General features: G+C 39.0%; 1 protein-coding gene across 1 annotated transcript; it reads right to left on the bottom strand.

The window, feature by feature from the left end:
* Positions 1 to 6,057: 6,057 nt before the first annotated feature.
* Emb (embigin) lies at positions 6,058 to 53,885 on the bottom strand. Its single transcript, XM_013018675.1, has 9 exons — positions 53,539 to 53,885; positions 38,522 to 38,611; positions 22,787 to 22,973; positions 22,497 to 22,585; positions 14,124 to 14,251; positions 11,427 to 11,706; positions 10,535 to 10,568; positions 8,194 to 8,248; positions 6,058 to 6,987 (listed from the first exon to the last, which is right to left on the bottom strand). The coding sequence occupies exons 1-9, from the start codon at positions 53,657 to 53,659 to the stop codon at positions 6,970 to 6,972; spliced, it is 1,002 nt and encodes a 333-aa protein (XP_012874129.1). The 5' UTR covers positions 53,660 to 53,885; the 3' UTR covers positions 6,058 to 6,969.
* Between the last annotated feature and the right edge of the window lie 9,523 nt (positions 53,886 to 63,408).

Raw genomic sequence — 63,408 nt, 5'->3', positions numbered from 1 at the left:
GGAAGGGGGAGCGGTGGGGAGGATTGGTTGCGGGGGAGGATGGGAAGGGATGGGAAGGGGAAACAAAGGAGGAGGCTACAGTGCTTGATAAGAAATGTACTTATTATCTTGCCCATGTAATTGTAACCCCTCTGTACAGTATTTTCACAATAAAAAAAGAATTCCATTGTGTATATATACTATATTTTCTTGATTCATTCATCTACTGAAGGGCATCTCATCTAAGATGTGGTTCCATATCTTAGCTATGGTAAGTAATGCTACAATATAGTAGTGCTGGAAGCTTTGGTATAGCCTTGTTTGTGATCAGTTTGGGGAGGGGAAGGGAAATAACAAAATGCTGATATAAGGATACAGGTTGACCTATTGTAACAATGAGATGTACAGATTTATGTTGAAAACAAACTTTACAACTTGGGGGGGAGGACTTGAGGAGGTGTGGAGGGAAAAGATAGTAGGGAATAAACGAAGGAGGAGGTAACAACAGCTGATAGGAAATATTGTAACTGTAACCCCTCTGTACACTATTTTTACGATTTAAAAAAGTTTGAAAAAAAAAAGGAAAAGGGGATGGGGCTGAGTGTAGGACTTAGCTGGTAGAAAACCTGATTAGCCAGCACAACATTGCTACTCAACAGTGCAGTATTGCACATGTACAAATTGCTAACAAGTTAGATGGATCTCAAGCAGAACATTAAACCAATAGCGGAATTCAGAGTTCAATTTGAGATCATCTCAAAAATCTTAGATGCCATTTTGGAAGCACAGAATTCTAATGACTTTTGCATTCCCTGCAAAATAGAATAGCCAAGAAGCTGGCTAGGGTTTCGCCAGGCAGCGGCCTGTTGCTCTTCCACCCAGTGCTGCCTGTATGTCCATCTAAAACGTTCTGACTGTGAGGCGCTGCTTCACTCCTGCTCCACATTGTAGCAATGATAAATGCTGCAGAACACTGAGTCAAGACGCAAGCTTGAGTACATGTGCAGATGACAGGAACGCATGAGGACGTGAGGCGAGTGTGCTGGTTTCTCTGTGCTGCTGTATTTTTGTAAATGTGCAAGGTTTTGACTCAGCCTTAATAATATCTTTATTTCAAAACAAGCCTTTTTCTCAGCAAAAGTGTCTGCTGAAGTCATGACTAAGTCTGAAGAGTAATCCAAACACATGTGACAACACTTTCCACATAGCTACAATAACAAGGAATAAAGATAAATTTGAAAAGGTCTTTTTTTTTTCAGAATCAAAATCAAAGGACACCAAAGAGTTGGAAAATAAAAAAAAAACATTATCTAGGACAACAAATTAATTTAATTTAAATTAATTCTAGGTATCTGTATCTTCATTTTGATCAAGGTCATAGTAGCCATTTAAACTCTTGAGATACGTTTGGTACATTGTGAAAAGTGCTTTCTGACTCCATTCTCAATTTCATGTGTCAAAATAGAAGGCGTCAGCTTTGCTAAACTTTTACATTGGCCTTGAGAAAGAAGAATTGTTCAAGAAAGCTTATGTTTTTATGGCTACACAAAAAGAAAGAAAAAAATCAATATTTTCCTTTTTTTCTTTTCTTTTGTGGTCCGGTCGTGGGGCCTGAACTCTGGGCCTGGGCACTGTCCCCCAGCTCTTCAGCTCAAGGCTAGGACTCTACCACTTGAGCCACAGCACCACTTCAGCTTTTTTTTTTCTGCTTATGTGGTGCTGAGGAATCAAACCCAGGGCCTCATGCATGCAAGGTAAGCGCTCTACCACTGAGCTACCTTCCCAGCCCCAGTATTTTTCTATTATGTATTGCCCTTACATTCACTTAAAACCATATTAAAAATATTAAAAGTGTATTTGAGAATTTAACTCAATGTATTTCTATTTAATTGAAAATTAAATATATCATGTTGTATTATATACCACAGAATTTGCCAATTCTTGTGCAATTTCTGTACTATTTACACAATATTAAAAAGCACTGATGAGAATTCAGATACATATACTAACAAAACCCGTCCACATAGCTATCAGAAAATATGTCAAAATTAACCAATTGATTTAATTAAAACTAAAGCTATCGTTGAAACAGGTTCAGAAGCAGGCTAAGGTATGGCTCAAGTGTGTAAGGTGAACGTGGTAACCACTGCACTATAGAAACTCACCTGGCTCAAGTGATAGAGTATGTCTATCACTTACACATATGTCCAATATGCACCGTCCTCAAAAAAAGATGCAAAAGCCGTTGCTATTATATTTATATTTTATATTATATTTATATTTTTGTAGTATTAAATAGCAATGATTACTTATATATTTTCATGTTTACCAGCTTTAGAACTCTGACATGTTATTTCTAAAATAAATTTAAAACTACTTAGTAAAATCAATTTCATGAGCAAGATTTTAAACAAAAAACATAAAACTCTAAAATAATATATAAAGTTCTTCACTGCTACTCTGTTTTTCTCAGTTTTCTCATTGGCATAATGAGGGAATGAGAAATGTAGAAGTTCCAGATTAGGGCTGGGATGTAGCTCAGTGGCAAAGCGCTTGCCTAGCAAGCGCAACGTCCTGGGTTCGATCCCCAGTACCAAAAAAAGAAAAAGAAAAGAAGTTCCAGATTAATCATGGGAGAAAAAGTAAATTTAAAGCTGCTACTGATTGAGTGACTTTCACTGTTTTCATAGGCAAATTTTATAATAAAGCCATAGTCAGGCATGGTGAGTGAGAATCACATGCATAGTATTGCAACACACTAATCAGAAGATAAACAGATCCTAAGGTTTCTCCAGTTCATCTCACAGGCCAGTGATTACTTTACATGGCCAATTTCTCTTGGGAATCAGACTTTTGAAAGCCAATGCCCTTTCATTATCTTACTGTGAAGCATAATAAAACTATAAGCTGCTGGGTGCTAGTGGTTCACGCCTGTAACCCTAGCAACTCAGGAGGCTGAGATCTGAGGGTCATGGTTCACAGGTAGCCCCAGCAGGAAAGTCCATGAGACTCTTATCTCCAATAAAACACTCAGAAAACCAGAAGTGGTGCTGTGGCTCAAGTGGTAGAGCACCAGCCTTGAGCTGAAGAGCTGAGAAACAGCTCCCAGGTACAGAGTTCAAGCCCCACAACCAACAAAAAAAAATTTTTTTAAATAACAAACTTATAAGCTTTCTAAACTGTCTTAGCATTAATACTTCTCCATAATGACACTTACCTGCCATTGAGTAAAAAACGTCTATTTCCTATTTACCTGAAAGTGACTGCAAGTCAATTCTATCCATGATGCAAACTTGCTGTGTCTGTAGACGGTATCTCTCAGTATTGAGATCCCCACCACCTCCAACCCCAGCAAAAGAGTGTGACCTCAGGGTCTATTTCTTGCTTGTCCTGGTGAAATTACAAATACTGCCTTCTTTCCTTTCTGTGCTTGAATGATTTTATGGTTCCTCTCACTAGTGACAAATAAACTGAGTCAAACAAGCAAGGCTGCTGACTCCCCAGAAACCCTGAAGGAACACAGAACCTATTGTGGTTCCATAAGCCTGGAAAGATTATAGAGCTTGTGATCATCACTAACCAGCTAAAAGAGCACTCTACTGAAAAAGGAACATGACTGGGTAATAGGTTCATTTTCTAAAAACTGTGTGACTAACAAATGAGGACAGACCCACATGACAGACAGGCCAAGAAGGGCCCTTGAGGAAAAGTCTTTGCCTTTCATCCTAGGATGATGATAGGCAATTTACCTAATTCCTGTACACACGTGTTTCCATGTCTACAGGGTAGATAAGAACTTGTTTTTATTAGAGGATGATTTGGGGATTGAGTGAAACACTTGAAAGCATTTTGTACATTATCATGTGCTATAGAGTTAATGTTAGTTATTAGTAAATGTGACAAATCACTACTGAACATCGGGCTTGTAACTAACTCTATAGACACGGTAAAAAAATTCTTTTCTAAATATATGAAAGATGTGCATTTATTTCTGTATTTAAATACCTCTAAATCCAGGGAATGAGCAAGACAAAACATTAACTGATGAATTTGAGGAACAATGTTTTCAGTGATCAACACTAAATAAGCCAACTTTTATAAATTATTCTTTTCAAATTAAATTCTGGAGTTTTGATGTGTTCTAAGGATGTCACAAGCTGTGGCAGAAGCAGGAGTGTAAAGCAGAGTAGTGAAACAGGCCCCAAACCATCAACTCTATAGTACCATGTGAAAGAATGGAGCTGTATTAAAGTCAATGTGTAATTAAGTTAAAAGATTAAAAAATAAGGTTTTTGTGTGTTCTGTCCACAAAACCTGGGAAAAAATGAATTTAAATGAAAAGCTACATAATTTTGGAAGTTACAGAACTCATTTGTCACAATTAAAATTAGATCAAATTTATGAAACTTATTAAAACATTCATCTACTCAAAACATTCTTTTTCTCATCTACTCAACATACACATCTTCATGGTTATAAGCTAATTTTGAGATCCAGGAAGCATTTTGGACCCAATCTCTTTGTCAAGATTAGTTCAACACCCTGGAGGGGAGACTGGCAATGTGGTGACCTGTAATGCAAAAACTTTGCTATCTCTCAAGGTGAGATGTTTCTGTTTTATAAATAAGACTGGAGCAGCAGTACCAATGGAGTGAAAAGTGAGGCTGACAGAAAAATCAAGACCTTAGGTGTTTTAGGTCTGGTTGGGGAGAAAATGGGGGTAGGGGTGGGGCGAGGGCAGAGATCCATGGCCATTAGGGTCAAAGGAGTAAGGGATTCATAACTGGAGTAAACAAAATACCCTAACAAATATTAAGTTTAGGCCTTCATGACAATATGCTGGGGGAAAAAACTGCAAAAAGGAGATTTGCATTTTATGAGTATCTGGGAATTTTATGACATTATTAAAGCTGTTTATTGTGCTGGAAAACCTCATCAGCCGGAAAGATTCATAGCATTCCCAAGGTGTAAATGTACATTTGGAGTTTTCCTACCCTAGCTTTTTCTGCGTCTCTGCAGCCTGATCTGTAGTCAATTCACAACCAGCCCTTAGCCAATCCACTGATCATCTGAACTTTGTTCATGGAAGCACTCCATTTTCAATTAAACAGTGGCAAAGTAATTTTCTAGAAGTCCTCTAGAGACTCTGAAAAAGCAAAAATCAACTTAAAAGGTTTGAGTACTCTTTCTATATAATGTTACTTAAGATAACTTGTCTTTTCTAGAAAAATAAATAGCAAGGATTGCTACTTAAAATTTCAAATTACTCTATAAATTTTTCAGATTATTTTACCTTAGGGGCAGCAGTTTCTTGTGCTTGAGAACTATTTTAACCTAAACAGTGGATGATAGTAAAACACAGGGATATATATGCAGATGAAATGCATGTTGCTTGAGGTTCTGTTTATACCCTGGCATAGATATATGCAAATGAGCTGCATGTTATTTGGGATTGTATATAAATACACAGTCAAAGATATATGTAAATGAATTCTATGTTTGGGATTTTGATATACTCAGTCAGATATATGCAAATGAGCTGCATGTTATTTAGAGTTGTGTATATACCCAGTCACAAATATACTGATTTGAATGAGACGTGTTCAAAAACAGGTTTCAGAAAATTCTTACTGAATTCAAATCATTCAGATAAATTTCTCTAAATGCCATCATATCTCCCAAGGTAATTTTGTGAAGTCAATAATGAATTAAATTGAAATAATTGCATTGCTCTGAGACCGAAGAGAATGATCTAGATCAACAACATGGGTAATTAGCATGGTTTACAACCAAACACTAGTTTTTACATGATGATTTGTGGTACACTGTGTCTCAGCAACAAAACAATGAACAGCTTCCATAAAATCATTTCCTGTGTATCATTCCTCCTAGTAATATTGGAAAACATTATAAGATTGTGCTATTGATAGCCATAACACAGGTGTAAATTTCTATGATGTATTTGTTCTCAGATCATTGAGATTGTCTTCTGTGCATACCTGAGATCCCAGAACCACAAAAGCCCAATCTAGTCTCCTGACACACAATTTTAATATTTCATTTAAAACAACTGACAACTTTGCTTGTCCATTCAGAGTTTATTTGATTTGGTAATAGCCAGTTAATACAACATTTCCAATATATATGCAATAGAAACTAATCATCCCATTTGTGAAGATAGATGTAAGGCATTTTTAACAAAATAAAAGACATACTTTGGTATTTCTAGAATTCAGAAAACAGAAATTATTATTAAAAAGCACTAACAACGCATTTTTATATAGTCCATTTAACTGGCCACAGATTCCCCAAAACTAGGTATACAATCAAATATACCAGGAAACCATGACCATTAAAGCACTCCAGATAGCAGTGCTGCATTCTAACTACGAAGATTGCCCTCAATCATCAACATCCAATGGATGTTGGGACTTTGCAAACTCACACACCTACACACACGCACACACACACACACACACACACACACACACACACACACACGACACATCATTGCTCTACTTCAACTCTAAGAAGCACTTTGGCTTGGTGAGAAAAGCAGTGGAAAAGTGTAGAATAAACAGGTAGTGATTTGCTTTTGTAGTGATAATGCTCTGGGAAAGCACAGGTTTTATTCCCTTGTCATCCCCCTTATTTACAGAATGAAAACCTGTCTTCCAGTGGGGTAACCACCATTAACAAAAGCACAAAACATCCATTTCCCTGTGAAGACATGTGTTCAGGACCAAAGAGCATCAACACACTGGAGACAAATACCTTGCTTTAATGTAAAACCAATTACAAAAAGAAACTGTATCTCCCGATTTGAGCCAGCACATGTTGTTTATGAAGCTTCTGTGATGCATTTGGGATGAGCTTTTCACCGTCAAAAAGCAGAAATAAAAACTGCTGCTCTTCAAAACAAAGATAAAGATACAAAGCTGAGATACAAACTTGGTACATCTTCCCGATAGCTGATCAGATCTTTTCCATTCATTGGTCCACAGATTCCTGAGTTATAGCATATAATTAAACATGATCAATTTCCACATTATTTTATAAAATACAACTTACTTTTTTAAAGAAAAAAACAACTATCACATTAGCCAAGCAAACAGTGCTAGAAAATGCTGGTTACAATCTACTGCCTACTGTAATAGCTTTAACACTGATGAACTAAGAAAAGGTAGATCATTAAAGAAAATCAGTCATTAAAAAGTATTTCATAGCACCAAGTAATAATAATTGTAATAGATATATAACAGTATATAATAATATGTATGTATAATATAATATGGGAACAAAATATATAATATATAACATATAATAATATGGGAATATTTATATATATACACATTGTGGGAATAAAATAACAGAACAACATAGGGATAAAAAGCTACATGAAAAATTACAAAAGAAAAACTAGCCAAGGTGATTAAAGAAAAAAAAAACACACATATAGTACAATAGTGATACAAGCCTAAAATCCCAGCACTCAGAAGAGCAGGGCAGAAAGATCTGAATTCAAGGATAGCCTTGTCTACATAGCAAGACCCCTCCCCTGCAAAATATGGACAAGCAAAATGGGTGGACAAGCAAAAAGGAAAGGAAGAGGAGGGGAGGGGATGAAGGGAAGGAAAGCCAAGGAAGAAAGATGAAGGTGAGCAGAAAGAACAGAGGGGAGAAGGAAAGGGGCAAAGGAGTGGGGAGAAAGAAGAAAGGAAAGTAAAAGCAAAGGACAATGGAGAGGAGGAGGAAAGGGAAAGAAGTCACTGGTTGATTTATATGGGTTGCTACCTATTCACTGGTGGAAAGGAATGCAATTGATTTTTGTATCACTATGTATTTTCTTCCATAATAGTATGAACAAGTATATTTAAAGCATGGAGCCAATGACTTTTTTGTGAAACTTTTCTTTTTAAGTAGTGACTCATAGGTAGCCAAGCCAGGTGTGGAAATGAACACTTATAATCTCAGCACTTGGAAAGCTGAGGCAAGAGGATTATAAAATCAAGGCTGGTGTGGGCTCCATACCAAGACTAGCTTGCTTGCTTGCCTTTTCTCTTTTTTTCCTTCTTTCTTTCCTTTAGGTGGTTATGCAAAGGAGTTGTCATTTAACAAAGCAGTTTATGAATACGATGTATCTTAAGCCATTGTATACTGGATCTTTGATATAGTTCAGATCCTTCATTTGGACTACATTTGAAAGTAACTTACAGTTTTTCTGAGCCTGGGGGCTTTATTTTCTATACCATTGCTATCATCTGATTTCCTGTGAGGAAAACACAAAAGAAAATCACCATATGGCCACAATGCATAAATTAAGTCAGTATACCATCTGTACCACTGCTATTAGGATAAATGTCAAATTGCAACACAACCAGAACTACTTCCTCCTAAGTCAAAATGTTTATTTCATTTTACATTTTTGGATTGTTTGGAGGACTGTTGCCACAGCTAACAATGACAAAGACTTATTGGTCTTGTACCAAGGAAGAGAGCTGTTTCTCCCTGAGCAGGAGTAGGGGACTGGGCATAAGATAGTAACTCTGCCTTGTTTCAAAACATACAAGAGAACAGCCAATCAGGAACTCAGCCAGATTCCGAAAGACAAGTGTCATACAGTGGTGGTGATCATTTGAAGTTAATGGTAAAATATGTTTCTTTCCCCAGTGTGCATGAGAACACGCTTCCAAATGATAGAACTGACAAGACTAGGTAATGATTCTACATAATCAATGTCTTTGAATATCTTAGCAGCAGGCTGCACTCATAAAGCTACCAGTAGCAGATAATAAATCTAACCAAGCAACCAATAATGTCAGAATTGGAGGGTGTGGATTAAACATCCACTGAATTACTTGAAGGTGTTGGTTTGCTTTGTTATGCTGCATTTTATTGTTTTTACTGTTTTTTGAAACTAAGAAATCCCTCTGGACCATGAGTATCTACTGACAAACATTATATGCAAAATAGAGTGTATGTGCGACATGTAAAAATGTTTGCCAAAAAATAATGATAATTTCTCAAAGGATTACTGCAGAGGGCTGCTACAATGAACTTATTACTCTCTACTAAGTGAAAGACACTGAAAGAACATGACAGGAGGCACTTCCAAGTGGTTGCTGTGGTGTGATAGAACATGATGAAGAACATGAAGAACATGATGAAGAACATGATGTAGATTATGTTCTGTATATATTAGGAATCAATGTAGAACGAAAAAAGTAAAGTTCATTCGTTGTAACAGAGATTGAGTCATTTTGACACTAGGCCTAGAAAAGAAAAAAAAACAACAGTGAACAGGGCAGGTGCATAAATGAACATTAAATTATATGAATCTCAGGGCCCATTTTACAGTCCTGGCAGCTTCCTTTCAGCGTGTGCCATGACTCGAAGAGGTCAGAGACGTGGGAGGTGCTGGGGAGCAGAACCAGGGCAAGTACATGAATGGCTACCACACTTCCCATGGCAAAGAATAAGAATGAAACCCAGCCTGTGCCAATCAGAAAACAAAAAGATTCCAAGTGCAGGTCAAATATCCAATTTTTCCAGAAAGAGTTCAGATCGTCCACATGCTCTTCCACCCACAAGAGTCTCCAACAACATGTTTTCACTGATCTGGTTTTATGAAAACCCTGAACTAATTATTTTGTTATAAACTGAGTCAAAGCACCCATTTGAACCATGCCTCTGACTATCTGAAGGACAGCTACTTGGCTCAATCTGGTTACTAAACACAGCTATGGATTCATAACCGTAAGGTGCTGGGGTGAGTGTCCTGGGACGTCCAGGACTATGTTATGCTAGAGATATTTGGCCAGTCCACACTTCCCAGGTTCCCCTCTGCTGCCTTAGCTCACAGCCACAGGCTGCTACACAGACATTTATTGCCTTCTGAGTTGCCTCTGTTTTCCAGCTTGGGGAAAGAGACATTCCCAACATATCCCAAAACAAACTGCTTCCTGGGGATTCTCCTCCCAGCCTTCTTATTATTCCCACATCTGCAGTGTGTGTGAGAACTCCAGCCAGTTGTTCAGAACCATTGGTCGATGTTTACAAGAAACAGATGCCCAGGTCCCACCTCAGAGCATATAACCTGGGGGACCCAGCCAGGTCTGAGTCACTGTCATTTCAAGAGCCTCTTTAGTGATTACAGCCAAGTTGAGAATCGATAAATAATACCTCCTTATACAGGCTGAATGTTTTCTTTGTATCGAAGTCTGTACTAAGCATGCATATATATATATATATATATATATATATGGATATCTATGACATATATATTAGTATATAATAACACAGCAGATGGATATCATAAGTATTACCATGAAACCATTTGCAGAAGAGAAAACTGAGGCAAAAGAAGCAAGAACAGTGGTAATAAGAGGGCCAGCACAGGCGGGTGTGTTCCCAAAGGTCGAGGCCACACAGCAAGGCAGGTATACAGTATACTATACATGACTGTGCTTTTACTGTAAGTATAAACATCACATTTCCCTACTCATTTGTGGTTTTCTCAAAAGAAAATTAGTCTGTAAAAGGAAATAATACTTACAACTGTTCAATCTGTTCAAATTCTTTCCCATCGTCTGTATAACAAAAGAAGTAGACAATTAAGAATGGCTGATTCTTGTTTATAGGACATACACGTTCAATTTTTGAATCTGACTCCTAAGTGACAAAATACACTTCCTATTGGAAGGGAAAAGAAGACAGGTAACCAGAGATACTTCAACTCCTTCATAGCAGTGAGACTTTACCTGCGTTCCCGTTGACTTAGCACCTAGGACTTTTAAAAATATAATTGAATGAATAATCTGCCCTTTAAGGCGCTACAAATTTACAAATCCACACTGGTTGAGGTGGCTTAGGCTGTAGTCTTAGTTAGCTACTTGGGAAATGGAAATCGCTTGAGGCCAGCCTGGGCAAAAAAAGTTCATGAGATTCTAATCTCAGCAATCAAGGCAAGCATGATGGGGCAAGTCTGTAATTCAAGGCTAGCCCACACATAACCTAAAGCTACACTCCTAGAGGCATGGCGCAAGTAGTAGAGCACTTACTAGAGGTCCTAAATTTAAACTCTAATACCAATACCCCTGGAGGGAGGTGGGGGAGGGAGGGACACAGAATTATCTAAATGAAATTGTCTTTGTATCTTATAAATAGTAATCAATCACAGATTTTAACTAATACCCCAGGTATTAACACACATATCCCCTAGTTGGTGCCAATGGCATCAAAAGAAAACCAAATAAATTTTAGTGCTATTTTTTTCAGAAGTGGAAATAATAAAACCATCAGTAAAGGCTCATAGCTTATTACCATGACTGTGATTGATTCAAATACTAAGAAAATAAAAAGGATTTTCCCAAAAACTCTACTGGCACTACATCAGATTAAGTCATAACATTATCTAGGCAACATTATCTAGGAAAAGGCAATCCTACCTGGGCCCTGCTTCTTTTTCTTTGTGTATACTTCACAAAGAAGGATGATGGTCACTAAAATGAACACTTCAGCAACGATGGCAATAAATGGTTTGAGTGGAACCAGGAAGCTCAGCACGACCAGCTCTACGTGGTCTTCGCTCTCACCCAGCTGGAATACTGCATGGCAGGAATAGAGGCCCTTGTCATCCTCTAGAAGCTGCTTTATCCTCAGCTTCGTTTCGTTGGCGTACGTTCCATTGATGACGTATTTATCATCCAGGTGTGTATCAATAGGAACCTAGCACAAGGAGACAGTACAATGTTTATATTCTATTTCAAAAAAAACCAACTAGTTTCTCATGTGATCTAATTTTAAGCAAAGTTCTAAGGAAATTCCACAAAAGAAAAAACAACCCTACTTACTGGAAAAGCACATTGAGTTGTATGAGAAGTTATACATAAGAAACCTTAATCTTGCTCTCTCTGCTCTTTTCTAGCTCTTTCTCAGCTCTTTCTTTCTCTTTCCCAGCTCTCTTCTCTTTCCTAGCTCACTCTTTCCCAGCTCTCTCTCTTTTTCAGCTCTCTTTCCCAGGCCTTTCCCCACCACGTGGAGGGCCAAGATGGCCTGATGCCAGCCAGAACGATGAACAAACCTACTCCTCACCTAGAAAAAAGAAAAAAGAAACCTTAATCTTATCAAGAGAGCAACAAAGGAAAAAGCACACTGGGCTGTCAGTCTTTAAGCATGAATGTTTGAAACTATAAGTGTACATGCAGGTCATCACAGAGAGAGAGAGTAGATGAGAATTCAAGACTGAAAAACATCCCAGCCATGGGGGACCAACATTTCCACACCTGAGCAGCTCTACACAAGCTGCTCACCCAGGGGAAAGGCACTGCTCTTTCCTCTTCATTCCTTCCAAGAAACGTGGCTAGAATTTCTCATGCTAGACATGAAGCTGTAACCTTTTCATGTACCGATTCTTCCCCTTCCAATTTTGTCTGTCTGTGTGTCTGTCTGTGTCTCGTCTGTCTGTCTGTCTGTCTGTCTGTGTCTCTCTCTCTCTCTCTTGCACACAGGTTGGTTCATTGGCTATCAAGCTGGCTTCTTAAAATTTACTGGGTTTCTTCACCAGGCTAACAAGATCTACACTAAGCTATCTGGATGCCATTCTACTTACTCTATTTAAATTAAATTTTATTCTCAGGCCATCTGATGCCTTTTTTGCTCTCTCAACTCAACTGTGTAGTTCAATACTCATTGGTATACATATATTCTTAGAGGTGATCTAAGAATTCTGTGAGTTTATTATTGCCGGATGCAGCACTGCCTGGGAAGCTTGTGACAAGGGAGTGCCCCCTCTCTCACAGCAGATAAATCATACTACTGCGTCTTGAGTAAGGACTCAGCTGTGTGGGGTGCAACTGCGTGGTTACTACTGCGTCTTAAGGACTCAGCTGTGTGGGGTGCAACTGCGTGGTTACATTTTGCAAAACACGACTTAAAGTTCAAACCTGTACCCTCTTCTTCCCTGTATATCTTCCCAACTTAATATAACCAGAGTAGATGGCTAAATTAAAAAGACCGTAATGATTTGTGTAGCAAACACAAAAAGCACAGGCATAGGTAAAGTGACATATTCTAAAACTTGACTATAACTGATTTAAGCTGCTGTTTGTCTGGTATCACATATGATTGAATAACCTAGGGATGTATATTTAAAAAATTACATACTCCTTTTGTAATTATTAGTAAGGCACAAGTAGAATGAATAATAATTTATGTCTACACCTATATGATAGGCAGCTATTTCCTTGTGAAAGTAAATCTGCATTACCACAAAATCATCCTCTATCTCTTTCCTCTGCTGACCTTGAACCATCTAGGATGGCATGAATTTCATGCTGAAATGATTTAAAATGTCATCGTTTAGGATCTGTTCTGTTTCATACATTCCTTCTAGAATTACAGCTCGCCCTTAGTGGGACATCAATCTCAATGTTTCTTAGCATCAGAGCAAGAGAAAGTTGTCCCATAAAAAACAATGCTCTAAATTGTCCAGCCTGGAGGCTATTGTGGAGAAGAGAGAAAGTCAAACATGATTTACTGAATTTTCTTTATTTTCTTCACATGGGCTCTTTGGGATGCCATTTCTCTTAGATAAATAAGAAACAAAGTATAATATTTGGGTTCCTTCTAACATTTGGAAAGCCATAAAAAGTCAATGACATGGAAGACATTGTCTAGAGGAAATGTACTCACTAGGCACTTACTGAACAAACATTAGACCTAGTACAAGTGACTAAATTTTTATTATGTTTTTCAAATGATGCATTATATTATTATATCCTGTCACAGATCTCAGGAGGAAGAAGCAGGAAGAAAGCCAGGCTTTCTTTAGTTTGATTGTTTCCCTCATTACTTTCATGAATGGACTAGAAAGAAAACATTTTAATGGTGATATTCTTTCCAAACTAGTCAACTAAAAATCAACTCTAGCTTTCTTGGAAAGAATTTAAATAAAGTATTTACCCCTTACCCCCCCAAATGAAACATTAGAAGTTTCTTGAGATGTAAAACATCATTTGTCACTATGTTTTTCTTTATGACACATTAACTATCAAAATAACAGAAGTATAAGTCATCCTAAAATTTCTGAATGTGTCATAATCTTGTTATTTTGTTTTCTCTAAACCCTAGAAATACCACCTTACCTGTGCACTCTCGTTCATTCTGTACCAGGTCCAATTTAAAGGATGACAACCCTCACATTTACACATCAAGATAGTGGAATCTCCAACGTAAGTGATCAGTGGCTTGTTTTTTCCATGAAGTTGAGGGACTAGAAAAATTTATAGAAATATATTAGCAAAACAGAAAAATGAAACTACTAATCTTGAAGATATCTTCTCTTTCATTTCTTTGTTACATATGGATTTCTTTAGGTCATTTTAGTTATATAAAAAAGAAAGCCACTAGAGGAGAGAGTAATCAGAGCCATAGTGAAGAGTATAGCAAGCTCCAATATAACTGTCTCTGGTGGCAGAACTGACTGGAAGGAAAGTCTTCTATGCTTCAGCTGGAAGCATCTTCAAGTATTACAATAAGCATATTTTGGATAACAACTTCTGTGTTTAACAATCCATTTTTCTTACCTACTAATATTACTGCAAAGCAATTTTTAAAATTTTACCCTTAAGATAAATTTTAAATTAAATTAAATTAGAATATACTTTTAAGATAAGAGTTCCAGGTGAGAAAGACTTTAGTTGATGTAAGTATTACAGGGGTAGAGAACAAAAGAAAATTAAGAGGAAAAACAAAAGAAGTGTAAGCAAGAAAATAAAATTTAAAAACATCTCTTTGTAGTCTTGTAAAAATGCAGAATAAATTTTGAAAAACTTCTTCATAAAGGAATGTCAAAACAATTGAACTCTGAATTGAATTTAGAATTTGAACTGAATTTAGAAACATTAAGTTTTACAGGTGAACAATATGGTAAAGAAATTAAAGCATAGTAACATATACAATAGAATAAAAAAAATGAGAGAATTGTTTGGGGAAGGAAGTAGAAAGAGACTGTGATAGAGGGGTCACTATTGATTGGAATGCATTGTAAGCATGTGTGGAAATTAACAGTGAACTCTCCTGCTGTGTACTAATGTAAAATAATAATAATAAACACAGCAACAACAATATAAAAGTGCCATAAATGGTCTACTTTCAGTTAATCTCAAGAGATATATTATCAAAATGGATACTTAAAGTGAAGACATGGGCTGATCAAGAATACTGGGGCTGGGAAGTTGGCTTAGTGGTAGAGTGCTTGCCTTGCATGCATGAGGCCCTGGGTTTGATTCCTCAACACCACATCAACAGAAAAAGCTGGAAGCTGTGATGTGGCTCAAGTGGTAGAGTGCTACCCTTGAGCTGAAGAGCCGAGGGACAGCGCCCAGGCCCAGAGTTCAGTCGCCATGACCAACAACAAAAATACTTTGTTGCTCTTTTTTTTTGCTTTTATTAATTTTAACATGTTTTCACCTTTATGGGTACTTTTTCACTTTCTGTTTGTTTAGTTTACCAACTACAGGAAGAATGGATAAAATTACAAATATAAAAATTTTACTACTGTAAAATTTACAGTAAAATACTGAAAAGTTTATGATTTTCAAATGCTTTTATACATGTTACTCTGCTTTTGATCTTCTTATACTTGAGAGGGACAGGGTAGGGAATGGAAAGACCAGTTTTAGTTAATGAAATTAGGTGTTTAGATTAGCTGTATTTCCCAAGTGCTCCTGAATTTCTACTAGTCAAGATAATCTGGCATTTTCTAAATATATGAATTATGAAGACTTAAAAAAAGGAAAATCATTGATATTAACCATGAAAAATATTATAACTTATATAGTCACCAGACAAAAGTTCAGAACAGGGTTTTATGGGGTTTTGTCCCCAGGAGACTAACATTACAATGCTGAAGCAGGGAAGTCTTCTATCATTCTTCAGTGTTTAACAGAGATGAGTCCACTGGCTACCAGTACACACACCTCCCTCTGCATCATGATCACTCACCAGCAGGGCTGAATGAGGCACTGGCCATAGTGATGTTCATGAGAGGATGTTTCAATCATTAAGAGACTCATAATAGAACAATCTGTAAGTCAGTAAGTAGTTCCTATATTCTAGAACTAAGAGAATGCATTTGGATTAACTTCAACAGTCTACAATTTTACAATTACCCAAGATGTGGACTACTGATCCGAATTTGTAGTGACCCTAAATAAGGCTCTGCAAACAGCTCCAGAGGAGCTCTTGGGATACCTCTGCAGACATGACTGAGGGCTGTCATCCCAGGCAGAAGAAACTAGTGGACTGAGCTGGCTGGCCAGGTCTGCTCAGCACTCCTGGGGAGATGCTAACTCACATTTTCTACTGGCCACCTTGAAGCTGATGAACCCTGAATCTGGGGTTAATTTCAAAGGTCAGTGATTTGTATAGGAAGCAGACAGATTGATATAATTGTGTCAAAAGATAAGCCTTAATGTCACTAGCTTTGAAAACACGGGCTAAGCCCTAACTAACCTACTGCAGTTCAGTTGTAAAAGATAAAATAATAACTTATGTGGTGCATGGTAATTAAATTTTGATAGGATTATACACCAATGCAACTCTCTCTCTGTATTTGTTTCTCTCCCCACTATTTACCAATAAACAAATAACATTAAATAAATAAAAATAAAAGAGGAGGTGTGTCACATGTATGTTCTGTCCTGTTATATCAAGCTACTCTTTGCTACCCTTCTTTGGTTCCATTTCCTCAGTTTGCAGCTACCCCTTCTCAGCTCATTTATAAACCCTGAAATGGAGAAAAAGAACCAGTGTAAGAAAATGGAAAACAACTCTTGGATCCAAGAAACTAAGTCATCCATCTGTCGTGATATGAACGTAACAAGTATATTTTAAGTTCTTGAGAAGAAAATGACTAAGTATCAAAATGTTAAATGCTCAATCAAGCTGAGTCACAGAACATTTTATTATTCTGGTTTTTTTTTCCTAATGGCAGGACAATTTCTTCACTAGGTACTGAAGGTCGTGGCTTTTGAAGACCAAGCAACTGTCTGTGAACTATACTTCCTGCTTTATAAATTCCCTAATTCAACACTCCTGCTTTCTAACCCAGCCCGTCAGAGGAAGGCTGTCCTGAACTGGTCATCTAGGGCCCTATTGTTTTAGAACTAGGAATTTGGAGGCATAAATAATTCAGCCCATGCTCATTTGTTTCTCTTTCTGGTTCAGGTGAATAAATATTCTTTCGCTAGAATAGTAGGCACCAAATTGGGTTTGGGTAGTGGAGAAATATGCTAGTCTATTTGGGTTTATGGTTAAGATCTGGTGAGGGGTAACTCTTTCATACAATTTAAAGTAAAATTTAAAAAGAATAAAATAAAGTAAGTGATATATATAGCTGCAGGAAAGCTGCTAGGTGCTCATGCAGTGAAATGTTCCTGGACTTCTTTGGCAAAACTTGTGTTCCTAACAAGCCTATTATCGTGGTTTTTTTCCCCCCTTTGCTGTGTATTTCTTTTTCTAAGATTTTTGTTTGTGAAACAGTGGTAAGCTAAATTATTATCATAGCAAAGCAGTACCACTCTATCAGATCAGTACCACGTCTTAACTATAATTCTTTTGAAAATATCCAAAACCTAGAGAGTTTTTCTGTTACTTAAGAGAAATATGAGAACATAGAAGCATTTGAGAGTTAAAGTTCCATTTTAGAGAAAGAATGAGATCAGCCCTACTTTCAAAGAAAGTTTAACCAGAGAGGCGCAGGTGAGCAGGGATTAAAATTAAACTAACCTAGGGATTTTCAGAAGTCACTAGTTTCCTCCCCACCAGCAAAAGAGCAAAGGCCACACCTGTGAGCCTCCTATGGTTAGGGACAAAACATATCCACAACACTGTGGAACAATGGCTTGGGCTCATCCTTAACACAAACACTGCTCTCAAAGGAAGAGTCTGAGACTGGCTGTGTTGGGCACGAGTGAAGGCCACTAATTCAGCTTGCTTTCTCAGTTGTTTAGCCTCTAGATATTCTACTGCTCAACGCAAGTGAGCTTCTTTCCGGAGATTATGTCATGCTTTTTCACGCAAACAAGAACATTTGTGTTGAAATATGACCAAAATATTGATATTTGTCCACAGGATAAGAACCAAAAATGAAAAATACTGTGTTTTAGTAAGCTTCTGAGACAAATGCCTGAGACACAGAGCCAACATCTACACAGGGCTTTCACAAAAATGCTGGGTATTCAATGATACCGGTGAGGGACACAAGATTTCACAATGAAACCATCCCAAAGAGTCTTAAGATCAGGCTGTACACTGCAGATAAATGACAATGCCTTAGTGATGACATGGAAATTCTGTTTTCTGTTCATCTTTTCTCTTTCCTGGATTACCTCCTATCCTTTACCCACTCATCTGTTCTGTTGTGTATAGTATGCACTATCTTCATGAAACACTAATTTGTTTAAACTGTTCTGGAAGCCACAGTTAGTTTGGGAGCACTACCTATATTTGTGTATATTTACTCATCTAAGGACATTATGACAGTAGTCACACTACACCATTGATCTCTAGAAAGTTTTGATAAAGAAGGTCACAGGAGAATTTTGGGGCAAGAATAAGTTTCAAGATTCTGGTTATGATTCAGGCTGATTCCCTCCGCTGATGCAGGCTGGCAAGATGGGTTTAAACTTGAAGCAACAGAATTGTAAGACTAGAGATAGGTATTTGCATATTCATGAAATAAGCCAGTTGGCCTAAACGTTATGTTTGGCTAAAGACGTTTAGATATCAGCACATCAGGAAAAGATGTTTCCATATGGCCAATGACATCTTATCTGGACTTTAACCCCAGGATTTAAGGCTACTGTTCCATACTTGTCCTTCTTGGATAATTTCTGAGGAGGGCAGATGGCTGAGATATAACAAATCTCATAGCATTTAGTCTAATCAAGATCTTACCATGAATTCTAACTGGTTTTGTTTTTTATACCAATTAAAATTTTGCAGTTTCTACAAAAATGTTTAACACTGATGAACAGCATGAAAGTTTTCAGCAATTCAGAATATTCAACACATGAAACATTCATCTCTCGTCTTTCTTGGATGAAATCACATCAAGATTTTGTTTCAATCAACACATTAGCAGCTACAAGTTTCCAGCAAGCACTTTTTTGGGGGAGGGAGGTGGGAGTAGGCAACACTAGAGCTTGAAATCAGGGCCACAAACTGGCTGAGCTCATACTCTACCACTTGAGCCATGCCATCAGACTTGTTTCTTTATTGGTAATTCTAGAGATAGGGGTCTAGCAAACTTTCAGCCAAGTCTAGGTTTGCACAGCAATCCTCCAGATCCTAGCCCCTTATATTTCAGGATTACATGGACAGAGTGTATTACTGCCATCTCTCCTCTCCTGGCATCAACAGGCATCAAGCAAAGTCAACAGGATTGTTTGCTTTTGTTTTACATAGTACTAATCAATAGTGCTAACACCCTTTTGCATTCTTCTAGTAACAAATCAACAACTCTCATGAAGAAAGAAGAAGGGACTCTGAGAACCAAGTGTCCCAAGGCTCAAATTCATGCGCTATCTATAATTGACTCTAACAATCTATGGCTAAATAAAATTGGGGAGGGTCTTAATTAAAAGCAGAGAATGAAAAATGCCTTCCACCCATATTCAACTGTACCATCACTTAGAAATTATCCTTGCTAGGAAAAACCACAAAGCAAATCATGTGCAGAATGAATACAATAGGAGATTTATATTTTTAAATGACTATTTTATTAGGTCCTTCCAAACCTAATAAAATAGTAACTTATAATATAAATTGTTATTAAGGTGCCTTTAACTCAATGAAATTATTTTTCTAAGCAATACCCAATTTAGATGATTTATACAAAAATACTTTTTTTAATTTTTAAGGAAGATCTCGAAGGACTCAATTTACTAATTTTATAAATATCTTCAGAATGCAATATATAGTTAAAAATTAGATCAGGGTAAAGTGGTAAATGATTTGAACTAAACTGCTTCCAACAAATTAAAGAAAGTAAATATTTAGTGGGGTTTTTTCTGCATTCCTCAAAGATCTGATTTAAAACCTCCACTTTGGGCTTATGTTCCTGATAACACCTAAGACCAGCTTACGTTATCTCACCGCAGTTCAGGAATTCTATGACCTTCCTGAATAATACCTGGCATGAAGCTGACAGACACAGTAGCAAGGAAAATGTTTCTCATATTCTTCACATTGAAAGGAAGATTTTAAGTAATTTAAGCAGTGTATGTAATTGTAAGTAATGTATGGTAGCTACTAAAAATATACATCAGCACTTAAACTTTGACCAGAATAACTAGTACATATTTCTAGAAAACAATGGACTCTAGAAAAAAGAATTGACTATTAAAATCTATGGCTAAATAAAATTTGGGGAGTCAATTAAAAACAGAGGATGAAATATGCTTTCCCCCCATGTTCAACTGTAGCACCACTTAGAAATATGTTTATATTTATTGGATTTTTGTGTGAATGTGTTCCATGTTCTTTCTGTTTATTAGAAAGAGACAGAGGAAAAAAGGGAAGGGAGGTAGGGAATGAGGGGAAGGAGATAGAAAGGTACAAGAGGAAAGAGAAGGACAGCAGGGTAAGAAAAGAAGAGAAATAAAGGAATGCGGTTATATAACTGTAACACTTCTATACAGCATCTTCACAACAAAAATGAATTTTAAAAAATCAGTGTTTACATACTGAAACTGGATAAAAGAAAAAAAAAGGAAAGGAATAAGGAAAGAGATGGGAAATAAATGCGGTATCTCTTCCTGCACTACAGAATTAAGATTAGGAAAAGCAGAAGAGATGATTTTATCTTTGAAGTCCATGCAGTAGGTGAAGGCTCAGAAATAGAGACAATCATATCAATGAGCTTGACTCTGTGTAGACCTAGGCTAATCTCTCTCTCTTTGTTTTTAATGAAAATAAAAATGTATAACAAAATTTAAAGAAAGCGAAATACAAAATCTTAAAGAATAAGCACACATATAAAACATTTTTTGAATAGTGGGTAAAATGTGGTTTGAAGGAATAATTTTCTTAAAAACTAATTTATTAATTAAGCTACAAAAACCTGATAATTAAAAAACAATAGTATTGGCACCCCAAGATAGGGACACAAGACATATTTTTCTTTGTCACTGTTGTTTTTAATGCACTATGTGATCTTTTTGTTTCTGTTCTTCCCCCCATGGTATAACCCCTGTTGTCACTCTATTTGATTCAGGTACCTTGTATCATATATATACATTTCTATTTTGGAGAAGGGAAGGGAAATAACAAAACACTGAAACAAGGATACAGGTTGACCCATTGTAACAATGAGACATATAAGACACTATGTTGAAAATGAACTTTACAACTTGGGTGGGTAGGGAGGGAGGAGTTGGGGAGGTGGGGAGGGAAAGGATAGTAGGAGAAAAACAAAGGAGAGGGTAACAATGCTCTTATAGGAAATATACTCATTACCTTACTCATGTAGTTAAAACCCCTCTGCACAGTATCTTTACAATAAAAAGTATTTTTTAAAAAATAGTATTTGGCAGGAGAGAGAATACTGGAAAGGGTGCCATTAATCAAAATGCATTATACTCATAATTTGGCAAAGTCAGATTGAAACCCCTTTCTACAACTGTTAAAAGATGGCAATAATAACAATAACTGATTTCAAAAAATAAACTAAAAAGTAAAGAAAAATGCTATTTGTAGATTTAGTAGAGCCAAAGCATGCAGACTTTATAAAGTCTGCAGTGTTGTGCTGCACCTGGCCTCTGCTTACCCACCTTTCCCTTGCTGACTCAGCCAATCAGTGGACTGCAGGCTTGCAAGTCCCACTCACGGGAAGTGACCTTCTGAAGGGCACCGTCATATTTTCTATGTTTAGATAAACAAATACCATTGTGTCACAAATGCCTGCAGTAAGGCAGTATCCAGAACATTGATGTACACTTGATGATACTCTCATGACAATGAAATCACCCAGCGACAAACTCCTCAGATCAGATCTCTGATACCAACAGCCAGGCTGTACTTTTAGGAATGGCTAAATTATTTTTTTAATGATGACATCTGACAATACAAAATATAGACAACCTTAGCACATCTCTATATTACTTTAAAATTGTATGGGTCTCTAAAATCTCAAGTCCTAGAGCTACAAAAACAGAATGCCAAGCCTTAAGTTAGTAGTGGAAGAACACACTAACAGAAATCTAGAACATGTTTTAAAAGCTCTAAACTTAGAGGGCTAAACTTGTAAATAAAATAAAGACGTTGATGGGAGGCTGGAAGTGGGAAGGGTGGCTGCAAAACCACTTTCCAGTTCACCTCTTGGAATTCTTGGGAAAGCACACGTCACTTCAGCTGCATTATGCACACTGAGGTAATCATAATTCAAAACCTGAAGGGTTTAGAGATCTAAGAACATAATGATGAAGTTATTATTCCTTGTTATTAATACTGACCTTTGATTTTAAATGTCCCTCTTCGTTCCTTTTCCTCTCCAAAGAAGCAAGAATAATCTCCCATTTGCTTGCTGTTAATGATGGTGAACCTAAAGACAGTTCAACTTATTAATACATTTTGTTTTCACAACACTTCTGAATGAAAATGAAGATGAAGCCACTAATCAAAGCTTAGAAACAATTCTGTCAACAGGCAAATTAAAATCAGTATAACATTCAAGTGCTTTTAAGAAAAAGAATGTTCAAGCTGTAAAAATTGAGGCTAGCAAGTGAAGCTCTTGTTCACTTACGTGTATTGGGTGTACACGGTGTTTCCTGTCGTGTTGATGACAAAATTGTTCGGAAGTAGCTCATCACCTTGCTTCCAAGTCACGTTCACTGCATTCACATCCCCAGATGTGGTGAGCTGGCATGCGAGTTCCACTTTAGAAGCCTTTTCCAAAGTGATATTTTTTTCTACTGGAGTACTCACATGTTCTGTTATTCCCAAAAGGAAAAAATAGATGTGAAAGTTACAGTTATGGGTATTTTCAATCCATAAAACCTATTAAAGTTTTCCACAACATTCTAACAGGTAGTGTATAGTGTATAACCCATTTATGTGTTTGAGGAATGTTTCCTGTCAACATAGACCTGGTTACTAGTCATTCTCTTTTCTAGGCACAACTGAAGAAAAGCTCTGATATAACGTTAATATCACAAATAATAATATAATATAGCATAATAATAATATAGCATTTATATCGAATAGTAGTATAGCATTAATATCACAAATAATCACAATCTGAAACTGTGATGTTTATCTCCTTACAATCCTATTAAGGGAACAGGAGAATGAGGTAGGAGTAATATAATTGTCTTCATATGCTCTGACAGGGTAGGAAGAGAAACAACTGTAAAAGCAACACACACTGGTTAGTGGATCGTGGAGTGACTGTTTTAATTCCGCTCAGTAAGCATAATCTTGGTTTTTGAACAAATGTTTTGTGCATACTATGGATTGAATTGATACTGTCATTTACACTTTTCTTAAGAATCTGTATGAGCTGGATAAAGACACAGATATAAGACAGAATTATGTAAGTATCCTGCAGGTTTGAATTTTAACTGAATCTGAAATTTCATTATGAATTTATAGTTATGGTTTGATATGAAGTGTCCCTCCCCCCCCCCCCCGCCAAAAAAAAAGAAAGCAAAAACACTGCAGTATTGACGGCATGATCCAAAGCTGGTAGATCCAGTCATTCAGAAGTAATATGATGATGAAGGCTCTGATCTGACCAATGAGTTAATCCATGAGATTCATGAAATGGCATCCCTGAGAGGTGACAGAAATGTTAGGAGGTAAAATTGAGTTGGAGGAAGTAGGCCATTTGGTGTTCTGCCCTATAAAGAAATGGCTTGTACCTGGATTTTCCCTGCTCTCTGCCCTCCTGCAATGATGTTCTGTCTGACCATGGCCCAGAAACAAGGGGGCCATTAACCACAGGCTGAAACCTTTGTACACATGAATCAAAAACAAATCCTTCCTTCTGTAAATTGTTTCCCTAACGTGTTTGTCACAGCTATGAAGATCTAATGACAGTCTAATACCAATGTTGCATTTTGAAAGAAAGGGAACTTTCAGTTCCTGAAATCTCCTAGCTGAACAAACAAGAGCATCTTCCAAAATTGTTAGAATTCAGTTGTCCTAACCCCCCCAGAAGCACTCAGGGAAGATCAGCTCTTATCACTAGAGAATTCTTCATACCACACCTGAGCAAACATTGTCACACAGCTGGCAGGTCTCCTATTTAATCTCCTATTTTACTCAAAGATAGATAAATCAGCTTCCCTTTCCTCTACTAAGCTCCTATACAGATGAGCCCAGATGTTAACTAAATGTCAGGCTCAGAAACTTAAACGTGAATTTACAGAGCTTATATGTGTAAACAAAAACCATTAATCTCAGGAAAGTGGAATGCTGAATCATGGTTATGAGGCCTCAGAGGGTGGGGGAAAGGATGAAACAAGGTTCACTAACAGGCACGGGAGCACAGCTGGAAAGAAGGAATAGGTTTACTGTGGTATAGCACAGTAGGATAAACGCGGTTAACAATTAATTTCAGAAGACCTAGCACACAGGATTTTGGATGTTACCAACACAAAGGCTGGAAAAATGCATGAGGTGCTGTATTGTCCATTGCCCTTCGGTGATCACATTTTCTTTTGAACTGATGTTCTCTGTGGCAGCCACATCTGTTCTGAAGCACCTACACACTATTTGACCTTGGATGACATGACGAATATCAAGATCGCAAAAAAATCGAGGGCCAAAGTTTTCTTGGTTGTCAATTAACTTTTTAATGTTTAAAACGATGAGATACAAGACTACAATCCTAACTACTCTTTTGAGTTAATTTTTGTCCCCCTGAGAACTACTATGACAGGTGCAATTAAATCTGTTCCTTTCTTGCTAATCCTTTTTGTCAGTTTAATTCCTGGTAACAAAGAAAAGTGCTCCCTCTCCCACAGTTTGTTACAAGGATAACATTCCAGAGCCTGCAGGTGAGATGTCTAGACTCCAGAACCAGCCACCAACCTTTATTTACCAGTCGATTTCCAGATTTCAGCTGGTGTCCAGCTGAGCGAGGATGGTTAACAGCCTCCTTTACCTCTTTTTCTTTAATCTTTAGGCTCCCAAACATTAATACCTTACACACACACACACACACACACACACACACCAATTTAAATTCTGAGCAATAGAAGGAGACACAACATTAAACTACATCCCTTTAGATTGTAGGGAAACTCTACAAAATAAATGATCTGGGTTTTTTAATAAAAAAATAAAAATAAATTAAATGAGGGTAATAAGATACTTTACCGAGTATCATATATGTATCTATGAAAAGTAAAACTAAACTGTAATGTTTCAGGCTTCCATATTTGTCCTTATTATACCTAGAAAATTTATAGGCAATTCAGAAAAGTGGGGAGGCTTCTGTGTAAATGTCCAAATAGTAGTACTTACAAGAATCAGAAAAGGAACCACGTTGGAGAGAGGCAGTGCACTATATACACCAGTTTCTTCTGGTGCAGAGCCCAGACGTACAAAGAAAGTGCAATAGAATTCAGGTTTAAATACCTCATTACTTTACATTATATTTAAGACTTCACAAAATGCAAAGTTTGCAGACAGGGAAGTACAGGCTAGCAGGAAGTGCTCTGTGAGTACATGCTCGAAATAACTGCTGTCTAACTGCAAAACTGCTGGACTTAATTCTAGGCTCAAATCAACAACAAAAACCAAGGCCAGGTACACACATCCTTAGCAAGAGTCAAAATATGCAGTGGGAGAAAAAAATGGAGTAAAACCGAAAGAATTTACTCATCTCAGCAGAATTACTAAGCTGAGCGCCACCTATATGTCAGCAATTACACTAGGTATGAATAATGAGAGAAAATACTTCAAGATTAACTATATTCAATCCTGAGATTATGTTTACTGCAATGTTCTCCATGTGTGCATTTAGCTCTGGGGTAAAGCTTAGTTTTACCCTTAAAACTTGGTGCTATCTCTTGGCAAAACTCAGCTAATTCTTTTGTAATTTCATTAGTTACTTGCTTCAATGAATCTGCTACATACAGCCTGTCCTCACCCCATGCCCAACTTAATATGGTATATTCTGCTGTCCCAACTCACCAAAGAAAAAGCTTTCACTTACAATAGAACCAACCTAATTACTAAGCCCTGATGGTATTTATTCAGAGTTCAAGTTTCACATACATGATTTCTACAGAAAGTCAGATACTGCCAGAGATTTCCTATTTGTTGAAATTCCTTGTATTTTGCTTCACTTTTTTTTCCTACTTTTACTTCACCACTGTAGTGAATTTTAAACACTTTGCTGGCTACCTCAAATGCTACCAACTGCTCCTTTAAATGTTGTTGCTTTGTGGGTTTGTTTTGTTTTGTCTTGTTTTGTTTGGTGGGGGGAGAGTGGTGTTGCTATGTTTTCTCCTTTTCCTTTTGGTGGTACTTAGGACTGAACTCAGAGCTTCACAATTTGCTAAGCAAGCACTATACCATCTGTGCCATGCCCCTGGGATTTTTCTCATAGTTCTGGCTTTTTTTTGGTACTTTTTTTTAATTGTAAAAATGCTGTTACATGTGTTTTATCGTAAAAATGGGTTACAGTTACATGAGCAACAATATTCAATTTCCTGTTGAGCATTGTTGTACACACAAGTTGTAAAGTTTGTTTTCAACATAGTGTGTTGTATATCTCATTGTTACAATGGGTCAACCTGTATCCTTGCTTTTAGATGTGGTCTCTCACAATGTTGTCCAAACTGGCCTCAAAATATCTACCCTTCTATCTTTACCTCCTGAAAAGCTAGAATTACAGGTATGAGCCTCACTTGGGACTTTGAAGATAGAATCTCTAACCATTTTTTTCTGGGGCTGGCCTCACATAGTGAGTCTCCTATTTCTGTCTCCTAAGTAGCTGGGATTGCAGGCTTATACCACTACAGCCAGCACTCGCTGGCTTCTTTCTTTTCTTAACAATATTGTGTTCAATTCACTGATCACTGCTAGTATCTTTTACTTGAAAGACCCGAAGCTCAATTCTTGATCTAGTTCCATGCTCCACATGTCTACTAAACCTGGAAAGCCATTAAGTACTGAAAACTTTGTACATCTGAGTTAGGTCCCCCAGCCTTCCCTTTCCTTGGCCCCAATACTGACTTCTGGTACAGCAGCATTCGGTTGATTTTACCCCACTGCAATACCAACCAAGTTTGCCCTCCTCCCCACGCAAAAAAAAACTTCCTTCACTGTTAGGTCTTCATTACCTTTCACCAGGACTAGACAAATGACCTAATGTCTCTTGGCTACTTTCTCTTCCTCCATCTGTTTTTGTATAACAAAATACCAAAATTATACCTCAAATTATTTAGTTGCTATCATTAAACAACTTTCAGTTGTAAAATGAAGTGTCTATAATGAATACCACCATTTCCACATTTGGCCCATTTTCTTGAGCTCTACACTAAAACAATACATATCCCATAAGACTGGAAAGAACCACAGTAGAGCAAGCAGTAATCTCTGGTAAGCGCTCATTTCCTCTCGCCAAGAAAAGCTACGGTGTATGCTATCCGTCCTTGTGGGTTGATGACATCACTTCATCTTCACAACAGTTCCCATAAGGTAAGAACAATTTTACAGGGAAGTCCTGGGTAAGTCATCAAGACACTAGCAGAGCAGATTGTTAAACTTAGATGTGGCTAAGACCAGACTATCCTAATCCACACTAGCCATCAGTTCTCAAAGGCATGGAATTCTTATTACAAAGGAATCAACTTCATCACCTTCAAATGCTTTAGTCCAGATTTTAAGTTAAAAAGTATTAATAGCCTTATTGCATTATTATTAATAGCATAATATAAGCAATGTACCAGTATGAACATAAAAGAGTTGAAAGGTGTCATCAAACACATTTAAATCACATTCTCAACACAACACTTTTGTGGTATAATATAGACGCATTACAACCTTCCTTAGTGGCATGTCATTCACCAAGTCTAATTATTATCTCATTGTTTCCTGCAATATTTCTGCAGGTTGGGAAGCTCAGCCTCAAAAATACATAGAACATTCTGTTTCACTTTTTTTTATTAATTTACTTGATTGTTATTATAGAGATGGTGTACAAAGGGACCACAATTACATTTCCTTCATTTGGCGTTTTCTGTTCCCACACTCTCTCCCAGTCCCTCCCTCCCATTCCCATCCACAAGTTGCATAGCTCATTTTCATCAATCTCCAGTGAGCTCCACGGCTGCACTTTTTCACCCTTTTTCCCTCGAGTTCTGTACCCTCCCTCCAACCCTATGGAAGATGTACATGTGAATATACCATACATAAGGTAAAGAAGACAGGATCATCAAAAACTAAAAAAAATAAAGGAAGGAAGGAAAAAAATGTGGTCTCTTGTTTCCCTATCTTGGAGTTCATTTCAGTATATTATTTTATATAAATATGAAGAGGCATTTAGGCATTGCACCTTTGTGTTTCTCTTCCAAGAATATCCTTTTGGTCTCATTGTGTGTATCTAGAATCCTGTATAATTTATCATATCCCAATATATTTTAGATCTAATTTCCACATATCAGAGAGAATATGCACTCTTTGTCTTTCTGAACTTGGCTTACCTTACTTTATTTGATTTGTTCTACTTCCATTCATTTCCCTACAAATGACATTATTTTATTCTTTCTAATGGCTGTGTAAAATTCCAGTGTGTAGAGGTACCACAATTTTTTGGTCCACTCATCTATTGTGGAGCTTCTGGGCTGTTTCCATATTTTGGCTACTGTGAATACATTTCAAATTTAAGTCTTTTGTGGTTAGCTGACAAATGAACATGAGTTCAACAAACAACATTTCAACTTCCCAAACATTGCCCAACAGCAACGCATTTCTGCCATTCTAAGGTTTTGCATAAACATCCATGACATCTACATTTTTAGGATTGCAGAAAGTCTCCTAGTTTCTGAAACATATTACGTAAAGATTGTTCTTAGCTGGGCATTGTGGTGCATGCCTGAAATCCCAGCATGTGGAAGATGAAGGCAGGTAAATTATGAATTAGAGGCCAGGCCTGGAGCTATATAATAACAATCAACCTCAAACATAAATAAGACCAACAGTAAAATTATATATCTATAATCTATAATATATATATACAGAGAAAAGACCATAAATACATACATGCACTCAAGTTCAATTCTAAAATACAAAATAAAGTCTAATAACATGAAGTGCTAGTGAGGATATGGGAAAATTCTGTTCAAATATGTGAACAAGGAGAAAAGGCAAACTGTCCAGTTATTTTTGTGAGTAATTTCAAGGTGTCTACCTGAACAAAAGGTGTGTACTTCTACTTTGCCCTGAAAGAACATTCAAATATCCCAGGAAAGAAGGGTATTTGTTGCTATATGAATATATACATATATACACATAAGTATATATATATATATATATATATGTATGAATATATACATATATGCACATAAGTCTACATATACACATATATATATGCAACCTCATTTAGCAAGTGTTAGCAAACTGATACATACTGTATATATAAGCCAAGGAAATGTAATTCCATATATTATATGACTAGATCACCAGCAAGTAATATTGAAGGACAAAAAGCAAATTTTAGAACAATACTTACGGATATTTACTGCTAATATTAAAGATTTCTAAGTCCTACTATATAGTTTCTGTGGGTAGGTATAGGTCTGGTATAGCCAGAGGCACACAGAGAGTAGTCACCCTTATCTATGAGTGGTCTGGAAATATTAAATGAAAATTCTAGAAATGAACAATTTGTAAGTTTCAAACTGGGAACCATTCTGAATAGCATCCTCCCTCTGGCTTACCAGAGATACAAATGGAAGCACTGTTTCCTAGAGAGTGTCAACGCTATATTTACCATCTGTCTGCTAATAATCTGGCATCCATCTTGGTTATCAGATCAACTGTCATGGTACAAGGCAAGACTTGTATTCAAATAATCCTACTTTATTTATTAATCTTAGCTCCATAGGGCAAGAGGTAGTTGTACTAGCAATTTAGACTCTAGATCAGCTATGAGGCACTTCTTGTCACGCTCAACTTCATATAATAATTCGACAAAAGGTGAAGGAAACAGAGATATCTTGAGAGGCTACATTCAAAGAATGTTTATTACACTGTAACATTATATGTGGTTTTATTAGTTATTGTTACTATCTTTCTTTCTCTTATTTGAATTTGAGACTTCACACTTGCTGGGCAGGCCCTTCCCTGCTTAAGCTACACCTCTAACCCTTTCTACTCTGATTATTTTGAAGTCAGGATCTTGACAATCCAGACCATGATCCTTCTATTTATTTTAACTTTTCCCAGCACTGCTGGGATGGCAGATATGTACCATCAGCCCCAGGGATTTTTTTGTGGTTTTATTTGTGGGTGGGTGGGTATAGGGTTTTTTTTTTCCCTGTAGAGATGTGGTCTACCAACCTATTTTTAACCTAAGCTTGCCTCGAACTGCCATCCTCCTGATCTCTGCCTCTTGAATAGCTAAGATTACAGGAGTTGGCCACCAGTGCCTGCACACTTTAAGTCATATTTTAAATTATGCATTATAACAAGTTAAGGCGAGAAATGTAATCATTACCTTACTTATGTAACTGTAACCCCTCTCTACATCACCTTGACAATAAAATTAAAATTTTTTAAAAAGAAAAAAAGGAAAATACTCATGACCAACTAAATAGCAATTGATCTGTTATAGTGTAAGATTTGTTAAAACTCTGTTGTGTAGTTTTTTACATATGATTGTGAGAAAGAAAATTTATTATTAGTATTACTATTATTATTATGTTGAAAATGCAGAATTTATGAATGCTTATGTTCTGCTCAATAACATTAGAAAAAGGAGTCTATAATTCTAAAAAGGTAACTTTATAACAGAGTTACTAACTATGCCATTTTACCTGGTTGAAGGAAATTTTGTAATAGTTACATTAAATAAAACACATATTTGGATATCAAAAAATGTAAATGGTAGGTAAATAGATGAGCTGCATTGTCTAGAAAATCATGACAAGCAAAAAACAGCTGCTTATGTTCTGTATGTATGTACAGTTTATTCCCCAAAATTCTTAATCCACAGTTGTTTGAATACATAAAGAACCCATGGATCCAGAGAACTGCCTGTACATAGGGTTCAGTACTTCTGGTGCTGTGAATCAACTAAAACTCTTGGAATATATCCCCTACTAATAAAAGGGAGAGGGAACTACTGAATAAAGTCCCCTGAATAATACCATAGGAATGGAACTATAACTCAGTGATACTCAGACAATGCCTGTCTGGTATGTGAAAGGGTCTGGGTTCTATTCTTTCTTAGTACCACCACTTTTTTAAATCAAATCATGTTTTTAAAATGTTCCTATTGAGTATATTATATAGAGTAAATAACTATTATGGATACACACACACATACACACATAGACACACACATACACACACACACACACACACACACACACACACACATACACAGGCTGGGAAAGAAGCATTACAAATGGAGGCTGCCACTGGAGAAATGTCAGACATTCAGAGGAGCAATAAAACTTTGACTTAATCTGTCATACTGTCTTTTTTTTTTTTATGTCAGTGATGGGGCTTGAACTCTGGGTGCTGTCCCTCAGCTCAAGGCTAGAGCTCTACCAAGTCTCATGGACTTTCCTGTCCGGACTAGCTTTGAACCACGATCCTCAGATCTCAGCCTCCTGAGTGGCTAGGATTACAGGTGTGAGCCACCAGTGCCCCGCTGCTGTCTGATTTTGTTGTTGTTGTTGTTTTGCCAGTCATAATACCTGAACTCTGGGCCTGGGCACTGTCCCTCAGCTCAAGGCTACTGCTCTACCACTTGAGCCACAGCACCACTCCTGGCCTTTTCTGCTTATGTGGTGCAGAGGAATTGAACCCAGGGCCTCTTGCATGCTAGACAAGCACTCTATCACTGAGCCACCTTCCCAGCCCCATGCTATCTTTTTTTTTCTCACAGTATATTGTTTCTTTTGTTTTTAACATTTCTACTTTTTTTTGTCCGTACGGAGACTTCTAGAGTGTCTAGTCCTTTTGCTCCTCGGCTACCTGTGTTGCTGCTTCAGCCTTTTGTACTTCTCCTTTTGTCCAATTCTCAAAATGGGACACACAGTCAGGAAGACATCACACCTTTCCAGAGAGGTCCATTGCATTCCTGCAGATAACTCCTCACCTGGGCTCTCTTCAGGGTTCTTTCTTAGCTTAGAGGCTCCATATAACGCATGTAATGTAACTTTGCAATCTAAACCTTTCTAGACAGCAGGCTCATACCTTTCAATAATCAGATGAATCTTTCAGGGTCCTTCTTTTACATTTCATTAGTATTATTGTTATTTTCAATAACAGATAACAATCAGAGTCCTGTGTTTTTCCATAGGACATGGCTAACACAAAGAAGCCAATTTGTCATCTCTTTGTGCTATCAGCTGACTTTTTCCAGCTTGTGTCAAACCTTCCACTGTGCTTGTAACCAAGGAAGGATCAGCTTTCTGAAGGTTTCCAGTTCCTACTTCTCTCCCTGCATAGATGTAATACTGTGCGCTTCTGCAGCCTGAGACTGAAGTGCGATGATCACCCACAAGGAAACCAGCATCATTGCTCCACAACACTGGTACAGTGGAGTCTGCCTTTACGTTCTTGTGGACTTACACATTTAAGAGAATATTTACTGTATGTGACACATCCCCCAGGGTGACAAAAGAGTTTTCACATTTATTAACCTATTGGATTTCTGGAAATAATGTTTTCATGTTTTTTTTAATGAATTCACCTTTACTTACATGATTACAAGCTAATAAAGCCAATGAATATCAGAGATACAAATCAGCACCTCATTCTATGAGTTGTGTTGAAGCTGTAGCTTTTGCCTTAATTTTCAGACAGCGAGGATCAGAACACCAGCAGCAGGGAGAAAAAGTGAGATTGAAACAGGCCAAGTGAGGCCTGGGGAGAGGGACTTAGGTCATCCGGTGTCCTGTCAAGGGATTAAATGGCTTTCCTGGAAGCTTCCACCTCTTGAAATGTGACTATAATAGGAGCAGTCTTGGGGCTCCATCTGTAATCCCAACCATGGGGGAGAAGGAAATCAGAAAGATCAATAGTTGAGGCATCAGTAAGAAGAAGGTGAATCCTAGTTTAATTGGGCAAAAGCTTGAGACACTATCTGAAAAACAACTGAAAGCAAAAAGGCTTGAAAGTATGGCTCAAGTGGTAGAGGGCCTACCTAGATATGAGACCCCTAAGTTCAAGGACCAGTATCACAAAAAGGAGTGGTGGACAATCCTGGCCTCCCCTCCATACCTCTCCCTCTTGGTTCAAGCTTTTTCTTACAAGTCCTCTGCTATCCTCAATGGGGGCCTTGCTGGAGCTTGTGCCCTGCTGTTTGGACTCTCAAGCTCCAAAACTGGTGAGCTAAATATAATCCTCTATACATCCGAAGTAGCCTGTGTTGGGTATTTCATGGCAGTAACAAGAAATAAACTGATAAGTTTATTCTCTTCTATGTGTACAGTACTGAGGGGACACTAGGGATAAATTTGTTGTTCAGGGGACATTTCAGCTATGTCTACCGGGTACAGGCCAGCGAACCTGCTAAACAGCCTACAATGCCCAAGACAGCCCTTCACAATAAAGAACTGCCCCCTGGAACACATCAATATTTCTGCTTCTTAGGACAAACGTTGCCTGCAGCTGCTGTCAGACTTACTGCTATGGTGGAGCCTCTTCCAGCTTCTCTTTTGCTCCCTGTGAAAATCAGCATTCACATTGTTCTTCTCTGCTTCCGCTTACTGAATGCCTCTGAGAAGTATAAACATCTGCAGCTCCCAGGAGCCATTCTAAAACCTTCTTCTTTAGGGGGCCAAATCCAAGGCAGTCCCACAGCTTTTTATCATCTCAATTACCTATGACCTGAGAGGTCCTTCTGCCTCCATAGAGGCCACAGAGCTGGCTTTCCTAGTCTTCACTCTCTTCCCAGGACTTACATTGTGGTCAATTTGCATTTGCATATCCACACTTCCAGTGTGTGTTCAGGCTACTTCCTCCTCTCACCAGGACCCTGCCCGGTCATCTGCTCATATATTAGCTGGGAAATACAGTGTGCCACTGAGTCAACAAAGTTGCTGATGTCCTACCAACAGGCTGAGAAAGAAAATGGCCAGCTGATGTTTTGATTTCAGTGTCACTGTTTGAACTGTAACACATTATTGAGACAGTAAACAGTACAAAATGCAGATGACAAGAAAAATCATTGAAAGTAACAACACAGAAACACTAATTGCAGTAACACACCTAACAACTGTCAAATATTGATATTAGAAAAGTTAGAACAATGATGTTCATTATCCAAACATCTGTTCCATAAAACCTGGTGAGAGGAAGGGAGGGGCAGGAGAAAAGAGAAAGAAAGGAGGACGGGAAACTTCATAATTCTAGTCAGATCAATTATACTTTTACAAATTCAATATTCAGAAATGTAATTGCTCATTTGACCTACATAGGGTTCAGATTATTAGAATAGCTTTATTTTCATAGTTTTTGAATAAATCATGTCACACCTGCCTCCATCTCCTTAAAATATGCGTAAGGGTTTGAACTAAGAAATAAAGAAATCAGCCATAAGACAGCCCAAAGTATGATTAAAGGCGTTGATTCTGGTGCCAGACTCCCAGGGTTCAAAATCAAGCTCCACCTGGGGTCCTGGAATTGCGATCACTTCGCTTAATCTTTTTGCTTTTCATTTCTCATCTCTAGATTATAAGTAATAATACTCATCTTACAGGGCTGTTAGAAATACCATGTACATGGTATGTGATTAATACCATGAACTTGTTTAGCAAATAATTCATATTCTTTTAAAATATTAATTACACAACTAGGCTCTTAAGAATCAAAATATTCCCCCAGGCACAGGTTAAGTGAGCTTCCCACTCTCATCAAATAAATGTGCTGAGAACAGCTAAGGTCAAAATTGGTAACTGTACTTAACTCACTCTAGGGAGAAAAATGATCTAATAGATTGAACTTCTGAAATGGCCAGAGCGAAAGAGAAAATAATAAGGAAAAAGATGAAAATGCATGAACTACTTTTCTTTGTTTTTCTTCTTGTAAAGATACTGTACAGAGGGGTTATAGTTACATGAGTAAGGTAATGAGTACATTTCCTATCTAGCATTGTTACTCCCTCCCTTGTTTTTCCCATACTATCCCTTCCTTCCTCACCTCCACAACTCCTCCCTCCCTGCCCCCAAGTTGTAAGGTTCATTTTCAACAAGGTATCTTATATGTCTCATTGTAACAGTGGGTCAATCTGTATCCTTATTTCAGCATTTTGCTATTTCTCTTCCCTGCCCCAAATTAGAAAAAAATGCATATACAAGATGCAGGGCACTGGAATCAAATGCAGTACGGCCTCCATCAGAAAGAATGATACCACCCCATTTGTTAGGAAATGGAAAGACTTGGAATAAATTATATTAAGAGAAGTAAGCCAGACCCAAAGAATCATAGTCCCAAGGTTTCCCTTATTTGCAATAACTAGTGTATGTCTAGGATAATCTTACCAGACAAGCAGAAACCGTCAAAAGCTATGTACATATGACTATATAAGACGAGGCTAAGTGAAATGAATCCCAAGATACAGACACAAGAAGTTTTATCTTTGTTGCTGTTGTTTTTAATGTACTATGTGATTTCTTTGTTTCTTTTGTATGTTCTTCCCCCTAACTACTTTTTTTGTGGCTGTCAGCCATAAGGCTTGCCCAAGGCTAGTGCAACACTACTTTGAGCCACAGCTCCACTTCCAGTTTTCTGGTGGTTCATTGGAGATAAACAAATTGTTTAAATTGGGATACAGGTGGACCCATTGCAACAATGAGATGTACAAGATGTTAGGTGGAAAAACAAACTTTACAACTTTGGCAGGGAAGGGAGAGCAGGAATGGTAAGGGGAAACAAAGAAAGAGGCAACAATGCTTGATAAGAAATGTTCTCATTACCTTGCTCTTGTAATTGTAACCCCTCTGTATGGTATTTTCACAATAAAAAAAAAACTTTAAAAAAAGTCTCAAGGGGACTTTTTTGCCTGAGCTGGCTTTGAACCACAATCTCAGCCTCCTGAGTAGCTAGGATTACAGGCATAAGCCACCAGAGCTGGCTACTAACTACTATTTACTGATTAACAATAGTAAAATTAACAATATATAGAAAATAAATAATACTGGCACATCAAACTGGCAAGGATAACATGAAAATATTCACAAAACCCATTAAAAGCCCCTACTGGTGCAGTAAGGACCCTCAATGGCTCTTAATAATCAAGTCTTAAGCTCCTAAGACCACACTGTGGACAAGACAACCATACATGAAACCATTTGGTTTACAGATCAGGGAAGTGACGTTTTAATGTTAAGATCAGTTTTTGGGGTTTTTTTTTATTGTGAAAATACGGTACAGAGGGTTTACAATTACATAGGCAAGATAATGAGTACATTTCTTATCAAGCATTGTTAATTACTCAATTTTTTGCCAAATAAAAACAAATTCTAACCTACCTTTAAAAGAAATAAAAAAGGCCTTGTTTTCTAAAAAGCTAAATCAATAAATAAAGAAGGACAATACACTGTAGTAAAGGTTCCAAACTTAAGATCTTCAAGATTCACAAAATCAAAGAGGAAAAGCCTTTGTTGTGGAAGGAAGGACAACCAAGCTGGCAGGACTTGAAGGGAAAATGAGAAAACAAGAGAATGTAGGTAAGTAGCATACTACTCAGGCTGTATGGTTGAGATATAGAGCAAGCTGCAGTGCAGAAGTCCCTGAGGACAAGAGCTGACACAAGTTTCATCAAGTCAGAGGAGTAAGTAAGTAATGAACAACTGAAAACACCTGTTTTCTTTTTCTTTTTTTTTTTTTTTTTGTGCAAGTCATGGGCCTGAACTCTGGGCCTGGGCACTGTCCCTCAGCTCTTCAGCTCAAGGTGAGTGCTTTACCACTTGAGCTACTGCATTACTTCTGGCCTTTTCTACTTATATGGTGCTGAGGAACCCAGGGCCTCATGCATGCAAGGCAAGCACTCTACCACTGAGCCACCTTCCCAGCCCCACCTGTTCTCTTTATAAGAGTAGGAATAGTAGTTTTATTTACATCATTAGAATAAAAGAAGAGCTAGGAGTTAAACCCCCTAAGCACCTTAAGCAAATAACCCCCCTAACACTAGTTAACAAGTTAAGGTCTATGCTGATACAATGTTTCCAGGCCCCAATTGTCCTGGGTGAGTGAGAGTGATCTCCTGTGTACAATGTTGGCAGATTCATCAAAACATTGGCAACCTTAAGACCTCTCAATTTAAAGAGACAACCAACAATTAGAATATGCAGAAAGAAAAAAGAAGTTAACAACATAATAATATTGTCATTATTTTTTATGAGGATACATTTCTAATACTGGAATAAGGATATTTGGAAAACAAAAACAAAATACCTACCTACACCAACTTATAAAAGTGTTCTTCCACAATGGAAGGGGTGACACTGACAAAAATACATTGTAAAGCCCCCCTTTGTGCAACCAAGTAAAAATAATAATTTTCTTAATTAAAATAAAATTGTTCCACCATGCTCAAGCAAATGTGTGCACGCGCGCACATGTGCGCACACACACACACACACACACACACACACACACACACAGTCAAGTAATACAAAGTGCAGAAACAATTCATAAGATTACAAGAGATAGTTTAAAACTGGACATAACTGTGTAAAATAGTAGTTATTAATTTCACATACAGTCTTAATTTTTTAAGTTGTAATTATGCTATTTTATGCTAATAGGCCTCAGACCTCTCACACTAATTTTAAAAACTCTGTGCTTACGTTTGATTGAAAAGCAATTCTGAGAAATGGTAAGTCCGAGCTGAGTCTATTTCTGGCATTCCTTTTCCCCACAGCCCTGCCCTTCAGTCCTGGGACATCATCACTAGTTTCTCCAGCTGAATGCTTTCCAGAAGACACACTTCCGCCCCCATGCAGAGTAATGGTCTTAATGGAAGTAACTCTCAGGAACTGACAAAAGCATAAGACTATCTACTACAACTAATCTTCCACTGCTCTTCCACAAACACCCCTCCTTCTAGGGCTTTCTAGGGTCTAACAGGTCTAGAATAGCTTCTTTCTCCCAATCACACAGCACAATGTCCATATGACATTAAAAACCCATTATACTCAAGACATCTGTGTAAATTACTGTATGGTGTTCCCAATAACCAGGATCAGATATTAGTAGATGTGGAGACAAAAAGCAGTAGTTTAAGTTAAAACATTTTCTTGAGCCCTATTTTGACACCACAGTATTTGGAACATGAGATACCTACCTGTCAGTGATATGTTATGAGTCTCCAAGGGAAGGTTAGAGTACTTGGCTATCATTTCATCCCGAACAGGCAGACTTGTAAACTCTGAATCTGAAAGAGAAAGAACATGTACCAACACTCAGTACTTTGTTCAGTGTCACCCCTTCAATGTTGATCAGCACATACTGTATCCATAACTGCTTTGTTGAATGGGAACAACTTACTTTTATTGAAGGTAATAAAAATATTTTTAAACAGAAAGTACTTTAAAACAGCAAAGTAAGCAGGGTACTGGTGGCTCACACCTGCAATCCTAGCTACTCAGGAGGCTGAAATCTGAGGATCACAGTTCAAAGCCAGCCCAGGCAGGAAAAGCTGTGAGACTTACCTATAATAAACCTCTCAGAAAACCAGAAGTGGCGCTGTGGCTCAAATGGTAGAGTGCTAGCTTTGAGCTGAAGAGCTGAGGGACAGGGCCCAGGCCCAGAGTTCAAGCCCCATGACAAACAAAAAAGAAAAAGAAAAAGGCAAGTTATAGGGAATATCTGGGGGTGAGTGGATGGAGTGAGAATGATGGACGAGGTGATATTGATCAAGGGGGTTTGTACTCACAAATTAACGTACTGTATTGAAACCCCTTTGATGACTATTTCAAGACAGTATGTTTAGTTTAAAAATAAAATAAATACAAATCTAAAGTAAATAAACTGATATATTATATAATACAAAAATATTTAATAATGTATTCAGCTATTAAATGTGACCCAATTGTTGCAGTTTTATTTTCTCCTTCTTATTTAAATTTACAAAGCTGATTTATTTTTATTTCTATTTATTTTTTTTGTTGGTCATGGGGCCTGAACTCTGGGACTGGGCACTGTCCCTCAGCTCTTCAGCTCAAGGCTAGTGCTCTACCACTTCAGCATCAGCCCCACTTCTGGCTTTTTTTGTTTTTGTGGTACTGAGGAATTGAACCCAGGGCCTCATGCATGCAAGGCAAGCGCTCTACCACTGAGCCACCTTCCCAGCCCCAAAGTTGCTTTTTTTTTTTCAGTTAAGGGGTAGGTTTATTCATCGTTCCAGCTGGCACCAGGCCATGTTGGCCCTCCATGCGGCTGGGAAAAGACCTAGGAAAGAGAGCCTCTGGGCCTGGGCTAGGCCTCATCTAGGGTAGGGGCGGGGAAAGGTGTGGCCACATGGAATCCAGATGTGAACTCAGCGGCTGATTTTTTTAAGATGGATTTTTTCCCCTTGAATAAAAGCTTCATACAATTGCAAGTTCTTTACAAAACATAAAATAGAAGTGAACACTGAGAAATGAGGTAAGAATGACAGAAAACAGAAAGAAGAGGCAAGAAAGAAGTACAGAGAGGGAGGAGAGGGAGAAATTAAACTGTAGGTGCTGGGCACAGCAGGACAGAGAAAACAAAATGGCTGCACAAGTTGTGTTGTTGTTTGTTTTCTGACTACCCTCTTCCCCTTTCCTGGCACTTCCCTCCTCTTTAAAAAAAAAAAAAAACAAACAGGTTTGCATTTCTCCCTCTCTTCTTCCCCTCAAAGCTTTATTTTTGTTTTTATATTGCTTACTGTTCTCCTCTGACCTTAGGGTATCAAACTTTATCTCCTGCAAAAACTAACCCAATTCCACGGGATGAGTCATGGGGGAGGGAAAGCTTATTATTATCAACTTGGCTGCATTCTTCAAGCCTTCCACTCAATTTAAATTAAACTCATACATTCCTTACTGCACTCTAAAGAAAAATACTGTGCTCAGAAATTTGGGTGCAAGATTGGAATTCTAGACCTTTGCTTTGCAGTATTAAAAAAAATGTTATCAGGTGGACCCATTGCAACAATGAGATGTACAAGTTGTTATGTTGAAAAACGAACTTTGCAAAGGAGGAGGCAGCAATGCTTGATAAGAAATGTACTCATTATCTTGTCCATGTAATTGTAACCCCTCTGTATGGTATTTTCACAATAAAAAAAAATGTTTCCAAAGCTGATCCTCTTGGTTGTTTTGGTTTTACAGGTGGCTTTTCCAAAAACCAAAAGATGCGCGTAGCAAAATCTAATTCTCTACAAGGCTGTGCTTCAAATGTTCAGTCATTTCTAATATTGCTTTGGACACTGGCATGTGCTTTTTTTTGGGTCCAGTCATGGGCCTGAACTCTGGGCCTGGGCGCTGTCCCTCAGCTCTTCAGCTCAAGGCTAGCTCTAGGGACTTGAGCCACAGTGCCACTCTGGCTTTTTTTTCCTGCTTAGGTGGTGCTGAGGAATCGAACCCAGGGTAAGCACTCTACCACTGAGCCACCTTCCTAGCCCCTGGCATGTGCTTTTTTTTTTAATAGTGTCATCTTTAATAACACACTTAAAGCACTCCAGCCTCTGAAAGTGATTATATGTCTGAGTTTCTCATTGGACTATCCAGAACCGAAAACCTATTTTCTACCCACATACAATATTCATGTATACTCACTGTCACATCCTCTCTTCTCCCTCCAACACACTGCTAAAAAAGGTTCCCATCAACATTCTTATTCCTAATGAAAATGATTTTTCCCAGACCTGAGCATAGATCACTCAGAAACTGTATTAAAGAAAAATTATCTCAGGAAAGTCAAAGATGATGTCACTTGCTTATGACCAGATGAATGGGAAAGAAAGAGCTGTCTGTGAATTTTGTAAAACATTTAAATTTTGGTATCTTAAGGAAGAACTTCATTAGGATCCATTTTAGAAGTAAGAGACAAAAGGAATGTAAGCATACCTTGAACAAAAATGTAAACTAAGAAGTTAAAGGAATAGGGGGAAAAAATAGGGGATTCTACAGAATTCAAGAATACAGTAGGCATTGCATTTATTTTATTTTATTTATTTATTTAGCCGTAGTGAGGTTCAACCTCACATTAAATAGGTAAGCACTCTTCCACTTGAGCTATTTCCAGCCTCTTGTTCTTTTTTTTTTTCCAGGTAGGGTCTTACGCTTTTGCCTAGAACTTGCTGCCACTGCTAGCTCTTCTATTTCTGAGATTGGGTCTTGCTAACTTTTTTTCCCACCTTTAGAGGGCCTTGAACTGTAAAGATACTCCCTTCTCTGCCTTCCAAGTAGCGGAGATTACAGGCATGTACTACCGTGCCAGGTGTACATGGGTGTTTTTGCCACTATCTGTAAAAAAATGCTAGGTAGAAATTTTCCAGAAATAGTTAAGAAAGGGGTGATTATGATCATTTCAGGAATGCATATTAGTATGGTCAATGTTCAGGCAACATTCCTGAGCTGCATCTTTTTTCAAAAGAATGAGGCTTTTGGTGGAAGCTAGCCATTTCCAATTGTTAGTGCATATATTAAAAGCACAAGCAGACATGCTTGAGCCTGACGCCATCTTTACTTGCCCTAACCTCATATGCCCTTGAAAGCGTCAGCCTCCACCAGGCTCCACTTACCACTTAACAAGCAGGCCCCATGGGCAAAGAATCCTGTGTAATGATTGCTATTTTTGCTTTGGGATGAGATCCTTTCTGAGAGGCAATGTATACAAATAAATGCCGTCGTGGAAAAGTAGGGCAAAGTGGAGCTAGAATAGTCAAAGTGAAAAGCTCTTTGGTTGGACAAGGTGTTTTTTAATAAAAAAATAAAATAAAAACTGAGACTGAAAACCTCATTACTTTCAGTGGGAGGACAGCTGGCAGAAAGCTGACTTAGCTAACACTGACGTGTAAAAGAAATTGGCAGAAGATTCCAGCAGAGGTGGTTTGAATACTTCCCTGAAAGGATTAAGCTGAGTCACCAAAAAGAAAGATAAAATAGGAACACAGGGATTTTTTGTGTCCCAATCCAACTTCTGCCAGTGACTTGCTTACTTGGGGGTTTCACAATGGGATCCAGTGAGCTCAGCGCTTTCATGAGAACAAGTCTCCACCACAAACACTTCTATAATGCTGGGAGACTTGGAGCGCCCGAAAAGACCACCAGGGACCAAAGATCAATGCAAGCGGCAATGAGTCATTTATTGATGAGCTTGAGCACGGACCCCTCTGTGCATTGATGTCAGTGCAGACGAGAGGCCCCCAGCACAGGGTTACAGCACTTTTTATATGTTCTTTGGTAGGGGTAAGGCCTCAGTATGTATTGGCAACAAATCAATACACCACGCGGGAAATTTAAATCATAATTTTAGCGGATGATTGGCGCAATACAAAGCGGGAAAAGCTAATACAAAGCTAATAATCGGTCAGGCTAGAGGACTGTTGTGCTCTAAACTAATTGGACGGTACTTCTAGGGTGACTTAGGGGAAGTGGTTGCCAGATGCCACTATCTCTGATCCTGGGCCTGGGTGGGAGTGGTTGCCAAATGGCCACTATCTCTGATCCCAGGCCCGGGGGAAGTGGTTGCCAGATGGCCACTATCTCCGATCCCAGACCCGGGTGGGGAGGGGGGGTCTGGAATGAGTACTTTGTTATGTACTCCCTGCCGGAGGGTCATTAACTTCAGTTCCAGATCCAGGAGTGTCTGGGGCTCGAGAGGGGTAGAATAGCAACTGCATTCTAATACAAAATGGCAAATACAGGTCTATCTGGATATATAGATATAGATATAGATAGATATATAGATATATCTCGCTTCTCACTTCCAGGAAGGATGGACTAAGAAAGCTGTACATGTACTGAATCCTGATGCTAAGATTATACCCCACCCACCCTTTTCTTGACCATTTCTAAAAGTTTTGCATCTGGCATTCTCTTACAGATGCAAAAACAAAGGCAAAAACCACAAGAAAGTGTAACAATCAATGACTGTTCTAGAGGTAAGTAATGTTCTCCTCCTTCGTCCAGGGACATGGGGCATGACAGCTCTACACCCACCTTCTACCTGTGAGGGCTTCCTGAGAAATAGCATAACTGTCTCTACTTTTCTACATTTTTAGATATTTTTCACATGCATTTTGTAACAGACAACACTAGATGGGCTCACAATTTATGTCATTAACACTTTGAAAACAAATGGCATATATGTGCTGTAACAGCTACTAAAAATACTAAGAGAACATTTGAACTCACTTTACCTTAGGGCTTCCTTTAATTGAAGCAAATTTGGAGACAAGGAAAAAAGTTTGGTTGGACTTCATATATAAAATTTCATAAGCTAGGGCTGAGGCATAACTCACTGGTAAAGTGATGGCCTAGTATGTACAAGGTACTGGGTTTGACCCCTGAACACTGGAAAGAAAGAAGAAAGAAAGACAGAAAGACAGAACGACAGAAAGAAAGAAAGAAAGAAAGAGAGAGGGAAAGAAGGAACAAAAGAAAGAAAGGAAGGAAGGAAGGAAGGAAGGAAGGAAGGAAGGGAAGGGAGGGAGGGAGGGAGGGAGAAAGGGAGGGAGGGAGGAAGGGAGGGAGGGAGAAAGGGAAGGAGGGAAGGAGGAGGGAAAAAAAGAAAGAAAGAGGGAGAGAGAGGGAAGAAGGGAGGGAGGGAAAGAAATGGAGGGCTAGAAAAGGAAGAGAGGGAAAGAAGGGAGGAAAGAAGGAAAGCAGGAAGGAAGGATGGAAGGAAGGAGGGAAGGAGGAAGGCAGGGAGGGAGGCAGGGAGGGAGAGGAAGGGAGAGGAAGGGAGGGGAAGGGAGGAGAGGGAAGGAAAGAGGAAGAAAGAAGAAAAGAAAGAGATGAGCTGGAAACGTAGCTCAGTGGTAGAGTGCTTGCCTTGCATTCATGAGGCCCTAAGTTCAATTCCTCAGCACCACATAAGCAGAAAAAGACAGAAGTGGCACTGTGGCTCAAGTGGTAGATCACTAGCCTTGAGCTGAAGAGCTGAGGGACAGCGCCCAGGCCCAGAGTTCAAGCCTCATGACTGACCAAAAAAAAAAAAAAAAAAGGAGCAAAGAAAATATATAAGCTATTATTAAAATTAAAGTTATCATTCTTGGTATTCCATCAACATATTGGTTGCTTTCAATATTGCATACTGAAAATTAGTTAAATCTTCATCCTAACATTTTGATACCTAGCATTTTGAATTATACAAGACTCCATCAGAAAAACACAATTAAGGAATAGTGTAGATATACAGACTATTTAGAAAACAAAGGTTTGGAAATAAGAATAGATTTCTTCAAAAAGTCACCAGTGGCTCACACCTATAATCCTAGCTAGTCAGAAGGCTGAGATCTAAGGATTTGAATTCCAAGCAATCCCTGGTAAAGAAGTCCCCATAAGACTTGTATCTCCAATTAATCATTTAAAAACCAGAAATAGAGCTGTGGCTCAAAGTGGTAGAGCACTAGCCTTGAACAAAAAAGCTTAGGGACAGTACCTAGGTCCTGAGTTCAAGCCCCACAACTGACTAAAAAGAAATTTTTAAGCCATTTAAGCAATGATATGGCTTAGCTATAACTACCAAGCTTTAAAATATCTACTTACCAAATAAAGTTAATGCTTCTTATAAAACATATTTAGAGTTGTATTTCTGGGTCCTAAGATATATAGAACTTCTATCTCTTAGTTTGTAAACTGGATTAGAAAATTTCAAAGGAGAGAAAAGAAAAGGGAGGAAAGGTTGTTTTGAGTTCTGGACATTACAACCAGAAAGAATTTATCAAGAAAAGAGCAAAGAAAGTTTGTCAAGAAAATAAAAGTCTTGGGCTGGGAAGGTGGCTCAGTGGTAGAGCGCTTGCCTTGCATGCTTGAGGATTCCTCAGCCCCACATAAGCAAAAAGAAAAAAGCCAGAAGTGGCACTGTGGCTCAAGTGGTAGAGCGCTAGCCTTGAGCTGAAGAGCTGAGGGACAGCGTCCAAGCCCAGAGTTCAGGCCCCATGACCGGACCCCCCCCCCAAAAAAAAAGAAGAAGAAAATAAAAGTCTTTAATCCTGACATAACAATTTCTAAGTCAGCCTTTATAAGACAGAGACAGGTAACAGTCCAGATAAGAAACTGGTATTTGTTTACACAGAACAGAACCTATTGGACAAGATTAATTTAAAACAAACAACAAAAACAACAAAAGAAAAACAACTGGGTTCTGGTGACTCATGCCTGCAAGCCTAGCTACTCAGGAGACTAAAAGCCAAGGATCATGGTTTGAAGCTAGCCCAGGCAGAAAAGTCTGTGAGACCCTTATCTCTAATTAGCCACCAAAAAGCTGGAAATGAAGCTTTGGCTCAAGTGGTAGTTGAGTAAAAAAGCTTCCAGACCTCATCCAATCCCTAACTGCAAGCAAAATGTGTACTTTCATGTAATTATATAAAACATTTTTCATTAACAGTCCCCATAACAAAGAAATACCCATGCCAAGATGTCAATGAAGCCATAGTTGAAAAATCTTCATTTTGTTTTGTTTTTTGTCTTGTTTTGTTTTAGAGAAACCTTCATTTTGAATAGCTACATCATACACCCACTTCCCATCCTTTATTCTTCAATTTGGTGATTTCTGATCATCTTCAAATGGCCTTTTCATCCTATGCTCCTGCTCTCCATAGCCTAAGTACAAATATTTTAAAGCATGAAGACTTCACACCAATCATGACCAAAAACCAGCACCCTCTAGCCAGGTGACTGTTGGGGACTTGTTTTTAGGAAGAAAAACCTCACGTTGCATAGAGCATTGAAATCAGGAAATAAAGTTGTGGCTATTAGCTAGCTCACTGCTGTTGGCCAACTTACAAAAGCACTTCAGACTTTAAGATCAATCAAAATTCTCTTTCAGGTTCTCAGAACTGTGCAACTGGCTATAAAAAAGATTCTGATGTATCCCTGAGATTAGGGATACATTAGTTCTGATGACCTCAATAACTTTAAAAAATACAAGAAAAATACTAAGATTGCCTAAAATATTTTGTTAGGCTTGAATAACGATGATGTTTTATCATAATGTTGAAAGGATTTTTTCCCCTTCCACATCAATATACATGTGCTAACTTGTTTATTCTCAGAGTTCACCTTACCTTGTGAAATATTTAAGTGATTCTGCAAACAAATTATCCAACATCATACAATCTGCAGATTTAATCTAGAACACACATCCCCCGCATAGACAGTCTAGTTCTGGTTTAAGGACATACACTGCTTTGGAAAACAGTACAAAGAAGGTAAACCGAATGACCATCTCTTAACAACTGTTGCAGTTTGATGCCTTATGTTACATTAGGCTTTCTCAAAACCAACTGAACTTTTTGTTTCTCTTCAAATAGCCAGGAAAATGCAGAAGTTTCAAGAACAGAACATGTTTCTCTCTGAGCCAAGTGAGCGCTATATTACTGACCCGATGATACATTTTCTTCTAAGATATTACTGTATGCTTGCTACGAAGAAAATATGCTCTCACCATACCAAAACCACATTAAAATCAACAAGCTAGCATTTTTGCTACACCAGTACATCTCCACACCCAGCTCAGTCTCCCCACACCACCAGCTCTTCCCCTGCTACAGCAGTACATCTCCACACCCAGCTCAGTCTCCCCACACCACCAGCTCTTCCCCTGGGCCGACCTCCATCCTCCCACCTAGTACTATTTAGCAAAAGATCCAATTCAGAATCACACATTGACACAAACTCCCATGTCACTCTGGTGACTTTCACTCTGAACAGCTCCTGTCTCTCCTGATTCTCCTAACGTTGGCACATAGGAAAATCCAGGCGAGTTCTGTTGTAATATATTGTCAGATTTTAAGTAAACACCTTTGGCAGAAACATTGCAGAGGGCCTGCTGTCTCCTTATTGTGTCCTATCACACAGCACAGAAATAGAAGCTTCTGCATCATTCCTGGCTTTTCATTTTGCTTATTTGATTATAAAGCAGAGGGCCTCTGTCCATAATTGACTCACTATATTTATAAGAACTTTGTGGATGGTTTCTTTGAAACTACCTAATGCTTTGTGTCTCATTAAACATTTCACTGACTCATTTCACTCCTCCCTATCAGCTCATTAGCACTATTATTATTATTATATTATATTATTATATTATATTATTATGTTATTATTATATTATTTTATTATATTATATTATTATTATATTGCTATTATTATATTCCTAAGATAGGAAGATTCTAAGGTCAAGGCTACCCACCCTGGTCTATATGGCAAAACCCATCTCAAATAATAATAATAATAATAATAGTCATGCAGTAGTTTTCTGTAAGCTGATGTTCAATGTGTCCTAGATTTTTCAATTGGAACCCCTTCCCACTGGCTCCTTTAAACATGATTCATCATTCTTTAGGTTTGCTGACACAAATGTTCCAGACTTTTCCACTCCACCTCTAAAATCAGCCATTTCTCCAAGATGTCCCATTACAATTAATATGGTCCTTGAATACAAGATCTGGGTGCTGAATATACAAATTGTTTGGAGATCACTAATCCACATCAGTGGAACACATAGATAAAGCACATACAATAGTGAATAATATACACACATGTGTGTACATAATATGCATGACATGTTGCATATATTACCCATGCATTTCACAAACATAGGTTGGCATAGGTGAGAGAAATTTCATTTTATTTGTGTGTGTGTGTGTGTGTGAAAATACTGTACAGAGGAGTTACAATAACATGGGCAAGGTAATGAGTACATTTCTTATCAAGCATTGTTGTCTCCTCCTTTGTTTCCCCTTCCCATCTCCAACCACTCCCCCTCCTCCCCACCTCCCCCCTCCACCCCCATCCTACCCCCCACCCCCCACCTCCGTCAAAGTTGTAAAGTTCGTTTTTCGACATAACGACTTGTACATCTCATTGTTGTAATGGGTCCACTTGTATCTCTATTTAAACGGTTTGTTTTTGCCCTTCCCCTCCACAAATTATACCAACATCAAATACAGTGAAAGCAGGGGTTATACTGTGGGGGAGGGACATACAAAGCAACAAAGAAATCATCTTATAAATAGGTTAGAAACAATAGCAAGCAAGAAAAACCACTTGAGTCCTTATCTTGGAGTTCATTTCACCTAACATCAACGTATCTGACCTTTTCTGCTTGACTCAGACATATACTAGTTATTTCAAATAAGGGAAACCATGGGACCTATGTTACTTTGGGCCTGGCTTACTTCACTTAATATAATTTTTTCCAAGTCTTTCCATTTCCTAACAAATGGGGCAATGTCATTCTTTCTGATGGAGGCACAGAATTCCATTGTGTATATATACCACATTTTCTTGATCCATTCATCTACTGAGGGGCATTGGGTTGGTTCCATATCTTAGCTATGGTAAATAATGCTGCAATAAACATGGTTGTGCTGGTAGCTTTAGGATGATCTTGTTTGTGATCATTTGGGTAAATGCCCAAAGTAGGATTGCTGGGTCATAGGAGAGCTCTATGTGGAGTCTAGATTTTATAATCATGAATTCACAGCAATGGTTCTGGCACAAGTCAGTATCACAGAACTCTTTCTACTTTTCCCCATTATTATTTCCTTCTCTGTAGCATAATTCTATTAATTTGATCAGTTTCCTTATACAGAATTAATCTCCCACAAAAGTCTCACAGTCGTCTTCCTCACCACTGAAGCTCCATCTCCTGTGCTGGTTGGCCCCTCTTGCTTGCTTTTCAAAGCACTCATGCCTGTGTGGGGACCACATAGTGGATGTCTAGCTGCTCCTACACAGGAATGAATGCTGGTCCTCTTGCTTAGCTCTGAGTTCCTGTGCAAATCATCCTTTGGCAGAAGCATCTTCATCACTGGGCTCAGGGTCTATCATGCCACCCTGAGCTGCCCTCCTCCTGGATGCCTTCCTCACCAGCATCTGGATGCCTCTGGCTTCACCCTTCAGGTAAGAAACCTCCCAGCTCCTGCTTCCCTAGTGTCTTATAGAAACTATTCAGGCAGGGAAAGATGGGAAGGAAAAGGAGGGTCAGGAAGACAAAGAGCCAGTTGAACTAACAAATGCTTCACACTGCAAATGCCTTAAAGATACAAACAGCTAGTGCCACTGGATACCTATGGCTCATGACTGTAATCCTCACTACTCAGGAGACTGAGATCTGAGGATCATAGTTTGAAACCGCCCCAGGCAGAACAGTCCTTGAGACTCTTATTTCCGATTAGTCACCAAAAAGCCAGAAGTGCAGCAGTGATTCAAATGATTGAGCACTAGCCTTGAGCTAAAAAGCTCAGAGACAGCACCTAAGACTTGAGTTCAAGTCCCAGAACAGGCATGCGTGCACGCATGCACGCACGCACACGCGCACGTGCGCGCGCGCACACACACACACACACAATCCTTAGTGTCTTCTACTGAGACGGAGACTAACAGTGTCACTAATGTAGGCACTCAATAACATTCTTTCCAACAACTATTTATTACTAGGCAGTTTCTGTTGGAAACTGGTGTAGAGAGAACAACAATAATCACAGAAGCAAACAAGCCATGTTCACTGGACAGTAAGGTGTTGATTTAGAATCTCAGACATTTTCAACTATTCCAATTTGTTCCAATAGTGCAAAAAATAATGCTGAAAGAATCCCATTTGTGTACTAACAAGCCATGTTCACCGGACAGTAAGGTGTTGATTTAGAATCTCAGACATTTTCAACTATTCCAATTTGTTTCAATAGTGCAAAAAATGATGCTGAAATTTGTGTACTATTTCTCCTATTTAATTCTCCTATTTCTCTTATTTAATTGAAAAAGCCTTAGATGAGTCAAGGAGAATTCTTGCGCCTAAATTTAGGCTAGGATTCTGTCAGCATGTCCTTCAGATCAAAGGGAACATTTAGCTTCAAAAGTTGCAAATATTCCTAGCCATGCCAAGTTATTTCAAAGATAAGCAACCACTATGTTTAAAAAAAAAAAAAAAAACAGACTTAGGAGTCAGACTGACCAATGCTTAGTTTCCTGCTCTACTGTGAAATAACATACAGCTACTTGGGCAGCTCTTTTTTTTTTGGCGGTTGTGGGGCTTGAACTCTGGGCCTGGGTGCTGTCCCTCAGCTCTTCAGCTCAAGGCGAGCGCTCTACCACTTGAGCTACAGCGCCACTTCCGGTTTTCTGGTGGTTTATTGGAGATAGGAGTCTCACGGTCTCTCCTGCCCGGGCTGGCTTTGAACTGCGATCCTCAGATCTCAGCCTCCTGAGTAGCTAGGATTACAGGCGTGAGCCACCGGCGCCCGGCTTACTTGGGCAGTTCTTTAACCTGGCCCCTAATTTTCTCATTTGAAAGCCAAGGATAACAAAATTGCTTTCATCAGGCTATAAGTTACACAATGCAGGTCCTGACACACTGTTGTTCTACAGCAAACACAATAACATATACCCATTTTTATTATTGATTTTTGGCCCCAAAGTTTTAGTTTAACATAATACTTATCTCCAAAGAGTTCAAAGCATCTACATAAAACCCATACAGGAGTAGGGTAACGATGGGGGAGGATTCTGGTTCAGGGCCCTCTAGCCAAACTAGTGAGACTCTATCTCAAAAAACCAATGCAGATAATATTACACACTTGTAATCCCAGCTTTATAGGAGATAGTCATAGGAGGTTCACAATCCTAGGTCCTCTACTTCAAAAACAAACTAAAGTAAAAGGGGTGAAGGGTATAGTTCAAGGGGCAGAGCCCTTGCCCACTAAGCTTGCAACCTTAGTACCACCAATAAATGCAGCAAAATTTCCATTACCTTGTAGCAAACAACAAACTGAACCTCATACAACTCAAAACAGACTCTAGAAAACAAGTTGTAATTTCCTGTCCATTTATAATTCTAGCCTGAAATTAGACGCTAACTTCATACCTTTCACATGTCATATTTTATAACTTGAACCCAAGTAATGCTAAGAGGACATGACTTAAACCATGCATAAACTTTACACTCTCCCATGCATGACATGTATTTACACCTACATTTATTCCATGGGTTTTTTTGTGGGTTGTTGTGGGGTTTTTTGCCTTTCGAAGAAGCCACCTGTGGATTATTACACCTAATGCCAAAAGAATAAGTACCTAACAGTGCATTATCTAAGCCAAGTCATTTTAAGGAAGTGATTTTCAACCTACTTTGACTCACATGGTAAGTTTTGAAAATTAGTAATGTACAGCCAGGCACTGGAAACTCATGTAGGAGGCTGACTGGAAGGATTGTGGTTTGAGGCCAGTCCACACAGAAAAATTTATGAAACTAGTTCTCAACAGGGATGATATAGTATGCACCCATTATACCAGCTACAACTTGCAGAGTAACATAGAAAGATCTCGCCCAGGTGCATTCTGGAACACAAAGCAAGGCCCTCACAATCAGAGCTGGAGGCGTGGCTGAGAGGTAGGAGGGTAAGCATGCTTTTTATAACTTATGTATGCTAATAAACTTCTTCAAAAGAAATCCAACAAAAAGAAAAGAAAACGTACTTAATGTCCTGGCATCCATGGATCCCAGGCGAACAAATCAATCTTTTTGACGACAGGATTCAAGTATCCCTATCTTTAAAGCTCTCTCACAATTCTGGTAAGAATTCTCTCCATGTAGAAAACCAAACTTCTATGACTAAGCCAGAATGTACTGACTCTGAAAACAACAGTTCAGGGCTGGAGCTGGAGTCATGGAGCACTTGCCTCTCATGCCAAAGGGATGGAGGGAGGGAGCAAGTAAATAAGTAATATTGAGAAGTGAATCATGTATGAGAGAGCCAGTGATAGAAATACAGGAATACCCAGAAAGTAGAAAATGATTTATGAAGAGTATGATGGACAGGAGATGTGGAATAGAAAGATGGGGAGATCCAAGCGATCCAGAAGGTTTTGTCCAAGTTACTTCACAATGACTCCTTTTAAATGGTATGTATAAAACATGAAGTACTGTTTCTTATCTTTTTTTCCATACGGTATGTTCACTCTACAAGTTAAACGCTCATGAAAAGAGCGTCCCATAAAAGGTTGAAAACCAAGCCAAATGGTAGTTGCTGACACTTGTAATCCTGGCTATTCAGGAGGCTGCAATATGAGGATCATGGTTCCAAGCCAGCCAGGACTGGAAAGTCTGTGAGACTCTATGCTCAATTAACCACCAGAAAACCAGAAGTGGCACTGTGGCTCAAAGTGGCAGAGCACTAGCCTTGAACAAAAAAGCTCAGGCCCGAAGTTCAAGCCCCGGGACCAATCTCCCCCCCCCCAAAAAAAAGACTAATAACTTTAGTTCCTGGTGGCTAGTCTCTACCAGTTTGAGAGAGAGGTATCCCATTATCCTTCCTAGATGCTAACACTTAAGAGATTTGTGTATACAGGAAAGCAGGTCAAACGGATTAGCTCTGACACAAAAAGCTGCCAAATATGTCAGGCAAAAATGCCAAAAATGGCAAAAAGGAAGGGAGGAAGGAAGGAAGGAAGGAAGGAAGGAAGGAAGGAAGGAAGGAAGGAAGGGACTGAAACAGGGCTTGATACTCTTCGTACTTAAATCCCTCTGTCAAAGTTTTATAAGCAAGCAACAAAACAAACAAAAAACAACTTTATTTTCAAAGATCAAGGTGTGTCCAAATAAGACATAGATACACAAGTCATCAGTTGGTCAAGCTTTGCTTAGTTGATTGGTTGGGTCTGGTGCTTTTTCCACTCACCTCTTTAAAAGAAAAAAAAAAAATCCTCAAAGCCAGGCACTGGCCAGGAGGAAGCAAGGTGATATTTGAGCCTTATGGTCCACTCCAGCCAAGGGAGTTGGCCCTGGGGAATGTGACTTCGACGCCTGCCACATTAGCAAAGTCCCGGAGGCCACCTCAAAGCTCTAACAACCCTCAAAAAACCTGACCCTGTCCTACAACCAGCGCCCCCACCTTGCCCGGCCCTGGTCACCCGCCCCCCCTCCTCGGAGCAGCGCAGTCCACGGATCCCCAGATCCCCTCCACGGGTAACCTACGCCCAGCCAATAAGAGGCCTCGGCCGCGGCTCCCTGTCCGCCAGCATCCCGGCGCCAGGCGCCACCACCCGGGTCCGGGCGCCTGCGATCCCCCGCCCCCCCCCCGCACGCGCGGGGATCGACCGGGCAGCGCGCGCCCCTTCGAGGCAGCCAGAACGCTCCCCAGCCCGGATCCGGCACACCACACACCTGCGGGGTCCCCCCAGCTGGGGCGCGTCGCAGCCTGGAGGAAGAGGAGGAGGAGGAGGAGGCGCCCGGCGGGCGGCGCACGGGTCGTTCCGGGACCCCAGAGGCCGGTGAACGCGTGCATGGCGCCTGCAAGGTCGCCTGTCGTCCCGGTGGAGGTGGCGGCTCCCCGGCTCGTCCCCCGTCGGCGTCAGGAGTCCCCGGGCGCAGTGACTGGTAACCCGGAGCCCAGGGCTGATCCCGGGGACCAAGCTTTAAAGGGAAGGAGAAATGGGAGGGGCCGGGCCGCGCTGACCTCCTCCCCGACGACGCGCTCCACGCACCCCTGGCCGGCCCTGCATTGCGCCCGTCCCCCCCCCCGCCCCCCATCAATTATGCAGCCCGCAGCCGGCTGCAGGCGCGCCGGATGTGCGGTGCCACCTCCGCGCCGCATCCTCTCCAGCCTCCGCCCTCCCAGCGTGCCCTGGCTGGGGAGGGAGCGACGCCGGCCAGGTGATGTCTAGCCCGTCTCCTGGGAGATGGGGAGACTGCTCCGCGCAGACTGCTGGCTGCATCCTTTAGGCCAGGCTTCCCTTAACTCGCGTTGGCGGGACAGGTGAGAGGAAGAGGACTCTTCTCCCCGGGCGGTTTTTTTTTTTGTTTTGTTTTGTTTGGACTTCTGTATGAAATTGCATTCTTTTTGTGCGACTGGAAGACGCGATCCGGCTGCCCTGCATCTTTACACCCAACCTCTCTTAGCTCTGCCAACTAATCAGCATGGCCTCTTCTCTAGTCTCTGAAGGTTTAATTGGTTCTCTCCAGATGAAGGCTTCTGGGTCCCAAGGCCCCAAAGTGTATCTGTTTTTATTTCCCTTTTGTAAGAGTGTTCCAGCAGCCAACAAGAACTCAAGAAAGCAAAAACAAAACCTGCCTAAAGGAAACACTGTATAAACTTCACAACGATCCCACTAAAATATAATGCAACCATTACAAACCATTGCTTTATTGGAGAAGGACTCTAAGATTATTATGTAACTGAGGGGTAAGATTTCATGATGCTTAGGATGTTTCAACACATTGAAAGTGTTTTGTTTTGAGACAGCCTTTGGGTATCTAGTTCAGGCTGCCCTCAGACCCCCAAGCTCGGGCAGTCGACTTGCCTTAGCACCCAAATCACCCTGACTAGACACCATATTTTAGTGTGATTTTTATTTTGAAGTACTTCTCCTCCCTTTACTCTTTAAAGGTCAGCCTTGATATTTATAATTTAAAAACAGATCAGTGGAAGAGGAGAGAGGAGGGGAAGAAAGAGGAGAGGAGATTTTGCAGAATAAACTTTTCTTTTTTTAAATTAGTATGTACACTTAAAATATTCTTGTTTCCTCATAGCTCCCATGGTTTCCCTTATTTGCAATATCTAGTATATGTCTGAGTCAAGCAGAAAAGGTCAGATAAGGCGATGTTAGGGACATGAACCCTAAGATATGTATTCAAATGTTTTTTTTTCTTTCTTGCGATTGTTTCTAACACATTTATAAGATTATAACTTTGTTGCTTTGTATGTCCCTCCCTGCTTTCACTGTATTTGATGTTGGTATAATTTGTGGAGGGGAAGGGCAAAAACAAACCGTTTAAATAGGGATACAGGTGGACCCATTACAACAATGATGTACAAGTCTTATCAAAAAACGAACTTTACAACTTTGGGGGGGGGAGATTGGGTAGGAGGGCGGAGGGAGGATGAGAAGGGATGGGAAGGGGAAACAAAGGAGGAGGCAACAATGCTTGATAAGAAATGTACTCGTTATCTTGCTCATGTAATTGTAACCCCTCTGTACAGTATTTTCACAAGAAAAAAGAAAAAATATTCTTTTTTCCAGATAAATAATATATGGGCAAAAGTTTGGGTGAAAATATAGATTATATAAATTTGTATTTAAAATATATGTGAGACAGAATTTATCCAGCAACAGTAAGTATAGACCACATGCCAGGCACTGTATTCAAAATAGGCTGCAGAAACAGTAAGGATGATAATGAACCTAGAGATCTGCTTGTGAATAGCTCAAAAAACACTCACTTACAGTGATTTAAGCATTCTGAACGGAACCTTTGGCGGCTCCCATTAAAAGCAGCAGCCCAGAGAACACACAGTCACATTCAGTGCAAGTTTTATTATCAGCAGAGGGCTTACAGGCTAGCTCTCTCAGGATAGAGAGTAGCAGCCTCTCCTTGGGCAAGGGAGTGATTTATATTATCTGAGATGAAGGCAGGCTGGGAGCAGGAAACAGAATATCCTATATCTGTTACATAGCCAGGGCAGGACATCTTGCATGGTCATGGAGAAATAGCGTGGAGCAGGACATGCTGACTGCTGATGCACCTGGAGCTAGGAGTAAGTCCAGTTTGGGTGGGAGTGGGCAACTGTGGCTGGGCTTGGCCTGTGGATGACCTGGGATGGAGGTTATCAAACCAAAATAGGGGTGAGCATGCTAGCACCCATGACCTGTCCCTATCTTGCTGTCCTGCATCCTCTGTGTGCCAACTGCAATCATTTCCTATACCTTGGGAGAATGTTACCATAAGCATTGCTCAGAACAAACAACTCTAAGCTTTTCTAACTAGCCTGATAAAATCATTAATCTGAAGTGCACCCTTTTAAATGAGTTGACCTGGCTTAAAGAAAAATTATCATTCCAGTTGAATCAGCCTGTTTATGAAGAGGAAAAGGTGACTTATCCAATTTGAGACTCATTCTTGCTGTTCTTCCCGTTCTTGGAGAAAAGCAGTTGAGGAAGAAAGATCATTTCTTTGGGGTTTGAACTCAAGGTCTCAGGCCTGCCAGGCAGGCAGTTGTTTTATCTTTGTGCCACATCCTCTGTCCTACAAGTCTTGTTTGGCTAAGTTTTTGAAATGTCTTTTCACTATTAATACAGTCATAATTATTTGATATATTTTAGCTCTATCTCTATTCCACTTTCTAAAATGTTTCCTATTGAATTAAAACTAGCATTTTCCCCATACAGCTTTTTTTTTTCTGACTTTACTATTTCAATTTGTCTTCTCTCTGCTTGGTGGACTAAGAGGGAAAGAGCGTCCAAAATCTCGTTTTTGGCTGGTTGACTCATGTAAGAGACAACTTGAAAGATGCTTTTGTTGGGTCTGGGATTAAAAGCTTGGCACCCAGTCCAAGCACACACATACACACACTTTGAATCTCTGACTTTTGATCTCTGCCATCCTGTGGTTGCATTGCAATCACCTTAGGCTGCAAGAAAAAAACATATCACAGATAAACATCTTGTGACAAAAGGTAAACTGCCCCTTAGATCAGCAATGCTGACTTTTTATTTTATGAATAAAAGACAAAACTGCCCACAAAGAAGAAAACAACCAAAAGCTACAGACTACCTACCTACCTTCCGGACATCAGAGGCCAAGACTGAGATAATGGTCAGCCAGGCTACTCCTGTGACATGGGACTCTCCTCAGTTGTCTGTTTACCCTGATGCCAGTATTGGTACCACTGACACATCTTCAGGTGTTTCAAAATGCTGTCTTCCGGTGGCTGCCATGGAATAATTGTCTTTTGTACTTTATGTTTTTTGCTTTTCTTTTGTTCTTGTTTTTGTTTTTAATTTGGCATATAGGCTTGAGTTGGGTGGTCCTAACCTAGGACTCCTGCAGTTGGGGCCTGGGATCTAAAAAATGGATTTCACTGGCCCTACTGAATGAACAATAGTAACAATGTGTTGTTTTTGCCTACACATTAAAGTAACAGTGTGTGAGCTTCCTGAGCCAGACCACAAGAGCTTCCCCTTCCTGTCCCTTGAAGCCTCCCTCTTTGAGCACAGCTGCCAGGTAAATAGCACAGTGACCCTGAGACTCCCTTGCTGTGAGAAGCCCAAATTACAAGGAGGCCTCTGTTCAAATAACATTAGATCAAATTCAAAAGGAAATCTAAGAGTTTATTGTGCATACAAAAGAACAGTTTGTGAACTCAGCAGACTTCAGCCCCTTTGGCTCTCAGGAGATACAGTGCAGTCTATAAAGCACACATGAGGAAGTGCATTGGTCTTTATTGTGATTGGCTATTAAAAACATGCCTTCCTTTTATGGTGAGCAGAGATAAATAAGCTTTCTTGTCCATGATTGATCTGTTCAATCTTACACTTGTCCTGACTAGAAAGAAAAGCTGTTCCTGCAACAGGGCTACAGTTAGTAGGAGTAGAAGTAGACCCAGATTTTGACAATATGTTAATATCTTATTCTTCCTTTAGATCTCTCTTGCAATTTAACTGAGACAGTGACCATCCTTTAAGCCTCTTTCTGATTACGTGATTCTGTTATCATAGATATCAAAAAGTCTGAAATTAAAAAAAATTCAACAAGGTCTTACAAATATTCAAATCTATGGCTATTTTTTTGTTGTTTAATTCTGAGCAGGTCATTTGGTGTCTCAAAGATTGCAGACAAACAATGCTCCTCAGAGACCACATTGCCCAACAAATGTCATCAGTAAGACAGATAGATAATATCAAGAGTTTGAAGAACATACTAGACCAAATATCCCAAAGCCAAGATGTAATCAACACCTTCCTGATCAGAAAAGTATCTGTATCTGTTTTCTTAAATCTCTATGGTAGGAGGCATGCATGTTTTCCTCCATATTTTTCAATTAACACTCCTGTAGTCTGTTTCATCGATGGAAAAATAATGTAAAGGATTGAAAATAATTGGAGAGTCCTAACAGGAGGATTTTGCAATGCACACTTGCATCATTCTCAGGGTTTACTTCCCAAAGAGGAGGTTTCTCAACATTGTTTTTAGTCAGCTCATACAGTCGAGAAAAGTTGGAGACTAGGACCAGCAAGTCCAAATTCTTTGGACTTTTAAGATAAAAGCTTCTGAGTTGTCACAGGTCTAGGGTAAATTGGAATGGCATTAAATTTTACTTAAAGCAGTCATGCTCCTTTTGTAGATAATCTAAATAATGTTCGACTTCTAGTAAGAATTATAGTAAGAGGAAATGGTGCTGTGGCTCAAGCGGTAGAGCGCTCCCCTGGAGCTGAAGAGCGCAGGGACAGTGCCAAAGCCCAGAGTTCAAGCCCCAGGACTGACAAAAAAAAAAAAGAAAAGAAAAGAAAAAATTATACTAAATTATACTAAGATATCACTAAGTCTTAGGGTTCCCATAAACCAGTTGTTGTAACAATACATTGCAATACCTGAAGCTTTGAGAGACGAAGAACAAAGAAATAAATCATCTACAGGTTGAATTCAAGGAAGATTTATAGTACTGAGATTGTGGAGTTAAAATTATAAAAACTACAAGGGATCATCAGTTGCTTCCTAAGGCATCACTATCCAAGCATAGTGCTCAGTTTTAAGTAAATGCTAAGCAATATCACAGTCTTTGTCCACAGGAGTATTAAATTTAGAAAACTAGTAATATACAACTTGATTGTGAACTGCTTGGATTCAGATGATACCACCGGATAGTATAACATTTAGATTCACTACCATAGAGAATCTTGAAATTGCAACTTCATTTATCTCTCTCAGGTCCTAGACAAAGCCCCACCCTTCTCCTTGAAAGGTAAGCTAGGCCTGATGGAAGGATTAGAGCATGGGATAATTAGGTCTTTTTTTAAAATAAGGTTTTTAATGAGTTTTTGGTTGTGAAAATACCATATAGAGAGGTTACAATCGCATGAGCAAGGAAATGAGTACATTTCTTATCAAGCATTGTTGCCTCTTCCTTTGTTTTTCCCCTACCATCCCTTCCCTTCCCTCCCATCTCCACAACTACACTCCCCTCCTCCATGCCTAAATTGTAAAGTTCGTTTTTCAACATAGTGTCTTGTACATCTCATTGTTGCAATGGGTCAACCTGTATCCCTATTTAAACAATTTGGTTTTTCCCTTCTGCTCCCCAAATTAGTTCCTTTTCATCAAAGTGAGTCCCTATATTGCTTTAGGTATCAGTAAATTGTTGAGGTAATTTAAGGAAAACTTAAGAAAGGTCAATCATAATTTCATGGGGTTGGTACTTTCAATCTTTCCTATATCTATAGAAAAGTAAGTCAATGGAGTGTTGGGAATTTTGGAAGGGTGTGTGTCTACACATTCATGGAACTTTATAGTTCCCTCGGGAAGGTAAATTTGGTCTTAGAGACCCACAATGTCTCATTGTCTGATAAATCACAGATCCCTAAGGTCATTTATTCCAAGGGGAATTTTACTTAGCTCCCTAGTAGAGTAACAAATGTCTATCAAGGAGATTCACAAGAGTCAGTTACATAATCAGAACAGTGTAATACTCAGAAAAAGACAAGAGTAATCGTCATGAATTATAATAAAGAATAGAATTGAAATTGCTACTGAAATACTTTTATTATTCCACCAATATTCTTTTAATGAGTCACAATGAAATTTAAAGGGAAAAATTCTGCATTTATTTTTAAGTTTAATTTCTCCTTGTTGATTTAACTGAATATTAGAAGAAGGTTACCAGGTAATTTCTGATAGCCCCATCAAGATAGAGCTGTTTAGAAGTTGAGGCAACTTTATTTCCTTCTTATTCTATAACAAAAGGCAATCTATTTTTCCTCCCCAGCCAAGACCTCTGCAACTGTGTAACTGGAGGGTCATTAGTTTGTTTGCCTACTGGTTTCATTATTATCTCCGGCCCTTTCAAAAGGTTCCACTAAGTATTGCTGTTCCTTTGCTTTCTAGTTTACTTTCTTTACTAAGTTACTCATGCCTGTGTGCAGCTCATTCACAAAATGGGGCTGACAAAGGCACTTTATCATTCTGGCCTTGAAGGCAAGTATATTGTTGAACATTTTTCTGATAGCACATAACAAATTTCATCCTTTCTTGTGGTTTGATTGAATTTTGACTGGTTTATGACCCAGATTATCCTCATAGGGAAAACTTCAGGCATCACTTTTAGTAGTCATTGGCTTGAGGTAGGCTTTTGAGCTCTTTTCGTATCTTCTCTTTAGAGGCACTATTCACAGGATTCCCAAAATGCCTACTTAGGGTTTGGGGACATAATACAGTGACAGAGAAGTTGCCTAGGATTTAATTTTCTGGGCCCTGGATTTCATGTCCAGAACTGGAAAAAACAAAAATCTACTTGAGATATACTAACAGGGATGTTTGTTGCTGTTGTTGTCTTTGAGTATCTCCGTGCTTGATGTCATTGACTATCTGTCTTAGAAGCAGATTGGTATTAATCAGGATTCTTGGATCATGGTCTCTTAAGGTTTAGATGGTGGTAAGTGTCACATGACAGTCTACTTGTTAAAAGCCTGGACTCCAGGGGCGGCACTTTTGTTGAACCTTTAAAGGTGAGGCACAGTAGGACCTCATAGTCTTTGGGGCTGTGCTCTCAGAAGGTAGTCTGACATTTCCTTCAAGGACTGTTACAAAACCCTGAGCTTAGACCAGTTCCTCTTTGCTTCTGTGGTTGGAGGGATGATTCCTTTGCTCCTATACCAGCTCCAACTATGATATTCCACAAGCTTCTCCCTTCACCAAAGGCCAAACAAATAGAGACTGATCTTAGATATGGAACCTCTAAAATGGTGAGCTAAAAAACTTGTTCTGCCTTATAAGTAACCTATATCGGGCATTTTATGATAGTGACAGAAAGACCAGCTCCAGAAATATTAACTCCTTCTGTAAATTTGATTTGATCCCTTTTGGGATCGCATGGCTATCCATGTAGGAAACAGGGCCTTCTGAGGATGATGAGAAATAGGTACACTTAAACCACAGCTTCAGATTTTATGTTTTTATAGTTATATTTATTTTGTGAGTAGCACTGAATGATAAGATGTTCTGCAGGGAGGCCTAGGAGAAGGGAGGTACCAGATGTATCAAGAGCCTTCAGAAAAGATCAACCCTAATTGAATGACATGCAGTACCTCCAATTGATGCTTCTTGGAACAGACAAATTGCCCAACCTGGAGTCACAGACCAGGCGTCTGTGAAACATAATAAATTGTTACTTTAAATCATTTAAGTTTGAAAAATCTGTGTCACGACAATCCATAATCCGAACAGTCTGCTCTAAACCAATACGATCTGTAGGATTCATTTGAAAGTTCCACAGTTTACAGCCTTGTAACTTGAATTTCATTGTTGGCTTGAGCTTCAATTTAAATATTTGTTGTTATTCATATTTTCATTATTATATCTTCTTTCCCAACTAGGATAAACTTATTTTTAGTACCTGAAACCAGTTACTTAAATAATAATTTTGCTGCGCTCTGGTTTTTGCTTCTTAGAAATTACTGTAAGTAATTTCTATACTGTAAGTATTTCTTTACTGTAAGTAAAGCAAGTTTTGTTTTTTGTTACAGGAATCTACGCTGGGGTTGAAAAATGTTAGAAAGGCTTTATTTTTCCTTTTAGTATATAAGCTGATATTGAATGAAAGTTTGTGGCAGGGTTCTGGGAGGAAATGGAAATGATTTTGAGAATGTAGGCATGGATTGCTCCTTTCTGAAAATAATATTTGATTTCTGTAAAAAAATGTTGGGAGGAAAAATTTATCAGATAATGAGTATATATAAAATACCAATATATAGATAAGAATTTACTAGTGGTCAACAGTAGAAAAATAACAAACAAAAATTAATCCAAAATAAATTGGGCACCAATGGCTCATGGCTATAATCCTAGCTACTTAGGAGGCTGAAGTAAGACAGTAGTTCAAAGCCAGACCAGGATGCATTCTCAATCAGTAGCACAGTGACACATACCTGTTGTCCTGCCTCTGTAAGAGACTAAGATTGGAAGGATCGTGGCTCTACACCAGCTTGTGTAAACAAAAATTCATGAAACACCACCTTAATGGAAAGGACCTGAGCGTGGTTACATGCACCTACTATCCTAGTTACAAGAAGAAGCCTAAATTAGGCTGATTAAAGTCCAAGAATATGCCTGGACAGAAAGTAAGACCTTCTCTCAAAAAAATAGCCAATATGCAAGCATGAGGCTCTGAGTTCAAACCACATAACCCTCCCCCCCCCCAACCCAAGTTCAAGTTAAGGGAAATTTTGATGTCCTCCAAAGCACCTGACCTGATTCACATGACTTACTCGGTTCCCTTGCCTTGAGTGTGGCCAGATCTTTGGACATGATGAGATCATCCGTCTCTGGATTATTCTACATTAATAACACTCCATTCTACCCAACTGCATGGAGAGATTCCTGAGGAAAGAGAGAGATGATCTCATGTTTATCTAGAGGAGGTAAAGAATTAACTAAAAAAAAGACCTCCTCCAGGAACTAAATATCTCAATCCTATAATCACTGGGAGCCGAATTCTACTATCCAGGGAACTTCAAAGAGGCCCCAAAACATTAAGAGAGGGTACAGCTTTGTGGGGCCCTGAGCAGAACCTAAAGACTTGTACCTGAACTATTGACTCATGCTATTTGTCAGATTATAAATTGGTGTTGATTTTAGCTTCTAAGTTGTGACAATTTGCTACACCACAGTAGAAAACTGGCAGCACAGAGTTGCCCACCAGATGTGTCTCTACTTAGTGTCAGCAAATGATTCTCTAGTTGAGCAGAAGCAGGAATGTATGTAGGAAGAAAAACTTCTCTGGTCACCTTTGAGGATATCAAGAATTAATGATGGGCTGGGAAGGTAGCTCAGTGGTAGAGTGCTTGCCTTGCATGCATGAGGCCCTGGGTTCTATTCCTCAGTACCACATAAGAAAAAAGAAAAAAGCCAGAAGTGGCGCTCAAGTGGTAGAGAGCTAGCCTTGAGCTGAGGAGCTGAGGGACAGTGCCCAGGCCCAGAGTTCAGGCCCCAGAAAAAAAAAAAAGAATTAATGAGAAGTTCTAACCCCTTGCTAGGTTTCCATCT

Source organism: Dipodomys ordii, unplaced genomic scaffold (assembly GCF_000151885.1).
Source record: "Dipodomys ordii isolate 6190 unplaced genomic scaffold, Dord_2.0 Scaffold41, whole genome shotgun sequence".
NCBI lineage: Eukaryota > Metazoa > Chordata > Mammalia > Rodentia > Heteromyidae > Dipodomys > Dipodomys ordii.
This window is presented reverse-complemented; position numbering and strand designations above follow the sequence as displayed.

Excerpts from the sequence above, each read along its gene's own strand:
- Emb (XM_013018675.1), bottom strand. The coding sequence starts at position 53,659 with ATGCACGCGTTCACCGGCCTCTGGGGTCCCGGAACGACCCGTGCGCCG. Across the intron at positions 10,569-11,426 it reads GAAAAAGAAGCAGGGCCCAG|ACGATGGGAAAGAATTTGAA; the intron begins GTAGGATTGCCT and ends TTTGTTATACAG. Across the intron at positions 8,249-10,534 it reads TTTGAACAGATTGAACAGTT|GAAATCAGATGATAGCAATG; the intron begins GTAAGTATTATT and ends TTTTCCTCACAG.